Here is a 72,089-nt window from a genome sequence, read left to right on the forward strand (position 1 = left end):
ACCTGAGCAGAAATTGAGAGTGGGATGCTTGACTGAGCCCCCGGGTGTCCAACCCTTTTCTCCTTCAATGAATTTGTTGTTGTCTGAGGTTTATTGAAAATATTACAAGCACAGCAGGAAGAGTCAAATGGCCTCATGTGGGGTTTTGAAATTCATCCCAACTGTAGACTGAGGGACCAACAGGTTGGCTCCACTGCCAAAGCCCAGAAGCTTCAGCAGTTCTTTGGGGTCATGATCTACCACAGTGACCTTTTTCTTTTTTCCTTTTTTTCTTAAAGAAACTGTGGAAGGAGCTTCAGTGTCCATTGAAAGATGAATGGATAAAGATAATGTGGTCTATGTATACAATGGAATATTACTCAGCCATTAGAAACGACAAATACCCACCATTTGCTTCGGAAATCAGCCAATCAATAACAAACAGTAACCACACTTCCACACAGGAGGAATTGGGTAAAGAGTCTGCCTACTGAATATGAGACTCTGGTGACCAGGGTGGATTGTGTTTGTGAGCCCCATGGGTCTAGAATAATTGGGGAAACAGTATGAGAGATAACCAAACACTAAAGCAAGGTTATAAATGAAAATGGTCTCCCACACAGGGACACACCTTCAGGACTAGAAGAGGTAGCTGTTTCACCTAACACAAAGACATACATACAAAGTCAGGCAAGACGAGGAAACACATAAACATGTTGCTAATGAAACACCAGGATTAAACCCCAGAAAAACTCAACAAAGTGTGTATAGACAAAATGTACCTCAAAATATAAGGCCATGTATGACCAGTCCACAGCTAGCATCATGCTCAACAGGGGAAAGCTTCCTGCTTAAGATCAGTAACAAGGCGAAGATGCTCACTCTCACCACTTTGCTTTAACACAGTATTGGAAGTCTCGGCCACAGCAATTAGGCAGGAAAAAGAAATAAAGTTGGAAATAAATTGGAAGGCAAAACAAATAAATTGTAAAGGAAGAAGTAAAACCATCACTATTTGTAGATAACACAATTTTATACACAGAAAACCCTAAAGACTCCATGGAAAAGACTGTTAGAACTAATAAATGAATTCAGTATAGTTGCAGGTTCAAAACTGATACACAAAATTCTGTCGCACTTCTGTACACCAACAACAAACTATCAGGAAGAGAGACAAAGAAAACAAATCCCATTTAAAATTGCATGAAAAAATACCCAAGAATAAATTTAACCAAGGAGGTGAACGATCTATACTCTGAAAACTATAAGACACTGAGGAGAGACAATGACACTAATAAATTGAAAGATATTCCATGCTCATGGATTGAAGAATAGTGCAAACATGTCCATACTGACCAGACCAGTCTACAGAGTCAAGGCTATCTCTATTGAAATTCTAGTGGCATCTTCTACAAAACTACAACAATCGTAAAATTTGTATAGAACCACAAAAGATCCCAACCAGCCAAAGCAAATCTTGAGAAAGTACTAGTTTGAGACATTACACTCCTTGAATTCAAGCTGTAGTATCTAAAAACTAAAGTAATCAAAATGTATGGTATTGGCATAAAAACAGACACACAGATCCGTGGGACAGAAAAGAGAGCCCAGTAATAAACCCAGACATATATGGCCAATTACTTTATAACAAAAGAGGCAAGAATATACAATGGAGGAAGACAATCTCCTCAATAAATGGTGCTGGTATAACTAGACACCTACATACAAAAGACTGAAACTGGACCATCATCTCATACCATACACAGAAATTAACTCAAAATGGATTAAAGACTTGAATGAAAGACCTGAAATCATTAAACTCCTAGAAGAAAACATAGGTGGTAAGCTCTCTGACATCGCTCTTGGAGTTTTTTTTTTTTTTTCTTTTTGGATCTTATGATTCCAAAGGCAGTGGCATCAAAAAGCAAAAATAAATTAATGAGACTACATAAAATTAAAAAGCTTCTGCACAGCAAAGAAACCAACAATAAAAAAGGCAATCTGCTAAATGGAAGAACTGCCAATTCTATTCAATAAGGTGTTAACAGCCAAAATATATACATAAATTCATATAGCTCAGTATCAACAAGAAACAAACAATTCAATTTTAAAAAATGGACAAAGGATCTGAATAGATGTTTTCCCAAAGATGACATGTACAGATCACCAACAGGCACATGGGAAAATGCTCAACATCACAAATCATCAGAGTAATGCAAATCAAAATCACAATGAGATATCGCTTCACACCTGTGAGAAAGGCCAATATTAAAAAGACAAGAAATAGCAAGTATTGAGGAGGCTGTGGGCAAAGGGGACCCTAGTGCACTGTTGGTGAGTTGTAAATTGGTGCGGCCACCACAGAAAAGAATCTGGAGAACAGTCAAAAACTTAAAAATACAACACTCACATGATCCCACAATTCCACTTTTGGGTATTTATCTGAAGATTCAAAAAGATACATGTACCTCTATGTTCATTGCAGCATTATTTACAATAGCCAAGATATGGAAATAACCAAAGTGTCCTTTGAGGGATGAATGGGAAAAGATTTACACACACACACAAGAATACTATTCAGCCATAAAATAAATAAAATAAAACCTAGCCATTTGCAACTGGCATGAACCTGGAGGGTATTACGCTAAGTGAAAAAAATCAGAGAAAGACAAATATGGTATGATTTCACTTATACCTGAAATCTAAAAAACCAAGTCAGAAATACAGAGAATACACAGGTGGTTGCCAAAAGGGAAGGGGGTGAGGCTGCATGGGTAAAAATGGATAAAGGGGATCAAGAGGTACAAACTTCCACTTATAAAATGAAGTCATGCACAGCATGGTGACTATAGTCAATAATAACGTATTGCAAATTTGAAAGTTGTTTTCAGAAAATACATCTGAAAATTTCTTGCCACAAGAAAACAAATGGCATGACTGCATGCAGAGAGATGTTAACTAGACTTACTATGGTGCTCATTGTGCAAGGTATACAAATGCCAAATTTTATGTTGCACGCCTGAAACTAGTATGTCATATGTCGATTATAATTTAATAAAATGAAAAAAAAGAAAGGAAATAAAAACATGTACTGATACATGGAAAGACATAGTTTGATAGCCACAAACCCTCAATACAGGAGATTCTAGAGCTTTTTTACTTTAAACAGGTGAAAAATCAGCCTGGGTGACAAGGCTGAGCTGGAAGATGGACAGTAGAACAAACAAAATGGTGGTTATACTAAATGAATACTGACGTTGATGTAAAGCAAAATAAGGATGTCTTCAAGGTTGTGAGGGGTTTTTGTTTGTTTTCTAGAGAGAATTAAAATACAGGACACAAAAGCACTTACGTTGACAGGAAAGTATATGTGGCAAAAGTGTTCTAAGATCTCTGGATCTTTTCCAGATGACAATAGACAGATTAAGATAGGATTTTACAATAAAGGATTCACATCATAATTTCTAAGGTAGCCACTAAAAGAACAGAAAGAGAATGTATTAACTTCACAACTGTATGCAGGGAAAACCCTCACCAATCCAAAAGAAACAAAGAAAAATCAGGACAAGAAAACACAAAATATGTTAGATTTTAAATTTTAAAAATCATACATTATAATGAACTGTACTGAAGATATTCTAGTTGAAAGTAAAGACTTCGACTTGTTACCTATGAAAGCTCCAACTGTAATTCATAAAAGCTATAATAAAGCAGGAATACAGAAGAGTTGACAATAAAAAGATAGGAAAAGATATCATGCAAATAGCAACAAAAATGTATCTACTTTAAAATAAAGTCTATTAAAAAGTATAAAGTGTAGTAATTCACCCGCAAAATAACAAATTTATATTTAATAACAAATTTAAATATATGCAACAAAAACTGAACAGAGGGTGCCTGGGTGGCTCAGTTGGTTAAGCACCTGCCTTCAACTCAGGTCAGGATTCCAGGGTCCTCGAATCAAGGCCTGCATCAGGGTCCTCGCCTGCTTCTCCCTCTCCCTCTGCCTGTCACTCCTCCTGCTTGTTAAGTGTCAGATAAAATAGTTACCAATATCCTTATCAAAAAAGAAAATGTCCAGGCCCAAGTAACCCAACAAGTCAGTTCCGCTAAAGGAAAAACTAACTTCAGTCTTTCATAAACTTATCCACAGAAGAGTAGAGAGTTCCACCTCACAACATAAGGCTACCCAGGGTATTGTGAAAATCTGATGAGAGAGAACGAGAAAGCAAAATTATAGGCTGAAGTCTCATAAAAGGAGACATTAAAGTTATAAATAAACCATGAGTAAACTAACTCCAGCAGATTATATGAGAAGGATAATAAATCATGAACAAATTAGGTTATCTCAAATAATGGTCCAATGATAGTTGAACAGTCAAAAATCAGTAAAAAAAAAAAATGTAAAAACCCAATGAACTTTGCTATGTTGAGATTGACAGGAAACAAATCATATGATCATTACGATAAATAAATAAAAACCACTTAAAAAGTCCAATGGCTAGTCACTTAAAAAGTCATTTTACAAAGAAGAAAACTTCCTAAATTGAGTAAACGGCAAATACTGAAAAAAATCTAGAGCAAATATGACAAAGAAGAAATGTTGAGAATTTCTTTTGAGATCCAGATTCACACGTTACAAACAAAAATCCAGAGTAGTGAAATCAAAGTGAAAATGGAAAAGGGAATAGCTTTTTGGTCATAAGTAAGGAAATGTTTCATGAATACAATTCAGAAATCACTAACCTAAAGGAAAATGGTGCTCGACGAGTAACTTCTGCATAGAGAATAGGGGAGGACAGAACAAAGCATGAGATGACAAGCTATAGAAGAAGAGAAGGTGGTTTTAACACAGAACTACTCCAATTCATATGGTATAACCAATCCCATGTCTGAAGTTCAAAAATAAGGACTTCAGCTATAGCACCTGGGAGCTTTCATAAATCATAAACTAGGTTTTATGTCTAGTGTAAAACAGGAATCTTTGTTTAAACATCCACCGGTAAGGAGGTTGAAGAGATTGTGAACAGGAAGAAATAGGTTGCTTTCAGGATGCTTAGTTTCTTGAACCAGATGGTGATCACATGCCTACTGACATTTTAACCAATTTTAAAACTTTTAAAAGTTTTACGTAAAAAATAAATAAATAAATAAATGTTTTATGTGTATTTCTGTATGTATATTTCATGTTGTAAGATGTTTGAAAAAAATCAATTAACTTATACAACTAAAAATCACATAGGTACTATGCACAAAAGGAATGATTCCATAAGATCAGATGAGGAAATTGCAATAAGGCTAAGTGGTCACTGTGAAGTGACAGAGTTCAACCCAGGTTGAGCTGCCTACTGAGGTCATGCTCTTCCCAAACACATAGGCTTCTCTTTTAATAGAGTGGTGAATAATCACTCATAAATAGTGTACTTCCAGGGGCTTAGGAAATGGATGCTTCTGGGGATGAGTAGGAGACCGTGACCCAGAAGAGTTAGAGTAGCTTGGGTGAGTGTAAATAGGAGGAGATAGCATCAGGTTGTAATAGGCCGTGGGCGCTCTAGGCCCTAAGGTTCAGAAGATGAGAGCAAGGGGTCAGGTCATGGCATCCTACAGGGGGTATGTACTTGTGCTGGTAGCCACTCTGCCAGCCACGTACCAAGGTGAGGCCTCCCATTCCGCAGAGTAGCTCCTGCTCAGCCTGTGTAGTTCCTATTATTACTATTGTTTCATAACTTCTATAAACAGCAGGGGGCTTGGACCTCTTGCCCTCGAGATCGAGTCACATGCTCTTCAGAGTGAGCCAGACAGGCGACCGGAGAATAACTATTTTTATGCCCATTTTTGTGGATGAGGAAATTGCGATAAGGCTAAGTGGTCACTGTGAAGTGACAGAGTTCAACACAGGTGGAGCTGCCTCTTGAGGTCATGCTCTTCCTAAACACATAGGCTTCTCTTTTAATAGAGTGGTGAATAATCACTCATAAATAGTGTACTTCCAGGGGCTTAGGAAATGGATGCTTCTGGGGATGAGTAGGAGACCGTGACCCAGAGGACTAGAGTAGCTTGGCTGAGTGTAAAAGGGAGGTGAAACTTGTGGCATGCTTCCTTTAAATTCCCAGAATTTATATTGTGCTTCTTGGTGTAGTGCTGACAGGCTGCACAATGGAAAGAACAGGCATGTGCGACTGTTCTGCCCTGACACGGTGCTGAGACGAGTCTTCAGGACAACAAGGGCAACACCGCTCACCGTTATGCGGCCTTTGAGGGGAATGTGTCAATACAGAAGCTGCTTTTATACAAAGGAAATACAGAGGCCAAAAACAAGGTACATATCAACCTGTTTTTTTTTTACAAGTAGTTGAGATTATAAATTATATATATATGTATATAGATTCAAAAGATTATATATATATATATATATATATATATATATATATATATATATGTATTTATGAACACATCGACACCGAATTTGATACATCAGGTTCTGTCATCATGGAAACAACTCCAAAACCACGGCAGGGGCAGGGAAAGAGAAAAGTAATGCATATAGAAAGGCAACATTCTGTCCACTAGCCGCCCTTCCACCCCAGAAGGAAAATCTTGCCATTCGTGCCTGGCAGTACACGGTTTGTTTAGGGCCCACAAAGGTTTGAAGATCTAGCGGGGAGTGTGGTGATGATGGCTGAATGCTGTGCAGGGGCTTAGGAAGTGGATGTTTCCGGGGATGAGTAGGAGACCGTGACCCAGAGGAGTAGGGTAGCTTGGGTGAGTGTAAAAGGGAGGTGAAACTTGTGGCATGTTTCCTTTGAATTCCCAGAATTTACTTTGTGCTTCTTGGTGTAGTCCTGACAGGGTGTACAATGGAAAGAACAGGCATGTGCGACGATTCTGCCCTGACACGGTGCTGATCCAAATGTTATGGACAAGAGCCACACCGCTCTACATTATGCGTCCTTTGAGGAGAATGTCTCAATAGAGAAGCTGTTTTTTACACAAAGCAAATAGAGATGCAAAAAACAAGGTACGTATCAACTTTTCGTTTACAAAGGAGTTGACATTATAAATATATATATAGCGGCAAAAGGTTTTATTCTATATATATACATATATATGAAAATATCGACACTGAGTTTTATACATCAGGTATTGTCATCATGGAACAACTCCAAAACCAAGGCAGGGGTAGGGAAGGAAAATGTAATGCATATAGACAGGGAACATTCTGTGCGCTTGCCGCCCTTCCACCCCAGAAAGAAAATCTTCCCATTCGTGCTTGGGAGTACACGGTTTGTTCAGGGCCCACAAAGGATTGAAGGCCTAGGGGGGAGTGTGGTGATGATGATGGTCGAATGCTGTGCAGGGTCTTAGGAAATGGATGCTTCTGGGGATGAGTAGGAGACTGTGACCCAGTGGAGTAGAGTAGCTTGGGTGAGTGTAAAAGGGAGGTGAAACTTGTGGCATGTTTCCTTTAAATTCCCAGAATTTGCATTCTGTTTCTTGGTGTAGTGCTGACAGGCTATACAATGGAAAGAACAGACCTGTGCAACTCTTCTGCCCCGACACGGTGCTGAGAAAAGTCTTAAGGACAACAAGGGCAACACCTCTCACCGTTATGCGGCCTTTGAGGAGAATGTGTCAATAGAGAGCTGTTTTTATACAAAGGAGATACAGAGGCAAAAAACAAGGTACATATCAACTTTTTTCTACAAAGTAGTTGACATTATAAATATATATATACATATAGCTTCAAAAGGTTTTATTCTATATATATGTACGTATATATGAACAGATCGACACCGACTTTTATACATCAGGTCCTGTCATCATGGAAACATCTCCAAAACCAAGGCAGGGGGAGGGAAAGAGAAAAGTAATACATATAGAAAGACTACATTCTGTCTGCCAGACGTCCTTCCACACCAGAAAGAAAATGTTCCCTTTCGTGCCTGGGAGTAGATGGTGCGCTCAGGGCCCACAAAGGATTGAAGGCCTAGAGGGGAGTGTGGATGATGATGGCCGAATGCTGTGCAGCGGCTTAGGAAATGGATGCTTCTGGGGATGAGTAGGAGACCGTGACCCAGAGGAGTTAGAGTAGCTTGGGTGAGTGTAAATGGGACGAGACAGCATCAGGTTGTAATAGGCCGTGGGCGCTCTAGGCCCTAAGGTTTAGAAGATGAGAGCAAGGGTATCAGGTCATGACATCCTACAGGGGGTATCTACTTGTGCTGGTAGCCACTCTGTCAGCCACGTACCAAGGTGAGGTCTCTCATTCCCAAGAGTAGCTCCTGCTCAGCCTATGTAGTTCTTCAGTGCGGTGGTAGGTGTTCGTGGTGAGTTGGTGATGACCACACTTGTCAGTGTCCCGTGCTTTGTTTGACATTCATTACCTTCAGCGCTGCCCTTGCAGAAACACTGTTGTGTGCCACAGATAGGGTCGATTTTTCTTATTTTGAAGGTCAAGCATTTTCTAAATGAAAATATTTTAAAATAATTGTCTAAGCTTTTGCTTTAAATAACTTTATATTTTTGAAGATTTTATTTATTTGAGAGAAAGATAGCATGAGAGAGAGCAAACATGAGTACGGGCAGGAAGGCTGAGGGGTAGGAGAAGAAGAGGCCTTCCCACTGAGCCAGGTGGCCTGATGCACGGGGCTTGATGTCATGACCATGACCAGAGGAGATGCTTGACCCACTTAGTCACCCAGGCTCACCATAATACTTCATCCTTCCTTCCTTCTGTTTTTTTTTTTTTTTTTTTTTTAGATTATTATTTTTTTTTTTTCAGCTCACACTCAGGGGTTTTTTATTTATTTTATGTTTTTGGGTTTCCTTTTTAAAAATTTTTTTGGTTGGAGTTCAGTTTGCAACATATAGCACAGCACCCAGTGCTCATCCCGTCAAGTGCCCCTTATTGGTGCCTGTCACTCAGTCGCCCCACCTCCCTTCCCACCACCCCTTGTTTGGTTCCCAGAGTTAGGAGTCTGTCATGTTTTGTCACCCTCACTGATATTTCCCACTCGTTTTCTGTTTTCCCCTTTATTCCCTTTCACTTTTTTATATTCCCCAAATGAATGAGACCATATAATGTTTGTCGTCCTCCTATTGACTTACTTCACTCAGCATAATACCCTCCAGTTCCATCCATGTTGAAGCAGATGGTGGGTTTTTTTTTTGTTTGTTAGTTTGTTTGTTTGTTTGTTTCTAATTGCTGAGTAATTTGTGGTATATGTACACAATGGAATATTACTCAGCCATGAGATTTTATTTATTTTAGAAGAAGTGAGTGAGCATGTGCAAGCAGGGGGTGGTGTGGGGGCAGAGGGAAAGAAAGAGGGTGAGGATCTGAAGTAAACTTTGCGCTGAGCCTGTCTCAGGGCTGGGTCTTATGACTGTGATCATCACTTTATATGAGACCAAGAGTCAGATGCTCAACGGACTGATGAGCCACTCAGTTGCCCCTAAATAATGATACCTCTAAAGAAGCATTAGAGAATGCCGCTTTCTTTTATGTGTTTATGGCAAATAATTATGAGAACACAGAATGTGTTCTGAAACTTTATTTTCAAAATATTTTCTCACCCAGTTTATTATTTAGTGTCAAACAACAGAGGAAAGCAAAATTTGCCTATAAATAGGCTTTGTCTTAAAACACAAAACAAATGTATTTTACAATATAAAATCTCGCTGCTGTTGAGAAGTTCCTATTTGATCAAAAAGTGATTTATTTACACAAAACAAAAAAATTTACAGAAAACAAAAACATATCAGAATTTATGATAAAGTGGCATTTTAAGCTAGGTGAGAAAAGATGGATTATTTAGAAGGAAATAACTATTTTTTTAAACAGTTCTTAAATGTTGGGACGCCTGTGTGGCTTAGTTGCATTAGCCTCTGTTTATTTTTATTTTTTTTGTGTTTGTTGATTTCAGCTCATATTCTTCCATCTGTCTCTGTCTCCCTCTTGCTCTCAGAAAAAAAAAAAATTCTTAAATGTTGCACCACACTGCAAACTAAATCTTGGATTGATTAAAGATTAAATTGGGGAATAACCGCAAAAGATAAAAATAAAGAAAATGTAAGGCTGGGCCAAATGGGCGAATTATGAGGCATGCAGAAACGCGTTTTCATTTCATCTAGGGAATATGAATTGTTCTCCCCTTGTGAGCTTGCGCTTGATGATACACATTGCCACGTCTGACAATGAGAACAGTTTTCTGTTGGCTGCATCCGCTCCATTCCATGGAGACTGACAGGGGTCCCGAGGGATGTGGAAGAGGAATAAACTGAGGGAGAGCATTTGTTAGGGAAGTATTCTGGGGGAACGTGCTTTCATGCACTCTGGCCCTAGTCGTAATAAATACTACTTTTTTTTTCCTTAAGATTTCATTTATTTATTTATTTTTTTTTTTAAATTTTATTTATTTATTCATGAGAGGCACAGAGAGAGAGAGAGGCAGAGACACAGGCAGAGGGAGAAGCAGGCTCCACGCGGGGAGCCCGATGTGGGTCTCGATCCCGGGTCTCCAGGATCACGCCCCGGGCTGAAGGCGGCGCTAAACCGCTGAGCCACCCGGGCTGCCCCTCATTTATTTATTCATGAGAAACTCAGGGAGAGGGAGAGGCAGGCTCCCTGTGGGGAGTCCTGCGTGAGACTTGATCCCAAAATCCAGGATCAGGACTTGAGCTGAAAGCGGACACTCAACCACTGAGCCACTCAGGGACCCGGAAGACTGCTTTTCCACACCCCAGAGTCTTTCGCAAAAGTCCCACAACACTCAGCCATCCCGCAATGTTTGAGGGGAAGCCAGCCCAGCTCAAGGGGATCGGAGGTTTGAGAGGCTTGGGCCTCCTGGCACATGCGCTTTGGGCACTCTTGGCCATGGGCTCCTTGTGAGCAGGCGAGTGACGCCAGTTTCTGAGGTGCGCAGGCGCATTTGTGTTTAGCTGCATTGCTGGGGTACATTTGTTCTGCAGAGAGAGATTTTGAACCCCGGATCTCGGTCGCTGGGACATCGCCAGGAGGCTGGCTTGGCTTATCTGCAGCACTAAGTGTTGAGCTCTAGAGGTGGCGAAAACCTGTGTCTGTGAAGCCTGAAATCTTTGCGATGACGAAAATGTTTAGCTTTGGGGGTAAGAGGGGCGAGCTGCCCTTGGGCTTCAACATCAGCCCGCAGAGGGCCGGCTGGCGGCGCCTGAATAGTACCAAACTCGCCAACCCAGGGCCCCGGGAACCACATCCCAGAGATCTCAGATCCACAAAGCTGCCAGCAGAGGCAACGCAGTGTAAAGTGCAGGTGCCCCATATAATATCTTTACGTTGAAGTGACTCAATATATATTTAATGTATGAATGAGTGAACGTGAAAATTCATGGACCTATATATGCAAAAAGTACTCATTTTGTTTTATTTTTTAAAGAACGAATTTGTGAGACAGCAGGAGCAGGAGATGGGGGGGAGACAGGGAGGGAGAGAGGGGGTAAAAAAATCCTTTAAGCGGACTCTGTGCTGAGTGGGGAGCCCAATGCTAGGTTCAGTCCTGACAACCGTGAGATCATCACCTGAGCCAAAACCAAGACTTGGATGCTTAACCAACCAACTGAGCCACACTGATGCCTCATATATTTCATTTATGTTTTTGTTTTTCCTCTGATGTAGATTCTAATAGCTTATTGAAAATCCGGGATACAATCCGTTCATATGAAAGATTAAAAGAACTTGAAGAAAATGACTGTGAACAACTTACAAGAAAAATTTTTTAAATGGGATATAAGGTCAATGGATAACAAAAGAAGTTATCAGAAATAAAAGAAATCACAGAGCATCAAAAAAAGGAATGGGAACGAAAACTCAGCAGTTTGAGGTATAACATCTTGGTTTTAAGGAAATATTTCAACTATTTACTTTTGTTTGTTTGTTTTTAATAGACTCCACACTCAGCGTGGGGCTTGAACTCACAGCTGTGATCAAGAGTCACATGCTCTACCAACTGAGCCAGCCAGGAACCCCTTGAAATATTTACATTTATACTACAGATGTGAAGGAGAAGTTTTGTAATTGCTAATTTGCCTTCTGGGATTTTCTAGGGAGGAATGCTTCTTTGGAAATGTGAAGTATGAGATTCTTTGAAATGACACAGCGAGTTCTTAACAGTGAATACTTCTACTAATAATTCAATGTATATTCCAAGTCAGAATTTTAATGACCACATAGAAATCCATCATATAGAAACCTCTATATTATTTAACAATTTGAATGATGGTTGTTTTCCTTTTTTAAAAAATAAATTTATTTTTTATTGGTGTTCAATTTACCAACATACAGAATAACACCCAGTGCTCATCCCGTCAAGTGCCTCCCTCAGTGCCCGTCACCCATTCACCCCCACACCCCGCCCTCCTCCCCATCCACCACCCCTAGTTCGTTTCCCAGAGTTAGGAGTCTTCCATGTTCGGTCTCCCTTTCTGATATTTCCCACTTATTTTTTCTCCTTTCCCCTTTACTTCCCTTTCATTATTATTTATATTCCCCAAATGAATGAGAACATATAATATTTGTCCTTCTCCGATTGACTTATTTCACTCAGCATAATACCCTCCAGTTCCATCCACGTTGAAGCAAATGGTGGGTATTTGTCATTTCTAATGGCTGAGTAATAATCCATTGTATACATAAACCACATCTTCTTTATCCATTCATCTTTCGATGGACACCGAGGCTCCTTTCACAGTTTGGCTATTGTGGACATTGCTGCTATAAACATTGGGGTGCAAGTGTCCCGGCATTTCATTGCATCTGTATCTTTAGGGTAAATCCCCAGCAGTGCAATTGCTGGGTTGTAGGGCAGGTCTACTTTAACTCTGAGGAACCTCCACACAGTTTTCCAGAGTGGCTGCACCAGTTCACATTTCCACCAACAGTGTAAGAGGGTTCCCTTTTCTCCACATCCTCTCCAACATTTGTGGTTTCCTGCATTGTTAATTTTCCTCATTCTCACTGGTGTGAGGTGGTATCTCATTATGGTTTTGATTTGTATTTCCCTGATGGCAAGTGATGCAGAGCATTTTCTCATGTGCATGTTGGCCATGTCTGTGTCCTCCTCTGTGAGATTTCTGTTCATGTACTTTTGCCCATTTCATGATTGGATTATTTGTTTCTTTGGTGTGGAGTTTAATAAGTTCTTAATAGATCTTGGGAACTAGCCCTTTATCTGATACGTCATTTGCAAATATCTTCTCCCATTCTGTAGGTTGTCTTTGAGTTTTGTTGACTGTATCCTTTGCTGTGCAAAAGCTTCTTATCTTGATCAAGTCCCAATAGTTCACTTTTGCTTTTGTTTCTTTTGCGTTCATGGATGTATCTTGCAAGAAGTTACTGTGGCCGAGTTCAAAAAGGGTGTTGCCTGTGTTCTCCTCTAGGATTTTGATGGAATCTTGTCTCACATTTAGATCTTTCATCCATTTAGAGTTTATCTTTCTGTATGGTGCAAGAGAGTGGCCTAGTTTCATTCTTCTGCATGTGGATGTCCAATTTACCCAGCACCATTTATTGAAGAGACTGTCTTTCTTCCAATGGATAGTCTTTCCTCCTTTATTGAATATTAGTTGACCATAAATTCAGGGTCCACTTCTGGGTTCTCTATTCTGTTCCATTGATCTATGTGTCTGTTTTTGTGCCAGTCCCACACTGCCTTGATGACCACAGCTTTGTAGTACAACCTGAAATCTGGCATTGTGATGCCCCCAGCTATGGTTTTCTTTTTTAAAATTCCCCTGGCTATTCGGGGTCTTTTCTGATTCCACACAAATCATAAAATAATTTTTTCTAACTCTCTGAATAAAGTCCATGGTATTTTGATCGGGATTGCATTAAAAGTGTAAATTGCCCTGGGTACCATTGACATTTTCACAATATTAATTCTGCCAATCCATGAGCATGGAATATTTTTCCATCTCTTTGTGTCTTCCTCAATTTCTTTCAGAAGGGTTCTATAGTTTTTAGGGTATAGATCCTTTACCTCTTTGGTTAGGTTTATTCCTAGGTATCTTAGGCTTTTGGGTGCAATTGTAAATGGGATTGACTCCGTAATTTCTCTTTCTTCAGTCTCATTTGTAGTGTATAGAAATGCCATTGATTTCTGGGCATTGATTTTGTATCCTGCTACGCTACTAAATTGCTGTATGAGTTCTAGCAATCTTGGGGTGGAGGCTTTTGGGTTTTCTATGTAGAGTATCATGTCATCGGCGAAGAGGGAGAGTTTGACTTCTTCCTTGCCAATTTGAATGCCTTTAATGTCTTTTTGTTGTCTGATTGCTGAGGCTAGGACTTCCAGTACTATTTTGAATAGCAGTGGTGAGAGTGGACATCCCTGTCTTGTTCCTGATCTTAGGGGAAAGGCTCCCAGTGCTTCCCCATTGACAATGATATTTGCTGTGGGCTTTTCGTAGATGGCATTTAAGATGTTGAGGAATGTCCCTCTATCCCTACACTCTGAAGAGTTGTGATCAGGAATGGATGCTGTATTTTGTCAAATGCTTTCTCTGCATCTAATGAGAGCATCACATGGTTCTTGGCTTTTCTCTTGCTGATATGATGAGTCACACTGATTGTTTTACGAGTGTTGAACCAGCCTTGTGTCCAGGGATAAATGCTACTTGGTCATGGTGAATAATTTTCTTAATGTATTGTTGGATCCTATTGGCTAGTATCTTGTTGAGAATTTTGCATCCATGTCCATCAGGGATATTGATCTGTAATTCTTTGGTGGGGTCTTTGTCTGGTTTTGGAATTAAGGTGACTGCTGGCCTCATAGAACGAATTTGGAAGTACTCCATCTCTTTCTTTCCAAACAGCTTTAATAGAATAGGTATGGTTTCTTCTTTAAACGTTTGATAGAATTCTGCAGGGAACCCATCTGGCCCTGGACTTTTGTGTTTTGGGAGGTTTATGATGACTGCTTCAATTTCCTCCCTGGTTATTGGCCTCTTCAGGTTTTCTATTTCTTCCTGTTCCAGGTTTGGTAGTTTGTGGCTTTCCAGGAATGCGTCCATTTCTTCTAGATTGCCTAGTTTATTGGCGTATAGCTGTTCATAATATGTTTTTAAAATCGTTTGTATTTCCTTGGTGTTGGTAGTGATCTCTCCTTTCTCATTCATGATTTTATTAATTTGAGTCTTCTCTTCTCTTTTGAAGAAGGCTGGCTAATGGTTTATCTATCTTATTAATTCTTTCAAAGAACCAACTCCTGGTTCTGTTGATCTGTTCCACAGTTTTTCTGGTCTTGATTTTGTTGAGTTCTGCTCGAATCTTTATGAACTCTCTTCTGCTGGGTGTAGGATCTATTTGCTGTTTTCTCTCTCGCTCCTTTATGTGTAAGGTTAGCTTTTGTATTTGAGTTCTTTCCAGTTTTGAATGGATGCTTGTATTGCGATGTATTTTCCCCTTAGGACTGCTTTTGCTGCATCCCAAATATTCTGAACGGTTGTATCTTCATTCTCATTAGTTTCCATGAATCTTTTTAATTCTTCCTTAGTTTCCTGGTTGACCCTTTCATCTTTTAGCAAGATGGTCCTTAACCTCCACGTGTTTGAGGTCCTTCCAAACTTTGTTGTGATTTAGTTCTAATTTCAAGGCATTATGCTCTGAGAATATGCAGGGGACGATCCCAATCTTTTGACATAGGTCCAGACCCGATTTGTGACCCAGTATGTGGTCTATTCTGGAGAAAGTTCCATGTAGACTTGAGAAGAATGTTATTCAGTTGAGTTTGGATGTAAAGTTCTGTAGATATCTGTGAAATCCATCTGGTCCAGTGTGTCATTTAAAGCTCTTGTTTCTTTGGAGATGTGCTTAGAAGACCTATCGAGTATAGAAAGAGCTAGATTGAAGTCACCAAGTATAAGTGTATTATTATCTAAGTATTTCTTCACTTTGGTTATTAATTGATTTAAATATTTGGCAGCTCCCACATTCGGGGCATATATATTGAGGATTGTTAAGTCCTCTTGTTGGATAGATCCTTTAAGTATGAGATAGTGTCCCTCTTCATCTCTCACTACAGTCTTCGGGGTAAATTTTAGTTTATCTGATATAAGAATGGCTACCCCTTTCTTTTGAAGACCATTTGAATGGTAAATGGTTCTCCAACCTTTTATTTTCAGGCTGTAGGTGTCCTTCTGTCTAAAATGAGTCTCTTGTAGACAGCAAATAGATGGGTCCTGCTTTTTTATCCAGTCTGACACCCTGTGCCTTTTGATGGGGTCATTTAGCCCGTTCACGTTCAGAGTTACTATTGAAAGGTATGAGTTTAGTGGCATCATGATATCTATTCAGTCCTTGTTTTTGTGGATTGTTCCACTGAACTTCTTAAAGGGCAATTTTAAGAGTTCCCCTTAAAATTTCTTGCAGAGCTGGTTTGGAGGTCACATATTCTTTCAGTTCCTGCCTGTCTTGGAAGCTCTTTATCTCTCCTTCCATTCTGAATGAGAGCCTTGCTGGATAAAGTATTCTTGGCTGCATGTTCTTCTCATTTAGGACCCTGAATATATCCTTCCAGCCCTTTTTGGCCTGCCAGGTCTCGTGGAGAGGTCTGCTGTTACCCTAATACTCCTCCTCATAAAAGTCAGGTATTTCTTGTCTCTTGCTGCTTTAAGGATCTTCTCTTTATCTTTGGAATTTGCAAGCTTCACTATTAAATGTTGTGGTGTTGAACGGTTTTTATTGATCTTAGGGGGGAGATCTCTCCATTTCCTGCATCTGAATGCCTGTTTTCCCTTCCCAGATTAGGAAAGTTTTCAGGTATGATTTGTTCAAATACATATTCTGGCCCTCTGTCCCTTCGGCGCCCTCGGGAACCCCAATTAAACGTAGGTTTTTCTTCCTCAGGCTGTCGTTTATTTCCCTTAATCTATCTTCATGGTCTTTTAATTGTTTGTCTCTTTTTTCCTGTTTCCCTCTTTGCCATCAACTTGTCTTCTATGTCACTCACTTGTTCTTCCACTTCGTTAACCCTCGTCATTAGGACTTCTAGTTTGGATTGCATCTCATTCAATTGATTTTTAATTTCTGCCTGATTAGCTCTAAATTCTGCAGTCATGAAGTCTCTTGAGTCCTTTATGCTTTTTTCTAGAGCCACCAGTAGCTGTATAATAGTGCTTCTGAATTGGCTTTCTGACATTGAATTGTAATCCAGATTTTGTAACTCTGTGGGAGAGAGGACTGTTTCTGATTCTTTCTTTTGAGGTGAGGTTTTCCTTCTAGTCATTTTGCTCAGTGCAGAGTGGCCAGAAACAAGTTCTATTTGGAAAAGGAGAAAAAGAGAGGAGAGAAGGAAGGAAAGAAAAGAGACAAAAAAGGAAGAAAAAAGAAAAAAAAAGAATAAAAAGAAATAAAAAGAAAGGAAAAAAAGGGGTGGGAGAAGCAAACAAAAGGAAAAAAAAAAACTACGGGGGAGTATCTTCTGATTCTGTATACTTTAAGTTCCTTGACTTCCCTTTGGAACTTGTCCGTCTACTTGGTCTTCTGGGGGAGGGGCCTGTTGTGATTTTCAGGTGTTAGCACTTGGGGGAGCTGCTGTGCCCCTGCCTGGTGCAGGGCTCAGTGGGGGTTGTTTACCCCGTGAGGCCCCAGGAGGAACAACCGTAGTGGCCGGGCCAGCTCTGGAGCCCTGGAGTCAGCTCCCATAGTAACTCCGGAGCTCTCCGTCAGCAGGGCCTGGAGGCTCCGGGGCGGGACCGCTGATCTGCTCAGCTCGGGGCAGGAGCGTCCTTGCTGTCCTGGGCCCTCCAGCCTCTGTCTGTCCCGGCGGGAGGCCGGATCCTGGGCTGTGTCCCGGCGCCCAGTGCTCCCGGCCTACGCTGTTGGATTCGGGCTCCCCGTGGCCCAGCCCCCTCCGCGGCGCCGTCGCCTGAGCCCCACCGAGGTGTTTCCGGAGCCGCGCAGTCCCCTCCGCACAGAGCCTCTTCCTCTGCCCGAGCCCCTCCAAGCTACTCCCCGTCCCGCCGTGCGCGCTGCAGCCCTTAGGGAGCTCGGCGCACTCTCCCGGGGCGCAGGTGTCTGTTAGTGTCCCCGGGAGCCTGAGGGCATCCCCGCCCTCCTGGGTCCTGCTCCAACTCCCTGGAGCCCCTTTCCGCCCGGGAAGGTCGGTGCAGCTCCTGCTCCTCCGGGACGGGGCTCTCCTGTCTGGGGACACTCGCCCCGGCTTCAGCCCGGCTCCTCGCGGGGCCCCTCCCCCTTGGAGGCCTTTTGTTTATTTTTTTCCCCGTCTTCCTACCTTGATTAGAAGCGCGAACTCTTCTCGCTGTAGCATTCCAGGTAGTTCTCTCTTTAAAATCTTAGGCCGAATTCGTAGATTTTCAGGATAATTTGAAGGCTTATCTATGTATTGTGGTGGGGACAGGTGATTTGGGGACCCTACTCTTCCACCATCCTGCCCCTCCTCCGTTTTCCATTTTTCTATATTTCAATTAATGCTATAAGGAATGCCTTTTATTTTGTTTCTACATTTTTGATTACCTGGAATAAATTCTTTAAAATAGTATTGTTGGGTAAAAGTATAAAAATTTTTAGCGAAGTCTCTGATCCATATTTTTAAATTGTTCACAGGAAAGTTTATATTAATTTACATGCCCACGAACAGTGTGTAAAATGGTCGATTTTTCTCTAGACAGAATTTTTTTTTTTAATTTTTATTTATTTATGATAGTCACACAGAGAGAGAGAGAGAGGCAGAGACACAGGCAGAGGGAGAAGCAGGCTCCATGCACCGGGAGCCCGACGTGGGATTCGATCCCGGGTCTCCAGGATCGCGCCCTGGGCCAAAGGCAGGCGCCAAACCACTGTGCCACCCAGGGATCCCCAGAAAATTTTTTTTAACTTCGGTTTATTCTTAGCATATGTAGCGATTAAAAAGCAAAAAGGAAAATGATTAATGGTTAAGCTTTTCCAACATTTCTCTCCTATTTAAAGAAAATTAATTCAAAAATCTATGCTGAAAGCACATATTACTTTTTATTCTTTACTTAATATGGATCCTGTGTTCTAAGAGAAGTTTTCAAATGATGTAAAATGTATAATAATCAGCAAGGTTGAGAATATTGGAGAAGAAACAAAAAGTATGGGGCAATAGATATTAGACTCCCTAGTCTAGTGCTGGATCACAGTCATCTGCTGATGCCGTCTTACACTGCAGATCATTTTTAGAGGTACCTGTGACATTTTGTCAAGTAAAAATCTTTCTAGTGAATTTATAAACTTGTTGATAAATAGCAACTTCTTTTTAATTAGTAACTCAGTGATCTGTCCTAATTGAAGAATACTTACGACTATGTGGGGAAATGGTAATTTTCAACTCTAACTTCCCCAAATAATTTCAGAATTCCTTTCCTTCCATCATTTACCAGAGTTATTACTGACTAAACCTTACTAAGTGACATAATGCTTTCTCATTGCCTCTTTTCAACTATATTTGGGAGAGATTGAAGTGAGAAATTAACAACCGAAGCCCTAGAAAGGAAAAAAAAATTGACAATAGAAAAATTTCATTTGGATAATGAAACATATGTGGAACCAGATTATAAAATAAGCTTTTTATTGCTAACAAAACAAATTTTAAAATGAACACATGCATTTGCAGATTGACCTTAAAACAAGAACAAGAAAAAAGAAAAAGTGCTGATACGTTATATGAAAAGGGTAGGGAGCAATTAACAAGTAAAGAGCAATATAGTAAAGAAGTTGAAATGAAACAACTTGAACTTAATCTTAGAACACTAGACCTGAAGTTGAAGAGTGTAAAAGTTTATTTGAAGCAGATAAATTTTGGACAAAAATTGTGTATTTCCATATTATTTATAATGTCCCTTTGGCTTAATCCATTATTAGATTTAAAATAGATTAAACATTTAATTTTATCCTAATAGGAATATCCGAGGAACTATGATATTTATAGCTACAGTTACTACCTTTTTGGAATTCTTGGCTTCTCATATATGTTCTATGTATATTTTCTGAACAAAGGGATAGAAGGTAAATTGAGATAAATGTGAATATTGGTTTTCTTTTTTTTTTTTTTTTTTAAGAATTTATATATATTTTTAGACAGAGCATGGGCAGGGTAAAGAAGTAGAGTGAGAGGGAGGGAAAGGAATCTCCAGCAGACTCTGGTCTGAGCACAGAGCCTCACTTGGGGCTGAATCTCACAACCCTGAGATCATGAGATCATGAGATCATGACCTGAGCCAAAAAAAGAGTTGGACCTGAGCCCCCAGGTGCCACAGTTTGGGATTTTTTAATGTTAAAATAGAGGCTAGATGATGAAACAGGTTAAAAGTTGTATAAAGAAATTTTTTTTTCTTCTCAGTACTGTCTACTTGTATTTTTACTCTATGACAAATTTAGCTGTCATTTAAATGAAAATTTGAGTTATTCATGCAGGATGAATGAAAATCCTTATTTTAGGGATCCCTGGGTGGCGCAACAGTTTGGCGCCTGCCTTTGGCCCAGGGCGCAATCCTGGAGACCCGGGATCAAATCCCATGTCGGGCTCCTGGTGCATGGAGCCTGCTTCTCCCTCTGCCTGAGTCTCTGCCTCTCTCTCTCTCTCTCTCTCTGTGACTATCATAAATAAATAAAAATTAAAAAAAAAAAAAGAAAATCCTTATTTTAAAAAAAGTCTACTTTTGAACAGTTTTTAACTTCTCTTAAGGCTTCTGACCTTTTTTTTTTTTTTTTAAATGATATGATCCAAAATCCTAATGAAAATGTGTCTCTAGGTTATAGAAGAGCAAAATGAAGTTCAGAGGCAACTTTCTCAAGAACCAAATGCCAGAACATTACAAGATGGAATTCTGAACAATCAACATTGCAAATGGAAGGAGATAGAAATGTCTCCTACTGTCTACGGCCATACCACCCTGAACGCGCCCGATCTCGTCTGATCTCGGAAGCTAAGCAGGGTCGGGCCTGGTTAGTACTTGGATGGGAGAAATGTCTCCTACTAAAATGAATTCTGAGGTATTTTCCCTTAGTTATTTTGAATTACATGTGTGCATAAATTTTTATGTATGTATAATACATTTTTGGAATTATTTTCTTCATGTATGTATATATATTTTAAAAACCAACACTGTACGTCATGGAAAGTACAGAGGGTTTTAAAAGAATATATATATATTCTTATATATATAGGGGGGAGTGGCATTTTTGGCCCATTAGTTAATTTAAGTGCATTTGTCTGCAAGGGTCAAATAGTGACATCCATAATGTCCTTATCTAAAGAAGTTTTTATTATTTTGGAAAATAGTATGGAATTTATGAGCTTTCCATAAGCTCAAAACTCGTGCTACTAACAACATATGTTTTAGTTTTTGGCAATTACTTGACCACCTCTGTATTAATAGAGAGGTTAGTTTCACACTTCCACTGATAAACAGGAGGAAAAGTGTAGCCCATTCAGAGACCTTACTTCAGAGACCTTACTTCAGATGTTCCTCTCCTACTTTTGAGAAGAGTAACAATTTGCTCCAAATAGTATCCGATTTCATTACAAGGAGCTTTTGAAACAATCATATGCTGTAATATATACTTACTGATAATTTATTGATAAGTCTTTTGTTCTTAATAAAATAGCTCAGTGTATTTTCCCCTATTTTACATTTATTGCCATTTTAAATTTTTTTTTTTTTATTTATTTATGATAGTCACAGAGAGAGAGGCAGAGACACAGGCAGAGGGAGAAGCAGGCCCCATGCACCGGGAGCCCGATGTGGGACTCGATCCCGGGTCTCCAGGACTGCGCCCTGGGCCAAAGGCAGGCGCCAAACCGCTGCGCCACCCAGGGATCCCCATTTATTGCCATTTTAAACATCTGAAGAGGAAATAAAATTTGTTGCAGCCAGATAATCTCATGATTTTTCTAGGAGCTACGTAAATTTTACCTGAGTTAGCATTGGTATTTTGAAATGTAAGGCTGCTGCTGCTTTTTGTTTTTCTTTGTAAGAAATTTTATGGATTCATTTGACAGGGAGAGCACAAGCAGGGGGAACGGAGGCAGAGGGAGAGGGAGAAGCAGGCTTTCTGTGGAGCAGGGAGCCTGACATGTGACTTGATCTCCGGACTCAGGGACCATGACCCAGCCAAAGGCAGAGGCTTAACTGACTGAGCCACCCAGCCACTCCTGAAATATAAGGCTTCTTTTGTATTTATGACTCACACTAGAGAAGTAGTGCAGTTAGATGCCAGAACAGTAGTAGTGGAGTACCAAAGACCTGGGGAATGTCCTGCAGATCACTTATGTATTTTTAACCTCTCCATTCTGGAATGCTGGCAACTAAAAGAGATCATCAATATGTACAGAAGGGTTTGTAGTACCATGTCTAGATTTATTAGTTATCAGTAGATATAATAATTATAACTGACTATAGAAATGTTAGATAAGTAGAATATTATGGAATATTCTCAGGAAAAAAGGTTAGGAAATTGAATCTGTCCAAATATATGCAGAGCTAAGGATTTTCCTGTGGACTACGTTAGATATCAAACTGTAAACTCAATTTTAGTGTAGTCAGATGTATTAGTCTTTTATTTCAGGCTTTCTGGGTTTGTTGTAAATCAGAGAAGGACCTTTCCAATTCTGAGATTCTTAGGATTTTGTCATGATTTTTCTTTCGTGCATTGTCTTCAATTAAATTTTTGAACTTTGGGGAATTTATGCTTGTATAAAAGTTTGAGGCTTGGATCCACCTTTATGTTTTTCCACTTAACTACAACCTATTCCTTGTGTAAACATAGATTATTCTTTAATTTCAGAGAAAATCATGATAATGTCATTTTATTGAGTTCCAGCTAAAAGACTCTTGTTTTACTTAGGTTTCTCCTACTCATGAAAAAGAAAAAGGTCTGTTACATAAAAACCACGTTGGGGGCACCTGGGTGGCTTAGCGGTTTAGCGCTGCCTTTGGCCCAGGGCCTGATCCTGGGGTCCCGGGATCGAGTCCCGCGTCGGGCTCCCTGCGTGGAGCCTGCTTCTCCCTCTGCCTGTGTCTCTGCCTCTCTGTCTCTCTGTGTGTGTCTCTCATGAATAAATAAGTAAAATCTAAAAAAAAAAAAAAAAAAAAACCACATGTTGCAAGATGAAATTGCCATGCTAAGACTGGAAACAGACACAATAAGGAATCAGAAGCACGAAAAGGAAAAGAAATATTGTGAAGACACTGAAATTGAAAAAGAAAAGAATGAGTCTTCAAAACGCCATAAAACTGAATGAGGTAACATTAACAAATACACTATTCCAATCTACTGGGCAGCTGAATGTTGTGACAACTGAGAATACCATGCTCAACTCTAAATTGCAGGATGAAAAGCTAAACAGAGAAAGACTGGAAGCAAAACTTCAATCATACCGAGCTAGACTGGCTATTGCTAGACAGGATCATGATCAAAGTCAGGCATGAGAAAGAAACCTTAGCACTTGATTTCCAGAGAGCAGAAGATGAGTGGTGTCATTTACAGGACAAAATGAACTTTGATGTTCTAACCTAAAAGATACCAATGAGGTGCTTTCTCAGCAACTTTCTGAAGCTGAAAGTAAATTCAATACCCTGGAAATTGAGCTCCAGTATATAAGAGATGCCCTCAGAGAAAAGACTTGGGCTTTAAAACATGTACAAAGAAACATAAAACAAACACAGTGTCAGAAAAAGGAAATTGAACAGAAATATCAAAATGAGCAAGGTAAAGTGAATAAATACATTGGAAAGCAGAAATCCATAAAAGAGAGATTATCTCAACTACAAAGTGAAAATATGTGGCTCTAAGAGCAACTAGATGATGCCTACAGCAGTGTGCAGTGTAAAGAAAGACTAGAATTGATCTCCAAGACCAGGTTCAGGTTATTGCAAGAAATCTTCAAGCTGAAAGTGAAAAACAAAGTCTTATACTGCAAGGAAGAAATTGTGGGACCCAGGAAATTTAACAAAAATCCCCTACCCCTGGACAAGCAGAGCAGGACTAACTCCATTTTGTGCTACACCTGCCACCTCCTGTATCACCCCCACATGACCTGCTTATTGCTTAAGGCGCTGCCCCACCATAGTCAAGCCGCTGGGCACACCCTAATCGGAAATCGGCTCATAACAATGTAACCCTGCTTTGTGCCCGCCAAAACTGCGCACCAATTCTGACCAAAGTAATAGGCCAGCTCAAATGGATACTATAGGGTAAGGTGTAATTCAATTGGCCACCTGCATGTGGACTGACAGGACTGTGCAACTTTCTGTGTATCCCATTGGCCACTGGCCCCTATAAAGCTGCTACGCCTCTTAGTCTCAGGGTCCAAGTCCCTGCTCCGCTGTGTCGGGGACACTTGGACCCAAGCTCGAGCTTGTAAATAAACCCTCATGTGTTTGCATCGGTGTCGGCTCCTTGGTGGTTTCTAGGATTCGCAATCTTGGGCACAACCGATGCAGGGCTTGATGCCAGGACCCCAGGATCGTGACCTGAACTGAAGGCAGATGCTCAACTGCTGAGCCCTCATTGCCTAGATTCCTCAGGCTGTGGCTTTGACTCCCGTGAATTATTCATCACATAACTAGGAGCCTGTGTCTCCCATGCCCCTTCACCCATTCTGCCCATGCCCCCCACCCACCTCCCCTCTGACAACCATCAGTTTGCTTTCTGTACTTATAGGCCTGAGAACCAGTACTTTTTAAAAATGTAAATTCATGGACCCTTTGAGAAACTAACAACACAGAATGTGAGTGGGCTTGAAGAGCTATGCCTTGCATTTTTAAGGCCCCTCAAAAGAAGTAGCTTAGTGTGTGACTAAAAATAACATTCGGTGTGTTGCATTGACTGTCCTGAATCTGGCTTCCCCAGTGCCATGTGTAAGCAGCTGAGAAGGTCCTCAGTGTGGGCAGTGACTAGCACCATGATTTTAACAAAGCTGAATGACAAATTTGGAAATCTCATTCTTTGCTCTTTCAAGCATATCTATAACTTATCTTTGGCAGGTTTTGTCTCATCTTTATCCATCAATTATGATTTTTTTCCACTGTTTCCACTGAGGATTAGTTTTCTGTAAGAAGTGATTTTGATTTTCAAATACAGAGAAATCTTATTTTTTTTCCTCAAGACATTACCATGGAAGCCAGTCCTTCAGAAAAAAAATATATATATTTTCTTCGTTTTAGGTTTTATATAGTCCCACATTGTGTTCTAGTATATAAAATAAATGATTCAACTTTCTATAGTGGTTTGGGAAATTAACTACAGTTGTATAATGAGTAAGTTCTATGCTATTTGCCCCAGTTTAATGGAGTGCAAAATATTATTGCTTACATCTATCTCGAGGAATGATTAGAATGGAGTACTTCTAGTTTCTGGGGCAGTGGAAGGGTCATCATGGAAACAGCTGAGGCTACTCAGATTTGAAAAGGACTTTCCACACATAGCTGGCTCACTTGGTGCAAATCTAAAGTGCCTGTGTGACTCACACCTGGCTTGGTGATATTTTTGACCTGTATGTCCCAACCAGGGTTGAGTCCTGCTCCAAGAGTCACTGCATTCAGGGAAGTTCCAAAAGCATGGTGCACACATGAGATGCTCATGGTTCCCTGTAGCTCCTTGCAGACAAGCTGCAGTTTACAGGTCAGGGGTCATTCTTCTACCCCAGGTACTGTTGCTTGGCACTGTCGTCTCCAGAGTACAGAGCGAGAGAGCATGCTCCTCATGCAGCAGGAGAGCGGCCACTCCGACGCACATAGTGCTCAGGAGCAAAAATGCTTTCAAATACTTTCCGGGTGAAACATACCATTTCTCCCTCTTCCCCTTTCTACTTATTTCACTAAGGAGAAAAAAAAAAAGTTTAATTACACAAGTAATACATTGTCAAAGATGCATAGATAAAAAAAGGAAAAGAATTCTTTACCCGTTTTTCCCCTGCCCCCAATCTCATTTCTTTCACCGTTTGACGAGTATCCTTCAAGAATGTTCTGTGCATTAAACACCTATATAGGGATGTGCGTAAACATATTGTTTAATGCATCGAGCACTTCTAGATGGATATGAATAAATATATAGGGATGGACATACAGAAATCTATGTCTTTTTGTTTCCTTTTTAATCAGATTCTGTCCTACTCTGTGGATTGTTCTATAACTTTCTTTCTAGACCATGTAATGTGTCAGAGCTGTATTTCCATGGTGTGTGTGTGTGTGTCTGTCTAGATAACCTTTCTATACATACATCTGTATCTCTGTCATTCTTCTAAACTAAGGCATCCTCTTCCATCATATCACAGCTCAATGAACTATAGAATCATAATTCTGTTGATGAAAGCCCCAGCTTTGCCCCTTTTGTAATATTTTGGAAGAAAAGATGTAAATATTAAATGGATGTTATCAAATTGTCCTCCAGGGATCCCTGGGTGGCGCAGCGGTTTGGCGCCTGCCTTTGGCCCAGGGCGCGATCCTGGAGACCCGGGATTGAATCCCACGTCGGGCTCCCAGTGCATGGAGCCTGCTTCTCCTTCTGCCTATGTCTCTGCCTCTCTCTCTCTCTCTGTGTGACTATCATAAAAAAAAAAAAAAAAAAAATAAAAAAAAAAATTAAAAAAAAAAAAATTGTCCTCCAGAGGGTTTAAAGCACTTGATGACCGTGGACAGTGCACTAAAGATCTTTCTCTTGTAATTTTTCTGAGCTTCGGTATTATCAGCCTTTATCATTTTTATCCATCTGAGGGGTAAAACATGGCGTCTTAAGTGTTAAATGTGCATTACTACTCCTATTGAGCCTATTTCCACTTGTTTGATGGCCATTTGTTCCATGATTTGTTAATTCATCTCCTTTCCCATTTTTCTATTGATTAGCAGTTTCTTATGTTTTTTACACAATTTCTTTGTGTTTTGTATATGATGGGGCATTTTAGGTTGAAACACCATTTTTTTTCTGGCCACCCATTTGTCCTCTTTTTTCTTAAATGGTATTTCTTTTATTGAAGTTGGTAACTTTTATGTGGACAAATCAATCTTTTCTGTAGGGTTAATGCTTTTTTTCTTATGCTTTCCTACCTACTGCAAGATCATGAAGCTATTCTCTAAGATTTTCTTCTGATAGTGTAAACTGTTTTCACATACTTGAATTTTAGCCCAACTGTCATTTATATGTGGAGTGAAACTGTAATTCAATTTTATTTCCCATGTGAACAGCCAGTAGTCCCCAGATCACTAAAGGATAGACTACTCAGTCTACTGAGTAGTAGACTCAGTAGGATAGTCTGCTACTACCCAGTAGTTTATCCTTTAGACATAAATTTGTAATATCCTCTTTCTTGTACACCAGTATTACATATGTTTTGGTTTTTCTTTCTTGGCTTTTTAAAAAAAAATAATTTTAATGGACCTTATTTTTTGGAGCAATTTTAGATCTATAGAAAGATTATGAAGATAATACAGAGTTCCAGTATGCCTTATACCTTGTTTCCCTGATCGCTAACATCTTCCCTTAGATTGGTACATTCATTTCAGTTAGTGACTTGATATTGATTGATACACTGTTATTAACTATAATCTATACTTCATTCAGATTTTCTTAGTTTTCTGCTAATCTGCTAATATCCTTTTTTTTTTTTTTTTTTTTACTCCAGGATCTCCTCTTACATTTAGTTGTCATTGTCTCATTAGGCTCCTTTCAGCTGTGAAGGTTTCTCAGACTTTCCTTGTCTTTGGTGACCTTGACAGTTTTTAGTCATACTAGTCAGGTGTGTTGTAGAATTCCCCTCTATTGGCATTTGTCTACCTAAAGCACCATTTTTATCATATCAAGGGTACATACAATCAACTTGATTTGTGACTGTTGTTATTAGTCCCCAGGGTGAAATAGTCTCTGTCAGGTTTCTCCACTATAAAGTTGTTCTCTTTTCCCATTCTTTGCATACTGTATTGTTTGGAAGGAGGTCTCCATGTGCAGGCCACACTAGAGTAGTGTGTTATGCTCACCCTCCTTTAGAAGTTAAAGTATCTCTGTAATAAATTTGGAATATTTTCTCTTTCCTATTTATTCAGTCATTTCTTCATATCAGCATGGACTGGTGAACATTTATTGGTATTTGGCGCTCTAATCCAGTACTAAATTAATTTTGTTGTTCACACTGTTCCAGTTTTGGCTGTAAGGAGCTATTTCAGTTGGGTCCCATCAATGTGGGCTTGCTCGTTTCATTTTAACAGTTACTTATTTTGGAACTGCCGGGTGCCCCAGGCTCATTTTACAATGCTCCATTCCTGGGAATCAACCGTTTCTCCAGGGAGCCCTCTTGCCTTTGTTTGTTTGCATCTTTTAAGATTTTATTTATTTATCCATGAGAGACACACAGAGAGGCAAAGACACAGGGAGAGGGAAAAGCAGGCTCCATGCAGGGAGCCCGACGTGGGACTCAATCCCGGATCCCCAGGATCACGCCCTGGACTGAAGGCAGCGCTAAACCGCTGAGCCACCTGGGCTGCCCGCCCTCATGCTTTTTACTGCGCAGTGAGATTTGATCCCAGGATCTGGGTGATGGTCTGTACATTGCTACCAGAGTGTTCTTTCTTGTATGTCCTCTCATCTGACAAAGAAATACATATATATATACACTAACTCATGTAGAAAATACACATTGTCAACACTTTTTTGCGCAATCAGCTGTAACTATAGTGACCTTAAGATGAATTCTTACTGATGTCACTAACTCTAAGTCATTAACAAACGGATTGTTTTAGCCTCCTTCCCTTGTCACTTCCCACTCCCAACAGTGAGAAGCCTGCTTGTCACCATGCCATTTCCTCATTCAATTCCAGCGTACACATGAAGCAATATCAGAATCGCTAATCTACACCTCATGGAAAACAGCTTGTATCAACCAGAGTTGATGTTGTTTTTATTCATCGGATAGTATTATTCTGTTTTTCATCCACAAATATGGGCATAAAAATAGTTATTCTCGGGTTACCTGTCTGGCTCACTCTGAAGAGCATGTGACTCGATCTCGAGGGCCAGGGGTCCAAGCCCCCTGTTGTTTATAGAGGTTATGAAACAATAGTAATAAAAGGAACTACACAGGCTGAGCAGGAGCTAATCCGCGGAATGGGAGACCTCACCTTGGTACGTGGCTGGCAGAGTGGCTACGAGCACAAGTACATACCCCCTGTAGGATGTCACGACCTGATCCCCTTGCTCTCATCTTCTGAACCTTAGGGCCTAGAGCGTCCACGGCCTATTACAACCTGATGCTATCTCCTCCCATTTACACTTACCCAAGCTACTCTAACTCCTCTGGGTCACAGTCTCCTACTACTCCCCAGAAGCATCCATTTCTAAACCCTGCACAGCATTCCGCCATCATCATCCACACTCCCCTCTAGGCCTTCAATTCTTTGTGGGCCCTGAACGCACCAAGTAATGCCCGGCACGAATGGGATTTTCGTTCTGGGGTGGAAGGGCAGCTAGCGGACAGATTGTTGGATTTCTATATGCATTACTTTTCTCTTTCCCTCCCCCTGCCTTGGTTTTGGAGTTGTTTCATGATGACAGGACCTGATGTATAAAAGTTGGTGTCGATGTGTTCATAAATATGCATATATATATATATATATATATATATAGAATAAAACCTTAGGTATCTATCTATGAAATTTATAATCTCAACTACTTGTAAAAAAAAAAAAAAAGTTGATATTACCTTGTTTTTGGCCTCTGTATTTCCTTAGTATAAAAACAGATTCTCTATTGACACATTCTACTCAAAGGCCGCATAACGGTGAGCGATGTTGCTCTTGTTGTCCTGAAGACTCGTCTCAGCACCGTGTCAGTGCGGAACAGTTGCACATGCCTGTCTTTCCATTGTGCAGCCTGTCAGCACTGCACCAAGAAGCACAAAATAAACCCTGGTATTTTAAAGTAAACATGCCACAAGTTTCACCTCCCTTTGACACTCACCCAAGCTACTCTACTCCTCTAGGTTTCGGTCTCCTACTCATCCCCAGAAGCATCCATTTCCTAAGCCCCTGCACAGCATTCGGCCATCATCATCACCACACTCCCCTCTAGGCCTTCAATCCTGAGCGCACCATCAACTCCCAAGCATGAATGGGACAATTTTCTTTCTATGGTTTAAGGGTGGCAAGCGCACAGAATGTTGCCTTTCTATATGCATTCCTTTTCTCCTTCCCTACACCTGCCTTGGTTTTGGAGTCGTTTCCATGATGACAGGACCTGATGTATAAAATTCGGTGTCGATGTGTTCATATATGTGTGTGTGTGTGTGTGTATATATATATATAGATAGATAGATAGATAGATAGAGAGAGAGAGAGAATAAAACCTTTTGCTGCTATATATATATTTATAATGTCAACTCCTTTGTAAACAAAAAGTTGATACGTACCTTGTTTTTTGGGTCTGAATTTGCTTTGTGTAAAAAACAGCTTCTCTATTGAGACATTCTCCTCAAAGGACGCAGAATGTAGAGTGGTGTGGTTCTTGTCCATAAAATTTGGATAAGCACCGTGTCAGGGCAGAATCGTCGCACATGCCTATTCTTTCCATTGTACACCCTGTCAGGAATACAGCAAGAAGCACAAAGTAAATTCTGGGAATTCAAAGGAAACATGACACAAATTTCACCTCCATTTACACTCACCGAAGCTACTCTACTCCTCTGGGTCACGGTCTCCTACTCATCCCCAGAAGCATCCACTTCCTAAGCCCCTGCCGGCACAACATTCGGCCGTCATCATCACCACACTCCCTGCTAGGCCTTCAATCCTTTGTGGGCCCTGAACGCACCATGTACTGCCAGGCACGAATGGGAAGATTTTCTTTCTGGTGTGAAAGGGAGGCTAGCGGACAGAATGTAGCCTTTCTATATGCATTACTTTTTCCCTTTCCCAACCCCTGCCTTGGTTTTGGAGTTGTTTCCATGATAACAGGACCTGATGTATAAAAGTCGGTGTCGATGTCTTCATAAATACGTACATATATATAGAATAAAACCTTTTGAATATATATATAGATAGATATAGATATATATAATTTATAATCTCAACTACTTGCAAAAAAAAAAGGTTGATGTGTACCTTGTTTTTGGCCTTTGTATTTCCTTTGTATAAAAGCAGCTTCTCTATCGACACATTCTCCTCAAAGGCCACATAACGTTGAGGTGTTGCCCTTGTTGTCCTTAACACTTTTCTCAGCACCGTGTCGGGGCAGAAGAGTAGCACAGGGTTGTTCTTTACATTGTATACCCTGTCAGTACTACACCAAGAAACAGAATGCAAATTCTGGGAATTTAAAGGAAACATGACACAAGTTTCACCTCCTTTAACACTCACCCAAGCTACTCTACTCCTCTGGGTCACGATCTCCTACTCATCCCCGGAAGCATCCACTTCCTAAGCCCCTACCTGCACGGCATTCGGCCATCATCATCATCACACTCCCCGCTAGGCCTTCAATCCTTTGTGGGCCCTGAACGCACCGTGTAGTGCCAGGCATGAATGGGAAGATTTTCTCTCTGGTGTGGAAGGGCGTCTGGCAGACAGAATGTAGCCTTTCTATATGCATTACTTTTCCCTTTCCCTGCCTTGGTTTTGGAGATGTTTCCATGAGACAGGACCTGATGTATAAAAGTCGGTGTCGATCTGTTCATATATACGTATATATATATAGAATAAAACCTTTTGAAGCTATATATATATATATATATATATATATATATATACACCTAAAATGTCAACTATGTTGTAGAAAAAAAAGTTGATATGTACCTTGTTTTTTGCCTCCGTATCTCCTTTGTATAAAAACAGCTTCTGGAGGAGGCACAAGGTAGCGGAAGAGTAGGGTCTCCAAATCACCTGTCCCCACCAAATTACCTAGATAACCTTCAAATTATCCTGAAAATCTATGAATTCGGCCTGAGATTTAAAGAGAGAACAGCTGGAATGCTACAGTGAAAGAGTTCACCCTTCTATCAAGGTAGGAAGCCAGGGGGGGGTGGGGGGGAGGGGGAGAATAAAGAAACAAAAGGCACCCAGAGGGGAGGGACCCCGCGAGGAGCCGAGCTAAGGCTGGGGCGAGTGTCCCAGGAAAGGAGAGCTCTGGCCCGGAGAAGCACGAGCTACACCAATCTTCCAGGGCGGAAAGGTCTTGCAGGGATTTGGAGAAGGACCCCAGGAGTGAGGGGATGCCCTCAGGCTCCCTGGGATAGTAACAGAGCAACTGCGCCCCGGGGAGAGTGCACCGAGCTCCCTAAAGGGCTGCAGCACGGCATGGCTGGACCAGGGAGCAGCTCAGGGGGGCTCGGTCGGTAGCTCCGCGGAGAGGGGGCTGCGTGGCCAGGGAGCAGCTCAGAGGCGGCTCCCGCAGAGGAAGAGGCTCTGTGCAGAGGGGGCTGCTCCACTCTGGGAGCAGCTCGGAGGGCCTCGGGCGATGGCTCCGCGGAAGGGGGCTGTGCCACCTGGAGCGTGAATCCAACAGCACAGGCCCGGGAGCACTGGGCGCCAGGACACAACCCAGGTTCTGGCCTCCCCCCGGACAGGCAGAGGCGGGGAGGGCCCAGAACAGCAAGGACGCTCCTGCCTGGAGCTGAGCAGATCAGCTGCCCATCCCCAGAGCCTCCAGGCACTGCAGACTGAGAGCTCCCTAGTTACTGCAGGAGCTGAATCCAGGGCTCCAGAGCTGGCCGCCGCCAATAATGATGTTCCTCCTGGGGCCTCACAGAGTAAACAACCCCCACTGAGCCCTACACCAGGCAGAGGGCAGAGAGCTCCAAGTGCCAACACCCGAAAATCAGCACAACAGGCCACTCCCCCAGAAGACCAACTAGATGGACAAGTTCCAGGGAAAGTCAAGGGACTTAAAGTATACAGAATCAGAAGATACTCCCCCCGTGTTTTTTTCTTCTTTATTTACTTTTTGATTTGTTTGCTTCCCCCACCCTTTTTTTCCTTTTTCTTTCTTTTCCCTTTTCTTCCTTTTTTCTTTTTCCTTTTTCTCTTTTCTTTCCTTCTTTCTCTCCTCTCTTTTTCTCCTTTTCCAAATACAACTTGTTTTTGGCCACTCTGCACTGAGCAAAATGACTAGAAGGAAAACCTCACCTCAAAAGAAAGAATCAGAAACAGTCCTCTCTCCCACAGAGTTACAAAATCTGGATTACAATTCAATGTCAGAAAGCCAATTTAGAAGCACTATTATACAGCTACTGGTGGCTCTAGAAAAAAGCATAAAGGACTCAAGAGACTTCATGACTGCAGAATTTAGATCCAATCAGGCAGAAATTAAAAATCAATTGAATGAGATGCAATCCAAACTAGAAGTCCTAATGACGAGGGTTAATGAGGTGGAAGAACGAGTGACATAGAAGACAAGTTGATGGAAAAGAGGGAAACTGAGGAAAAAAGAGACAACAATTAAAAGACCATTAGGATAGACTAAGGGAAATAAACGACAACCTGAAGAACAAAAACCTACGTTTAATTGGAATTCCCGAGGGCGCTGAAGGGACAGAGGGCCAGAATATGTATTTGAACAAATCACAGCTAAAAACTTTCCTAATATGGGAAGGGAAACAGGCATTCAGATCCAGGAAATAGAGAGATCCCCCCCTAAAATCAATAAAAACCGTTCAACACCACAACATTTAATAGTGAAGCTTGCAAATTCCAAAGATAAAGAGAAGATCCTTAAAGCAGCAAGAGACAAGAAATGCCTGACTTTTATGGGGTGGAGTATTAGGGTAACAGCAGACCTCTCCACAGAGACCTGGCAGGCCAGAAAGGGCTGGCAGGATATATTCAGGGTCCTAAATGAGAAGAACATGCAGCCAAGAATACTTTATCCAGCAAGGATATCATTCAGAATGGAAGGAGAGATAAAGAGCTTCCAAGACAGGCAGGAACTGAAAGAATATGTGACCTCCAAACCAGCTCTGCAAGAAATTTTAAGGGGGACTCTTAAAATTGCCCTTTAAGAAGTTCAGTGGAACAATCCACAAAAACAAGGACTGAATAGATATCATGATGCCACTAAACTCATACCTTTCAATAGTAACTCTGAACGTGAACGGGCTAAATGACCCCATCAAAAGGCACAGGGTGTCAGACTGGATAAAAAAGCAGGACCCATCTATTTGCTGTCTACAAGAGACTCATTTTAGACAGAAGGACACCTACAGCCTGAAAATAAAAGGGTGGAGAACCATTTACCATTCAAATGGTCTTCAAAAGAAAGGGGTAGCCATTCTTATATCAGATAAACTAAAATTTACCCCAAAGACTGTAGTGAGAGATGAAGAGGGACACTATCTCATACTTAAAAGATCTATCCAACAAGAGGACTTAACAATCCTCAATAAATATGCCCCGAATGTGGGAGCTGCCAAATATTTAAATCAATTAATAACCAAAGTGAAGAAATACTTAGATAATAATACACTTATACTTGGTGACTTCAATCTAGCTCTTTCTATACTCGATAGGTCTTCTAAGCACAACATCTCCAAAGAAACGAGAGCTTTAAATGACACACTGGACCAGATGGATTTCACAGATATCTACAGAACTTTACACCCAAACTCAATTGAATACACATTCTTCTCAAGTACACATGGAACTTCTCTCAGAATAGACCATATACTGGGTCACAAATCGGGTCTGAACCGATACCAAAAGATTGGGATCGTCCCCTGCATATTCTCAGACCATAATGCCTTGAAATTAGAACTAAATCACAACAAGAAGTTTGGAAGGACCTCAAACACGTGGAGGTTAAGGACCATCCTGCTAAAAGATGAAAGGGTCAACCAGGAAACTAAGGAAGAATTAAAAAGATTCATGGAAACTAATGAGAATGAAGATACAACCGTTCAAAATCTTTGGGATGCAGCAAAAGCAGTCCTAAGGGGGAAATGCATCGCAATACAAACATCCATTCAAAAACTGGAAAGAACCAAATACAAAATCTAACCTTACACATACAGGAGCTAGAGAAAAAATAGCAAATACATCCTACACCCAGCAGAAAAAGAGAGTTAATAAAGATTTGAGCACAATTCAACGAAATCGAGACCAGAAGAACTGTGGAACAGATCAACAGAACCAGGAGTTGGTTCTTTGAAAGAATTAATAAGATAGATAAACCATTAGCCAGCCCTATTAAAAAAAGATGGAGAAGACTCAAATTAATAAAATTATGAATGAGAAAGGAGAGACCACTACCAACACCAAGGAAATACAAACGATTTTAAAAACATATTATGGGGGATCCTTGGGTGGCTCAGAGGTTTGGCGCCTGCCTTTGGCCCAGGGCACGATCCTGGACTCCTGGGATCGAGTCCCACGTCAGGCTTCTGGCATGGAGCCTGCTTCTCCCTCCTCCTGTGTCTCTGCCTCTCTCTCTCTCTATGTCTATCATAAATAAATAAATCCTTAAAAAAATAAAATAAATAAAAACATATTATGAACAGCTATACGCAAATAAATTAGGCAATCTAGAAGAAATGGACGCATTCCTAGAAAGCCACAAACTACCAAAACTGGAACAGGAAGAAATAGAAAACCTGAAGAGGCCAATAACCAGGGAGGAAATTGAAGCAGTCATCAAAAACCTCCCAAGACACAAAAGTCCAGGGCCAGATGGCTTCGCTGGGGAATTCTATCAAACGTTTAAAGAAGAAACCATACCTATTCTTCTAAAGCTGTTTGGAAAGATAGAAACAGATGGAGTACTTCCAAATTCGTTCTATGAGGCCAGCATCACCTTAATTCCAAAACCAGACAAAGACCCCACCAAAAAGGAGAATTAATTATAGACCAATATCCCTGATGAATATAGATGCAAAAATTTTCAACAAGATACTAGCCAATAGGATCCAACAATACATTAAGAAAATTATTCACCATGACCAAGTAGGATTTATCCTCGGACACAAGGCTGGTTCAACACTCGTAAAACAATCAATGTGATTCATCATATCAGCAAGAGAAAAACCAAGAACCATATGATCCTCTCATTAGATGCAGAGAAAGCATTTGACAAAATACAGCATCCATTCCTGATCAAAACTCTTCAGAGTGTAGGGATAGGGGGAACATGCCTCAGCATTTTAAAAGCCACCTATGAAAAGCCCACAGCAAATATCATTATCAATGGGAAACACTAGGAGCCTTTCCCCTAAGATCAAGAACAAGACAGGGATGTCCACTCTCACTACTGCTATTCAACATAGTACTAGAAGCCCTAGTCCCAGCAATCAGACAACAAAAGACAGAAAAGGCATTCACACTGGCAAAGAAGTCAAACTCTCCCTCTTCGCCGATGACATGATACTCTACATAGAAAACCCAAAAGACTCCACCCCAAGATTGCTAGAACTCATACAGCAATTCGGCAGTGTGGCAGGATACAAAATCAATGCCCAGAAGTCAGTGGCATTTCTATACACTACCAATGAGACTGAAGAAAGAGAAATTAAGGAGTCAATCCCATTTACAATTGCACCCAAAAGCCTAAGATACCTAGGAATAAACTTAACCAAAGAAGTAAAGGATCTATACCCTAAAAACTACAGAACACTTCTGAAAGAAATTGAGGAAGACACAAAGAGATGGAAAAATACTCCATGGTGTTGGATTGGAAGAATTAATATATTGAAAATCTAAATGCTACCTAGGGCAATTTACACATTTAATGCAATCCCTATCAAAATACCATGGACTTTCTTCAGAGAGCTGGAACAAATTATCTTAAGATTTATATGGAAAGGTAATTTTTTTAAATTAATGTGGCTATGAACTGCTGCCATCCTTAACGTCAGAAAATATATTCCTTCTAATTTTTATGTGACCATTCATCTACTCAAGTTAAATTCCAGCTCATGAATATTGTCCATTAGGAGCCTAAACCTTCCTGCTATTATTTCATATTCTTCGTCTAAACAAGGGCAGGCACACGTTGGCTTCATTAGTGCACACAGCCAGATCACCACCATTAAGGGAAATATTCTAGGTATTTTTGGTAGAATCTTTAACAACTTCCATGCCTATCAGGGAAGTGGAACAAGGCTGATTTGTTCTGCTTTGCAGAAGGCAACAATTTGATCTCTGGTTTATGAGATGGTGCTCAAAATATTTTTCCATATGTTTTCCCACCAAGAGAATCTGACATCAGCATGGTTTTACCTTTACCAGTGAATGCAGGATTTTCTCACCAAACATATCCCAGAGGAAGGTCAGGTCTTCCTGGCTGTCCACACGTGGCCCCAGCTGGCCTGGCACAAGAGCCAACAGCTCATACAGACCTAGAAAGTGAAAATAAAACACAAAGCGTAATCGTAGAGTGATCTCATTAATTTCACTTAAGGTGTGTGTGAAGGATGGCTGGAACATGTCGTTTTTACTGGATCAGTATTCTGGGCCATCAAGCAGAATGCTTCTCTGAGAAAGCAAAGGAACCTTTTTGATTTTTAAAGCCGAAACAAATATGCAGCATCAACAGGCTAGCCTAACCTCTTGTTTGTCAACATTCTCCAGGCATCCAAGTGGACACAACCCGAGACAGAAAACGTGTACAAGCTTTCAAAGGAAGAAGAAAACTAAATTGTCACTACATTTCCCTCAGTGTTAGCCGAAGAGCAAAATGAGTCATGAATAGGAAAAACTTCCTTAGAAGAGCAGAAAATTGATAGAGTGGCCCATTAAAAAGGTTTTGTGGTTTCCAAAGAGTTCCTAATGATATATAGCTTCAAAACCATTTCCGTTATCTACATCCAAATTCAAGTTCCAAAAAGCTAAGGCCTATTAAGCCATACGTGGTGTTGCTTTCTTGTAGCTGCTCATTTCTCAAAAACAACCACAAGCTACACAGAACTGAGTTTACCTTTAACTCCAATCTGGGCGTATGCCGTACCCTCTGAAAGCGTTAAGAAAAAGGATGCAGGTTCCTAGGGGCCCTCCTCACTAGAAGCTTCCTGGGGCTAGACAGTAGCGCCCTATTCCACCAGTAGCCTGTTGCAGAAACCCTCCACCTCCTTTGGGGGCCATCAGACTCCTGTTCAAGAACTGTTACGACAGTGCCTGCCTGGGGCCTCTTCAGGGAGGTAACCTAGAAGAAGTCAGTATCAACTCTCAGCACACATTTCACTTTCCAGTGGGATTATACGAGGTAAAAAGGAGAAACTTCCTTTTATTTCTGTCTGCTGTCTACAAGAGCACCGAAACCTCCTGGGATCTACGACACAGGAGCGTGTTGTTACTCCTGCTCTGAAGTGCTGCTGTTCATCACAGGGACAGCTTTACAAGATATGTAACTAGCAAAGAATAGTAAATTATGGCCTGCTGATTAGTATATCTATTATCTTCCTAAAGTATTATCATATTCTGATAATCAGTGATCATTCACCAAATGTATTCGCTTTCCCTTGGAAAGCTGGATCTGTAACTTGAGACGTTAAACTCAAACATTCCTGGGACTGCATGTGGCCAAAAAGATCTATTCTACTTTAGGGGGAAGAAAATGTCTCCCTATTACATTCTTAAGTATTCTTGATGATTTACACTTATTCCCTTAAAAACCTGGCATCGTGCCTAAGCTAGCTCTTATTTATGATTTCATTAAACTATCTGTAAGGTGTCTCAACATAATTCGATGTATAATAATACAGGTCTCACTTTACACATACACAGATACACACACCTTCAAAAACACGACAATTGCCAAGATCAGTGGTTAAGGTCAGAGGTTCAAATTGAACATTATGTAAAAAGGAGGTAGAATTTCAGTATTTTATTATTGATTTCAGGAGCAATAAAGGGAATTCCTTGTTCCTGGGAAATATGGTTAGTTTAATCAATAATACTAGTTCAACTATAACATAATTTATGAGGTATAGTTCTTGGGGGGGGGGGGGCGTTAACTGAGGTAATATATTAGAACAGCCCCGGCACATGGTAAATAGTCTATTTCATATGTAACTCGGTGAGCTTCAGCTATTGTTGTTATTATTACTGTTATTCATCAGGACTGTTATTTCTTTTAAGATTATTTTACAGAGAGGCAGGGGACAGGGGCAGAGGGAGACAGAATCTTTTTTTTTTTTTTTTTTTTTTTATGATAGTCACACAGAGAGACAGAGAGAGAGAGAGAGAGAGAGGCAGAGACATAGGCAGAGGGAGAAGGAGGCTCCATGCACCAGGAGCCCGACGTGGGATTCGATCCTGGGAGGGAGACAGAATCTTAAGCAGACTCCACGCTCAGCATGGAGCTTGACACAAAGCTCCAAATCATGACCCTGATCATGGTTGGAGCTGAGACCAAGAGTCAGACACTCAACCCACTGCATCACCCAGGAGTGCCCATCACTACTGCTATTGAAAAATCAAAACTCTGAGTCAAACAGACCTAGATTCAAACAAGGTCTATACTTCATTTACCTCCCATAACTTACCTCAGCCTTCTTTCCATCATATGTTCAAAAGAAACGGTAATCTACACATGTAGTAAACTGGACAGGAAAAAATACACAAACGTATGCACATACACAAGTGTGTGCATATAATACAGGTAAAATCTGAAAAAGCCTAAGGGGCTGCATCAGTGACGATGTACCCACGTGGTTACCATAACTATGCGAGATGTCACCACTGGAGGAAGCAGGGTCAAGGGTACACGAGATCTGTATTACGTCTTTCAACACATGAATCCACAGTTATCTCAAAGTACAGTTAAAGCAAGAGGAAAAGTGGTGGTTAATGTGATTGTTATAAGAATGCAAGGGAACAAGGCACATAGTCCTGTGGTTGGCACAAAAGAGGCATTTGATGAATTTTTTAAAGATTTTATTTATTCATGAGACAGAGAAGAGAGAGGCAGACATAGGCAGAAAGAGAAGCAGGCTCCATGCAGGCAGCCCAAAGTGGGACTCGATCCCAGGACTCCAGGATCACACCCTGGGCTGAAGGCTGACGCTTCAGCACTGAGCCACCCAGGCGTCCCTGATAAAAACGTTTTAAAAATTGGGCAGCCCGGGTGGCCCAGCAGTTTAGCACTGCCTTTGGGCCAGGGCTTGATCCTGGAGACCAGGATCAAGTCCCACTGTGGGCTCCCTGCATGGAGCCTGCTTCTCCCTCTGCCTGTGTCTGACTGTCTCTGTGTCTCTCTTATGAATAATTAAAATCTTAAAAAAAAAAAAAACGCTTTAAAAAATAATAAAGTGACTTTTAAGACTTCCTCAAGTGGCAATTGCCCCTTACTAGAATTCTGTCTATACCTTTACTCAACTTCACTTCAAAAAGTTTGGTTCTCTAATGAAGAACCAAGAGAAGCAGAGGAATAAGCATCCGCATAAAACACATAAAGTGAAAGATCCCTATAATTTCTAATCTGTGGATAAAACCTGAAAGGAGTCTGGGGGACTAACCAAATAGCAAATCACTTCGAGATTGATGACATACGCCTTATTATCTAAATTAAAATAGAAAACACAGGGACACCTGGGTGATTGAGAAGCTGAGCGACTAACTTTGGCTCAGGGCGTGATTCTGGCCCAGGATCCAGCCCCACACTGGGCTTCCTATGGGGAGCCTGCTTCTCCCTCTGTGTCTCTGCCTCTCTCTGTCTCTCACAAATCAGTAAGTAAAATCTTTTACAAATAAAATAGAAAACACAGGTAAGAAAATCAACTTCTGAAGATGATCGATTTTTTTTTAATTATACGGGCCCGATATTTAAACTATGGCTTTTTAAAATCATAAACAAGGAAAAAATTTTTTAAAGCAACAGATAAGTCCTAGGAGATCATGAAAACCAGCCCAGCGCAGGCCGCGCCGCACCCACGCCCCGGGAGCGCAGGGTCCGGGAACCCCCGCCGGCGAGGGACGAGGCCGCCGCGCAGCCCGCGACCGTGCGCCCCGCTGCTCGGGGTCCTTGCCCGCGCCCCGCCCGCGGCTCGCACCTTCCTCAGCGCAGACATCCTCGGGCGCAGAGCGACATGGCCTTAGTCACGGTACCCAGCCCGGCGCACGCTCGCTCGGAGCCCCTCGCCGGCGCCTGCGCACTGGGCGCTCGGGAGACCTGGCGCGCTGGGGGGCGGCGGAGGCATCTGGGGAGGGGCCAGGACCGCCGCGGCCCAGCACGCGCCGCCCCGCCGCCCGCCGCCGCCGCCGCCGCCGCCGCGCAGGCCCCGCCCCGGATGCCACCTGTGCGGCGCGCCAGAGGCGGCGGGTAACCCGGGGCGCGTGCCACTCGCCGGCAGCCCCGCGGTCCCAGCGCCGCCCGCGCGGCCGGTGCCAGGGCGCCGCTAAGTTAGCGCGCGGCTCCACACGTGCCTCGGCGCCCCGCATCCGTTGGACGGACCGGCAGCAGGTGCGGCGGGCCGTGTGGCCGGAGGCTCCCGAGCCGTCCAGGGACCGTCCGTCCTGCCGCTGGCGCTGCCCCAAACCCGAGCCGCTTCCGTGTTCCCTCGCCGCTGCCCCGCGGGAGCCGGACGCCGCCCCCTCCTCAGGCCCCGCAGCTCCCCCAGCCCGCCCGTCCGCCCCGCACAGCCCGCGCCGCACCCACGCCCCGGGAGCGCAGGGTCGGGGAACCCCCGCCGGCGAGGGACGAGGCCGCCGCGCAGCACGACCCGGCCACGGCCCCGCGGCTCGCACCTTCCTCAGCGCTGACATCCTCGGGCGCTCGGAGTTCAGCAGGCGCAGGGCGACACGGCGGGCGGCCCGACCTCCCGTCAGTCCGCGGGGCAACCGCCGCCGCGCGCTCCGACCGCGCTCCATCTCGGCGCACGCTCGGAGCCCCCCGCCGGCGCCTGCGCACTGGGCGCTCGGGAAGGCCTGGCGCGCTGGAGGGCGGCGGGCGCGCGGAGGCATCTGGGGAGGGGCCAGGCCCCCGCCGCGGAGCCCAGGCCACGCCCCCGCCGCCCGACTGGCGCGCAGGCCCCGCCCCGGATGCCACCTGTGGCGCGGGCCGTCGCCGGCCTCCCGAGAGTCCCGGCACCTATGTTCCAGGCTGTACCGCTAAACTGCAGAGCCACCAGGGCTGCCCTAGTTTTTCTATTTTATTTCATCTTCATTTATTTACATTTAAGTTTAAGTAAAACTTAAGATGGCAAGATGGCGGAAGAGTAGGGTCACCAAGTCACCTGTCCCCACCAAATTACCTAGAAACCTTCAAATCATCCTGAAAATCTACGAATTCGGCCTGAAATTTAATGAGAGAACAGCTGGAACGCTACAGTGAGAAGAGTTCGCGCTTCTATCAAGGTAGGAAGACGGGGAAAAAGAAGTAAAGAAACAAAGGCCTCCAAGGGGGAGGGGCCCCGCGAGGAGCCGGGCTGAGGCCGGGGCGAGTGTCCCCAGGACAGGAGAGCCCCGTCCCGGAGGAGCAGGAGCTGCACCGACCTTCCTGGGGGAAAGGGGCTCGCAGGGAGGTGGAGCAGGACCCAGGAGGGCGGGGGTGCCCTCGGCTCCCGGGGACACTAACAGACACCTGCGCCCCGGGAGAGTGCGCCGAGCTCCCTAAGGGCTGCAGCGCACGGCGGGACCCGGAGCAGCTCGGAGGGGCTGGGGCGGAGGCTGGGGGAGGGGGGCGGGTGCTGGGCGGCCCGGGAGCATGAACCCAAAAGCACAGGCCCGGGAGCCCAGGGTGCCGGGGACACAGACCAGGATCCAGCCTCCCCCGGGGGACAGGCAGAGGCCGGGAGGGCCAAGGACAGCAAGGACACTCCTGCCCGGAGCTGAGCAGATCAGCGGCCCCGCCCCGGAGCCTCCAGGCCCTGCAGACCGGGAGCTCTGTAGCTACTGCGGGAGCTGACTCCAGGGCTCCAGAGCTGGCCTCCGCCACTGCGGTTCTTCCTCCTGGGGCATCACGGGGTACACAACCCCCACTGAGCCTCACAGTGGCCTCACCGGATAAGCAGCTTAAACATCTTTCACTGAGCCCTGCACCAGGCAGAGGGCTGAGCAACTCCCCCAAGTGCTAAAACCTGAAAATCAGCACAGCAGGCTCCTCTCCCAGAGGACCAACTAGACCAACAGGGGAAAAACAAATTATTGACCAAGCAGCACTGGAAAGTTCCAGGGGAAGTCCAGGGATTTACAGTATATAGAATCAGAGGATACTCCCCCTTGTTTTTTGTTTTCTGATTTCTGTTTGCTTCCCCCCACCTTTTTTTTTCTTTTTTTCTTTGCTTCTCTTTTTTTTCCTCTCTTTTTTCTTTTTCTTTTTTTCTTTCTCTTCTCTCTTTTTCTCCTTTTCCCAATGCAACTTGTTTTTGGACACTCTGCACTGAACAAAATGATTAGAAGGAAAACCTCACCTCAAAAGAAAGAATCAGAAACAGTCCTCTCTCCCACAGAGTTGCAAAATTTGGATTACAATTCAGTGTCAGAAAGCCAATTCAGAAGCACTATTATAAAGCTACTGGTGGCTCCAGAAAAAAAGCATAAAGGACTCAAGAGACTTCATGACTGCAGAATTTAGAGCTAATCAGGCAGAAATTAAAGATCAATTAAATGAGATGCAATCCAAACTAGAGGTCCTAACAATGAGGGTTAAGAGGTGGAAGAACGAGGGAGTGACATAGAGACAAGTTGATACAAAGAGGGAAACTGAGGAAAAGAGAGACAAAAAATTAAAAGATCATGAGGATAGATTAAAGGAAATAAGTGACAGCCTGAGGAAGAAAAATATGCATTTAATTGAGGTTCCCAAGGGCGCCGAAAGGGACAGAGGTCCGAAATACATATTTGAACAAATAATAGCTGAAAAATTCCTAATCTGGGAAGGGAAACAGGCATTCAGATCCAAGAAATAGAGAGATCCCCCCCTAAAATCAATAAAAACCGTTCAACACCTCGACATTTAATAATTAAGCTTGCAAATTCCAAAGATAAAGAGAAGATCCTTAAAGCAGCAAGAGACAAGAGATCCCTGACTTTTATGGGGAGGAGTATTAGGGTAACAGCAGACCTCTCCACAGAGACCTGGCAGGCCAGAAAGGGCTGGCAGGATATATTCAAGGTCCTAAATGAGAAGAACATGCAGCGAAGAATACCTTATCCAGCAAGGCTCTCATTCAGAATGGAAGGAGAGATAAAGAGCTTCCAAGACAGGCAGGAACTGAAAGAATATGTGACCTCCAAACCAGCTCTGCAAGAAATTTTAAGGGGGACTCTTAAAATTCCCTTTTAAGAAGAAGTCCAATGGAACAATCCACAAAAACGGGGCTGAATAGGTATCATGATGACACTAAACTCATATCTTTCAAAGGTAACTCTGAACGTGAACGGGCTTGATGACCCCATCCAAAGGCGCAGGGTTTCAGACTGGATAAAAAAGCAGGACCCATCTATTTGCTGTCTACAGGAGACTCATTTTAGACATAAGGACACCTACGACCTGAAAATAAAAGGTTGGAGAACAATTTACCATTCAAATGGTTCTCAAAAGAAAGCAGGGGTAGCCATCCTTATATCAGATAAACTAAAATTTACCCCGAAGACTGTAGTGAGAGATGAAGAGGGACACCATATCATACTTAAAGGATCTATCCAACAAGAGGACTTAACAATCCTCAATATATATGCCCCGAATGTGGGAGCTGCCAAATATATCAATCAATTAATAACCAAAGTTAAGACATACTTAGATAATAATACACTTATATTTGGTGACTTCAATCTAGCACTTTCTACACTCAATAGGTTTTCTAAGCACAACATCTCCAAAGAAACAAGAGCTTTAAATGATACACTCGACCAGATGGATTTCACAGATATCTACAGAACTTTACATCCAAACTCAACTGAATACACATTCTTCTCAAGTGCACATGGAACTTTCTCCAGAATAGACCACATACTGGGTCACAAATCGGGTCTGAACTGATACCAAAAGATTGGGATCTTCCCCTGCCTATTCTCAGACCATAATGCCTTGAAATTAGAACTAAATCACAACAAGAAGTTTGGAAGGATTTCAAACACATGGAGGTTAAGGACCATCCTGCTAAAAGATGAAAGGGTCAACCAGGAAATTAAGGAAGAATTAAAAAGACTCATGGAAACTAATGGGAATGAAGATAAAACCATTCAAAATCTTTGGGATGCAGCAAAAGCAGTCCTGAGGGGGAAATACATCGCAATACAAGCATCCATTCAAAAACTGGAAAGAACTCAAATACAAAAGCTAACCTTACACATAAAGGAGCTAGAGAAAAAACAGCAAATAGATCCTACACCCAGCAGAAGAAGAGAATTAAAAATTCTAGCAGAACTCAATGAAATAGAGACCAGAAGAACTGTGGAACAGATCAACAAAACCAGGAGTTGGTTCTTTGAAAGAATTAATAAGATAGTTAAACCATTAGCCAGCCTTATTCAAAAGAAGAGAGAGAAGACTCAAATTAATAAAATCATAAATGAGAAAGGAGAGATCACTACCAACACCAAGGAAATACAAACGATTTTAAAAACATATTATGAACAGCTATACGCCAATAAATTAGGCAATCTAAAAGAAATGGACGCATTCTTGGAAAGCCACAAACTACCAAAACTGGAACAGGAAGAAATAGAAAACCTGAACAGGCCAATAACCAGGGAGGAAATTGAAGCAGTCATCAAAAACCTCCCAAGACACAAAAGTCCAGGGCCAGATGGCTTCCCAGGGGAATTCTATCAAACATTTAAAGAAGAAACCATACCTATTCTACTAAAGCTGTTTGGAAAGATAGAAAGAGATGGAGTACTTCCAAATTCGTTCTATGAGGCCAGCATCACCTTAATTCCAAAACCAGACAAAGACCCCACCAAAAAGGAGAATTACAGACCAATATCCCTGATGAACATGGATGCAAAAATTCTCAACAAGTTACTAGCCAATCGGATCCAACAGTACATTAAGAAAATTATTCACCATGACCAAGTAGGATTTATTCCTGGGACACAAGGCTGGTTCAACACTCGTAAAACATTCAATGTGATTCATCATATCAGCAAGAGAAAAACCAAGAACCATATGATCCTCTCATTAGATGCAGAGAAAGCATTTGACAAAATACAGCATCCATTCCTGATCAAAACTCTTCAGAGTGTAGGGATAGAGGGAACATTCCTCAACATCTTAAAAGCCATCTATGAAAAGCCCACAGCAAATATCATTCTCAATGGGGAAGCACTGGGAGCCTTTCCCCTAAGATCAGGAACAAGACAGGGATGTCCACTGTCACCACTGCTATTCAACATAGTATTGGAAGTCCTAGCCTCAGCAATCAGACAACAAAAAGACATTAAAGGCATTCACATTGGCAAAGAAGAAGTCAAACTCTCCCTCTTCGCCGATGACATGATACTCTACATAGAAAACCCAAAAGCCTCCACCCCAAGACTGCTAGAACTCATACAGCAATTCAGTAGCGTGGCAGGATACAAAATCAATGCCCAGAAATCAGTGGCATTTCTATACACTAACAATGAGACTGAAGAAAGAGAAATTAAGGAGTCAATCCCATTTACAATTGCACCGAAAAGCATAAGACCCTAGGAATAAACCTAACCAAAGAGGTAAAGGATCCATACCCTAAAAACTATAGAACACTTCTGAAAAAAATTGAGGAAGACACAAACAGATGGAAAAATATTCCATGCTCATGGATTGGCAGAATTAATATTGTGAAAATGTCAATGTTACCCAGGGCAATATACACGTTTAATGCAATCCCTATCAAAATACCATGGACTTTCTTCAGAGAGTTGGAACAAATTATTTTAAGATTTGTGTGGAATCAGAGAAGACCCCGAATAGCCAGGGGAATTTTAAAAAAGAAAACCATAGCTGGGGCCATCCCAATGCCAGAGTTCAGGTTGTACTACAAAGCTATGGTCATCAAGACAGTGTGGTTCTGGCACAAAAACAGACACATAGATCAATGTAACAGAATAGAGAACCCAGAAGTGGACCCTCAACTTTAGGGTCAACTAATATTCGATAAAGGAGGAAAGACTATCCATTGGAAGAAAGACAGTCTCTTCAATAAATGGTGCTGGGAAAATTGGACAGCCACATGCAGAAGAATGAAACTAGACCACTCTCTTGCACCATACACAAAGATAAACTCAAAATGGATGAAAGATCTAAATGTGAGACAAGACTCCATCAAAATCCTAGAGGAGAACACAGGCAACACCCTTTTTGAAATCGGCCACAATAACTTCTTGCAAGATCCATCTATGAAGGCAAAAGAAACAAAAGCAAAAATGAACTATTGGGACTTCATCAAGATAAGAAGCTTTTGCACATCAAAGGATACAGTCAACAAAACTAAAAGACAACCTACAGAATGGGAGAAGATATTTGCAAATGACATATCAGATAAAGGGCTAGTTTACAAGATCTATAAAGAACTTATTAAACTCAACACCAAAGAAACCAACAATCCAATCATGAAATGGGCAAAAGACATGAACAGAAATCTCACAGAGGAAGACATAGACATGGCCAACATGCACATGAGAACATGCTTGGCATCACTTGCCATCAGGGAAGTACAAATCAAAACCACAATGAGATGCCACCTCCCACCAGTGAGAATGGGGCAAATTAACAAGGCAGGAAACCACAAATGTTGGAGAGGATGCAGAGAATGGGGAACCCTCTTACACTGTTGGTGGGAATGTGAACTGGTGCAGCCACTCTGGAAAACTGTGTGGAGGTTCCTCAAAGAGTTAAAAATAGACCTGCCCTACGACCAGCAATTGCACTGTTGGGGATTTACCCCAAAGATACAGATGCAATGAAACGCCGGGACACCTACACCCCGATGTTTATAGCAGCAATGTCCACAATAGCCAAACAGTGGAAGGAGCCTCGGTGTCCATCGAAGGATGAGTGGATAAAGAAGTTGTGGTTTATGTATACAATGGAATATTACTCAGCTATTAGAAATGACAAATACTCTCCATTTGCTTCAACGTGGATGGAACTGGAGGGTATTATGCTGAGTGAAGTAAGTCAGTCGGAGAAGGACAAACATTATATGTTCTCATTCATGTGGGGAATATAAATAATAGTGAAAGGGAATATAAGGGAAGGGAGAAGAAATGTGTGGGAAATATCAGAAAGGGAGACAGAACGTAAAGACTGCTAACTCTGGGAAACAAAGTAGGGGTGGTAGAAGGGGAGGAGGGCGGGGGGTGGGAGTGAATGGGTGACGGGCACTGGAGGTTATTCTGTATGTTGGTAAATTGAACACCAATAAAAAATAAATTAAAAAAAATAAATAAAATGAAAGTGAAAAAGAAACATATTATGAACAGCTATACACCAATACATTAGGCAATCTAGAAGAAATGGGTGCATTTTTGGAAAGCCACAAACTACCTAAACTGGAAAAGGAATAAATAGAAAATCTGAACAGGCCAATAACCAGGGAAAAATTGAAGCAGTCATCAAAAACCTCCCAAGACACAAAAGTCCAGGGCCAGATGGCTTCCCTGGGGAATTCTATCAAACGTTTAAAGAAGAAACCATACTTATTCTATTAAAGCTGTTTGGAAAGATAGAAAGAGATGGAGTACTTCCAAAATCATTCTATAAGGCCAGCATCACCTTAATTTCAAAACCAGACAAAGGCCCCACCAAAAAAGGAGAATTATAGACCAATATCCCTGATGAGGGATCCCTGGGTGGCGCAGCGGTTTGGCGCCTGCCTTTGGCCCAGGGCGCGATCCTGGAGACCCAGGATCGAATCCCATGGGCTCCCGGTGCATGGAGCCTGCTTCTCCCTCTGCTTTGTCTTCTGCCTCTCTCTCTCTCTCTCTCTCTCTCTCTGTGTGTGACTACCATAAATAAATAAAAAAATTAAAAAAAAATATCCCTGATGAACATGGATGCAAAAATTCTCAACAAGATACTAGCCAATAATACAATAATACATTAAGAAGATTATTCACCATATCCACATTGGATTTATCCCCATGATGCAAGGCTGGTTCAACACTCGTAAAAGAATCAGTGTGATTCATCATATCAACAAGAGAAAAAACAAGAACCATATGATCCTTTCAATAGATGCAGAGAAAGCATTTGACAAAATACAGCATCCATTCCTGATCAAAACTCTTCAGAGTGTAGGGATAGAGGGAACATTCCTCAACATCTTAAAAGCCATCTGTGAAAAGCCCACAGCAAATATCGTTCTCAACGGGGAAGCACTGGGAGCCTTTCCCCTAAGATCAGGAACAAGACAGGCATGTCCACTCTCACCACTGCTATTCAACATAGTACTGGAAGTCCTAGCCTCAGCAATCAGACAACAAAAAGACATTAAAGGCATTCACATTGGCAAAGAAGTCAAACGCTCTCTCTTCGCCGATGACATGATACTCTACATAGAAAACCCAAAAGCCTCCACCCCAAGATTGCTAGAACTCATACAGCAATTCAGTAGCGTGGCAGGATACAAAATCAATGCCCAGAAATCAGTGGCATTTCTATACACTAACAATGAGACTGAAGAAAGAGAAATTAAGGAGTCAATCCCATTTACAATTGCACCCAAAAGCATAAGATACCTAGGAATAAACCTAACCAAAGAGTAAAGGATCCATACCCTAAAAACTATAGAACACTTCTGAAAGAAATTGAGGAAGACACAAAGAGATGGAAAAATATTCTATGCTCATGGATTGGCAGAATTAATATTGTGAAAATGTCAATGCTACCCAGGGCAATGTACACCTTTAATGCAATCCCTATCAAAATACCATGGACTTTCTTCAGAGAGTTGGAACAAATTATTTTAAGATTTGTGTGGAATCAGAAAAGACCCTGAATAGCCACGGGAATTTTAAAAAAGAAAACCATAGCTGGGGCCATCCCAATGCCAGATTTCAGGTTGTACTACAAAGCTGTGGTCATCAGGACAGTGTGGGACTGGCACAAAAACAGGCACATTGATCAATGGAACAGAATAGAGAACCCAGAAGTGGACCCTCAACTTTAGGGTCAACTAATATTCGATAAAGGAGGAAAGACTATCCATTGGAAGAAAGACAGTCTCTTCAATAAATGGTGCTGGGAAAATTGGACAGCCACATGCAGAAGAATGAAACTAGACCACTCTCTTGCACCATACACAAAGCTAAACTCAAAATGGATGAAAGATCTAAATGTGAGACAAGACTCCATCAAAATCCTAGAGGAGAACACAGGCAACACCCTTTTTGAACTCGTCCACAGTAACTTCTTGCAAGATACATCCACGAAGGCAAGAGAAACAAAAGCAAAAATGAACTATTGGGACTTCATCAAGATAAGAAGCTTTTGCACAGCAAAGGATACAGTCAACAAAACTAAAAGACAACCTACAGAATGGGAGAAGATATTTGCAAATGACGTATCAGATAAAGGGTTAGTTTCCAAGATCTATAGAGAACTACAAAGCTCAAAGTCTTTCCCAAAATCTTGGAAATAAAGAGCAGCGAGACAAGATCCATATTCTATCTTCTCCAACTTCGAAATCTAATCTTTTCAATACACCATATTCTATTTATCTCACCTATCTGTGAAAGGGTATCTTGATGTGGCATTTCGCAGATGATTGAATGTACAAGGTCACTATTAAGTGGCTGTGTTTCCTCCTTGCCCTTTTGTCTCTTGATAGCTTCAATAATGGCAAGGCCATAAGTGACCTATGCTCCACTTGGGGTGGAGCCACAATCTGGAAGGAGCCGGGTCCATTTTTGACTCTCCAGAGCAGAGCTGTCCTGCTCACTTGGTCTGTACATCTTATATCACTGTGTGGAGAAATAAATTTCTTTGTTCATTAGGCTACATTATCATTGGGTCTCTTCTTATAACAATTTACCTTTTGCCTTAAAATATCTCTCATTTAGAAAATGCTCAACCAATACTGTTTGAATTCAGAGTATGCGACCATTTTACGCATGATGAAACTGAGTCTTGGAAAGTTTTGGCAGCTTTCCTAAGATTATTCTGCTTGAATTTTGAGACCATTCACATAATTACAAAACCCATGTACTCACTCTGACAATAATTGTCTCACTATAGAATGATACACCTGTAATAGGTTTAAAATCCATTTAGGAATGTGACACACATAACCTGCATTTGCCCGGGCAGGTTGTATTATATTCCAGAGTAATGCCACTTAGTTCCTCTCTCCTTTTGTACTAACCTAAATGTTTTCTGTTTCCATGCTCCAATTTATAAATCCTTAATTAAATCTCCTTTTTGGGCTCTACAAACCTACATAATCTGCACACACCTCCATCTCTCTGTCTTCCTCTCCTTTCTTATTCCACTCCAGCTACTCTGGCCTCCTTGTTGTTCCTCAAACACAATAAGTATGCTCCTGCCCCAGGGACTTTGCACTTGCCATCTATTTCCTGTACCTGGAATATTCTTCCTTCAGCTGTGTACTTGATTCACTCTCCTCCTTCACAGTGAAACTTTTCCAATCAACTTTACTTAAAATTAGAATCTTTGTGGCCAGTCTGACTCTTCCTAATGGTATCCCTTGTTTTATTTTTTTTCTATCACACTGATCATCTTTTAACAAGGTTTATTATTTTTATTTACTTCGATTCCTGCTACAAGTGTGTAAGCTTCACAGGGCAGTGATTTACTCTTTCATTTCTGGTATGTCCCAAGCATCTAAAATGGCACCTGGAACACAGTAGGTACTCAATGTATGCAACAAATGAGTAAATGTATTGCTATTCTCCTTTCCAATATTCAGATCTGATAGTATGGTGTTCATAAACTATGTCTTTTAATTACCACATTCTGGTCATGCATCTCATCCTAGGAATGTCTACAATTTCTAGATGTCTATGATTTCTAGAGATAAAAACAGGAGGGAGGGATCAAAGGTGAGGAAACTGAGCTAATAATATTGGTGAAAAAGGGGCTCCTGGGTGACTCAGTGGGTTAGCATTCTGAGGTTCTGCTTTTGGCTCAGATCATGATCCCAGAGTCCCAGGGTTGAGCCACATGTCAAGCTCCTTGCTCAGTGGGGAGTCTGCTTCTTCCTCTGACCCTCACCCCTCTCATGTTCCCTCTCTCTCTCTCAAATAAATACATAAAATCTTAAAATATATATATTATTGAAGAAACCGTATAATATGAAAATATAGTTTTTATCTGTGCTCATATTTTACACAAAAATGAACCTAGTGTGTAAATTATATACATATTTTTAAATGGTGAAAAGCTACAGAAAGTAGAATTTTATCTTGTCATTAGAAGGTAATAAATAATGTCTATATTGCAAAAAGGGATCCAATTTATAAGAAAAAAGTTAAGGGGCTCCTGGGTGGCTCAGTGGGAAGCCTTCCACTCAGGTCATGATCCCAGGGTCCTAAAACCAAGCCCCACATCAAGGCTCTCTGCTCAGTGGAGAGCCTGCTTCTCTCTTTCCCTCTGCCTGCCACTCTGCCTGCTTGTGCTCTCTCTCTCTCTCTCTCTCTCAAATAAATAAAATTTTTTAAAAAGGAAAGTTAAGATTTTAGGAGATAAATGGGCAAAGGTATAAATAAATAATTTACATAGTGAATACCCCATTTGTAAACAAACATGGGAAAAAATCTTCAATGAGTTAATGAAAAATCCAAATAGAAACTATAATATGGTATCATTGTCTTGACAATTAAAAAGCACAATGGTGAAATGGTTATGACAGTGTTAAATGAAAAAGGCAGAATTCAAAATTGTATCTGTCATGCTTATGGTTATGTATATGGATGTGGACAGGAAGGGAACACAAAAGTTGAATGTAATTTGGTCTGCTGGTTTTATAAGCATACTAAAATTTAAAGTCTTTTTTACTTTTATCCCTACCCTATGTTTTGGTATGTTGACATCTGAGGTCAAGCCTTGCCTGGCCAGTTGTTTTTGGTTGTTGTTGCAATTTTAAACTGAAAAATATTAATTTTCTGTCTCTGTCACACCATATTTTCTTCCAGAGTATTAAGCTTTGCAGTTTTGAAATGCAGAACAGTACAGAGGTTACAAGCAAGACTCTAGAGCCAGACTCCCCCAGTTTGAATCCCAGCTTAGCATTTTACTTGACCTTGGACAGGTTACTCAAATGGCTGTTTCTTCACCATTAAAATGGGTATAATAAGAATCCCTTACTTGTGTGGTTACTACAAGGATTAAATGAGTTAATGCATATGAAATACTTAGGACAGTACCTAACATTGGATAATAGTAGCTATGATTATTAATCATTTTAATTATTTAAGTAATTGATTATTTTCTGTCTCTCAATATTTTCAATATTCTTGGTCAGATCCAAACTCTTGTCAAACATCCTTTACAACCTTAATAAGAATCATAAGGCTGTTTGCCAGGGATCTGTTTTTTTCAAACTGTAATTAATGGTTCGGGTAATCAAAATCTGATCTCTAATGCCATCTATGTAGCTATCTAACAGCAGAACAGAGCCAGGCAAGTCACAGTTTCTCCAGGTGGCAAAACGGACTGGAAGGGGTTGGGATCTGAAGTTACCCCACCAACCACATGGGACAGACAGGGGAAGAACAGATCCCTCCCTAGATGCTCAGAAATTAAGTCTAAACATTTACTGAGTATGTGTCATGTTCCAGGTACTGTGCTAAGTCCAAAACCAGAGCAGTCAGCAAGACAGAGGCATTGCTTTCCTAAGCGAGAATCATACCCCTAGACGAACGAGCCGAGGCATTGCTTTCCAAGAGACTAAAGACAAAGACAAACATTAAATAATCACCAGTATGGAAAGCGCTAGTTGGAGGCCCAGGGTTCAATGGCAGTTTAGTCTGGCAAGCAGATATTCCAACCCCATGGTCACAGTCAACAGAGCACAGGTTTATTCTGCGTGGGCTGTCATGATGAGTGGCAGCACCTGGCAGTAAGGACTACAGAGCCAGTATGACTCAGTAGACAGGAGGCCCACCAGGGCCTCTTTGTTCCAAAAGTCCCTGCCACCAGGGTGTTTCAGGAAGAGAATTCAGATACTCAGAAGCTTAAAACAGATTGCCACATCCTGAAGAATATACCATATTCTAGAACTACAAGTGATTCTGTATGGCTGGAGCCCAGACTGGGAGTGTGCTGGGAAACAGGGCTGGCACCGCAAACAGGGACCAGAGCTTGAGAGCATTTTCATACCATGTGGTGAACAAAAATTCTGCAGCCTGCTAGCTGGGGAGTACTGTCGGGCCCAGTTCTCGTGTCCTTTTCCACCCGCTAATCGCACCAAACTGAGCCTATGCCAGTGAGGAGAGAGGTTTCGAGCTACCACATTCATCCAAATGGTCCAAGCCCACATTCAGAAGGACCTGCATATTTGCACGTGGGGGCACCAACAAGCGATAAGGTTCTCTTTCTTCTCTCTCTCTCCATCTCCCTTCCTCCCTCCCTTCCTTTTTCTCTCTTTTTTTCTCTCTCTCCTGCTTTTTAAAAGTCCAACAACTTCTTATCTAATGAATAAATAGTTCAATACTTATTTTGCCTTCTCCCTCATTTCCCAAAGGAAATGATAATATAACCCTTCATTTTTCTTGCTAGGAATGGGGTTTGCTGAAGTGAGGTACTCCTGTCAGTAGGTGGCAGCATGGAAGGAAGCTCTGCTGGGAATTCTCAGTCCACAGGGAAAAAACACATTCCTACTGAAAAATAAAATATGCCATTTCATCTCATCCATGAGCTGTGTTTCTGTGATCATTTTTTCTTTAAATCATGTTGATACTTTGTTATTGTTTTAAAACTATATAATTTTGCAACTATATCTGTGTTATGAACACCACATTCTTGTACTACATAGAATACCTTTTTGAAATAATTTTAAATTTATAGAAAATCTGGCATTCTACTGTAAGGAAAAGCTTTCTCTTCTGTTTATTGGTTTGTTTATCTCTGTATCGACGTTTGTATCCTATTTTTTAAAATTTTATTTATTTATTCATGAGAGGCTTAGAGAGAGGCAGAGACACAGGCAGAGGGAGAAGCAGGCTCCACATAGGGAGCTGGTGGTGGAACTCGATCCCGGGTCGCCAGGATCACACCCCGGGCTGCAGGGGGCGCTAAACCACTGTGCCACCGGGGCTGCCTATTTTATTTAATGTGTTGTACTCTGTTACTATCCTTATGTACTTTGAGGTTCAAAATGATCCATATTTGGCCAATGGGTATCCCTTCAAACTAGCTTTGACATCCTTTGACAAGTGTTTATAATTCTGTATTTCCTTACTCTCTTGAACAACAGGTTATCCAAATCATCTTGTATTTTCTCTGTCTCAGCTCCGGAACCTACCATTTCCAACAAGAACTGTTTCCTTTTAGTGGATGTTGATATTTGGAAACCAAGATCTAAGCACTCAGTATTCTTATTTCTACTGAGATGTCATTGTTTCTAAACCTCTGAGAAGTAGGAAAAATATGCATGTGTACACATAGACAAACATACATAAACATACCTCTCTCTATATATCTATCTATGTATATACTTATTTTTAACTCATTAGTTTACACACCAATACTTTCAATTCCAATCCAGCATGTCGGGGTTCTCTCCAGCCTCCCTCCTTCCATATTAGTAAGTTCTTTCTCCAACGGTAAGAAACCTGACTCCCATGATCCTCAATGTGTTTATTTATTTGTTCAATCTACCTGCATGTAATTGATCTATCTACCATGTTGGTTGCCTGCTCAACCCCAGGGACTGCCATCTCCACAGCAACTGCCTCTTTCAGGGGAGGAGAATAGAAAAAGTGGCCTAATGAAAGGGAAAGAAAAAAGGAAGGAAGAGAAGGAGGGAGGAACCAATTCCATCTTTTTTTTTTTTTTTTTTTTTGGAACCAATTCCATCTTAAGGCACCAACAGATTGTTCAAAAAACCAAGTGCTTACTCAAAGGCAAGCTTTTATTAGTGTTTCCAAATGCCAAACAGGAAAAGAAATAGAGTCTGATCAGTATTTAACTGTCTGTGCTTCTTGCAGAAACCTAAAACTTCTGTCAATAATAATTTCAGAGTCCTACAGATACTGTAATTATGGTTGAGGGTATTCTTACTTTTGCCACAGTAGTGTCCAGTGTTGGGCTCCCCCGTTATATTTCTTCTAATTAATATTCACACACCTGGCCATGATCAACCACCATGTCATAATATCGGGAGACTACATGTAGTGCCAAAACCAGCCGTTCCCCATGGAAGGGTTTATATTGAAGGCTCAAGCTCTTGGAGACTAAATGTAAGACACAGATACTTTTATGAGAAGTTACCAGGCCTTCCCATCCTCTCAAGAAAAGGTCTTTATATTCTTTTTAGAATAGTGATAAAAAATAATGATAATTTCTGGATTTTTCAGGGTAGCAATGTTGGATAACAGGCTCTGCAATTTACAAAATTCCAGGGCACACATAACTTCATTTAAGGAAAGGTAGGAAATTACCTTATAGACATGTGTGGAGGATGACTATTTGATCATGCTTAAAAGACCTCAACAAAATTCCAATATATGAATAATATTCTTCACTTCCTCTTACAGAACTTGTGGCAAACTCCGATGATAAACCTGAATCCCTCCTCAGATAATAACTCATCCTTCAGAGAAGTCTCTAGTCCAGGTAGTACTAAGCCTTCCTCAACACTTAAACCAACTTTAGAAATGTTTCTTTAAAGTCCAGAAGCCGAACTTCTGGACCAGATTTGTTCAGTAAGGGATCAGAATGCTACCCAACTGTCCACTAATGGTAGAAATGAGAAATAAAGTATAGTATATTCAAAAGTAAAATATTATATGGCAATGAGTGAACTGCAAGCATGCAGCAGCACTGCATCTCACAAACATCTCACTGCCTCTCACTATGTCATACAACATGTATGATTCTGTTTATATACAAGGTTCAAACATAGACAAAACTAGTGTATGGTACTACAAGTCAAAATAGTGGTCACTCATGGAGGAATAACTAGAAGGGACATAAAGGGGGGGGTTCCACAATTTCAATACTATTCTGTTTCTTGATCTGGGTCTTATTCATTTTGTAAAATTTCATCAATTTGTATGTTTTTAGTATGTATGTTAGACTCAATAAAATATGTATACCTTGAAAGACTCCTTGAATGAAACACCATTGATCCTTAAGGATACCCATAAGTTTGAGGGACAAAGACCATTCTTGGGTCACTTTCTAACATATCCAGGCAAGATCATAATATTTAAATCCCCTGGCTATGGCAGTGGTCTTCTCCCCCGTTCCAAGCCCAGCTTACTTTGTCTGGCCTTACTTAGCCCTATAGATTTGAATCAGATAGCTCCAAGACCACGTGGATACCATTAGTGACTAGAGGACCTTTGGAGGTGATTGGATTTCCATGCTTATACCTATATTTTTGAGAAAGTTGACTCTCTCCAAGTCAAACTTGCTAATATTTCATTGAGAGCCTACTGAACACCAAGGCACATTCCACACCTGGAGCCTATTCATCCTGAGGAGATGGTAAAATTGAATCATGGTAGGTAAACATCCCTAGAAAGCTGGAAAATTCAACAATCTTCTTTAAAATGTTGATTTTAAGATTTCAAACATCCAGAAATCTTGAACTTATATCCAATTTTTTAGTTTGAAGTAGCAGAAAGTTTTGAAAACTCCCCATACCCCCGAAGGATTCCTTGCCCTTCAGAATGATGTGAGCCTAGAACCACATTTATACCTACGGGACCTAAATTGATAGGAAAATTGGATTTTTGTTGCTTTGCAGAAGAGAAAAAAAGATAAATAAAATTTGTTTCTTTTTCATAGGTATCCAAAGATGTTAATCACTGAAGTTTTTGAACTTCCCATTTGTCTTTCTAGGAAGCAATCTAATCTGAAGATAACATGTATGTTGACTGTTCCCTATCCACACTTAATGAAGATGTGCCCCTACTGAATATTCACAGCAGCATATCCCTGTGATAGTTTCAAGTTGATGTCTTGCTCTGCTTATTCTTACTGTTACTATCATCATACCTATTCACACCCCAAATCTTGCTCAACTGATTTAAAGACGCTTTCTAACTTTTTTATTGCTGCTATGTCATCTTTGCAGCTTATTTCCTTTGTTAATTATTTGTAAACATTCCTTTTACTCAGCCCAATTCATAGAGCTGCCACAATATCTAACTAGCAATTTTCACTTTTTACTCCATATATTTTTTTCCAAAATAAATCACAAGTTATCCAAGGTTTAACCAAGTTATATTCTTGCATTCTTGGCAGCTGAATCACTGAAAGAATGTGTCAGATAATCTTTCCCAATGATAATTTTATCAGGGCTTTCATAATATAATCCCTATATTTGGACAATAAACAATTTATTTAAAATTTTCTTGAATAACAAATGATATTTAGAATGGTTCCATGATCTGTGTACTTTTCCTAAGAGACTCCTTCTAGGTCTTTCATCCTAGTGACCAATAGTATCCACAAATGTAGCTATGACCTGAGCAGCTCGTGTATTTTATAAGCTCATAAAAAAAATAAAGGAACTCTTCAGGATGTGCATATATTTTCAAAGTCAATAGATTAATCTAGAAGTATCATCTGAAGGAGAATTTTGCTTAGGAATCAGGACTTGTAATTTTTAACACTGACAAATTATGTTATCCTTTTTCCTTCCACTCTTTTAATTTCTCCACTGCTGTGATTCTTACCTTCATTTGAAAAGCGCCTAAGCTCTTTATTCTAAGATCTTACCCTGTTTTTGCTTTTCTTTATTCATCTTAACTACTCAAAATTTGAAAGTAGGGTTCAGCTAATTTTCTAGGTGTAACCAAAGGGCAAGTTTGTCAAACATGACACCCTCTGGTTTAAGGTCTGTATCATGCTGTGGATACTTTATCTGTACCTTCAAACCTCTATTAGCTCCTTCACTTCATAACCCAATGCCCTTTAGTCTCTAGTGACTGCCTGCAACTGGCACAGGAAATTTCTCCTCTTTCCTTACAAATACCATGGTAAATGGTTTTGAAGCTTTTTCAAATGAGGAAAATGATGGCACAAAAATTATATTGATTGCATACCATGCTATAGTTTATGTAATAGCTTACATAATTGTAAGAAATAAATGACAGGCCTCCTAATTTCCAAACCCTGAGTCTGGAAAGAATTTAATACTATTGTTTCACAGTCATTTTATTTAGTTTTAAGATTATCTTCTATTAATAATAAGTGAAACTGTTCTCCCATTAATTATAGCAATATAGAGTCTCCCTTTAAAAAATATTTAAGTAAAAATGCTATTACATTAAAGAAAATTTAAATAAATAATAGCAAAAGTGATATGAGGATATGGCAAAAATGGTGATAATCAAATGACTGAGGTTTGGAAAACATCACTATTTGGGAAACACTATAAACACTGGTGTATAATGATGGCAAGGTAACTGAAACTCAAATGTCGTTTACTCTATTCTCTGATACTTACTGATACTTCTTGTGGCTCCTTATGAGATGGATTAGATCATAATGGCAAGAGCCAATCCCATGCCTTATTCTAACCAATAGCTGACTTCACCACTGGCTGCCAATTAGAGAAGCAATCCAGTCACAGGCTTGGAATAGCCAGAAAATATGGTGACAAGAGCCAATCTGATTGACAATCTTTAAGTCCTTTAAAAAAATATATAAAACTGGGATCCCTGGGTGGCGCAGCCGTTTGGCGCCTGCCTTTGGCCCAGGGCGCGATCCTGGAGACCCGGGATCGAATCCCATATCGGGCTCCCGGTGCATGGAGCCTGCTTCTCCCTCTGCCTGTGTCTCTGCCTCTCTCTCTCTGTGTGACTATCATAAGTAAATAAAAAAAAAATATATATATATATATATATATATATATATATATATATATATATATATAAAACTAGCCCAAGTAAACAAACATGACAGTTGGCCAGGATCAAGGAGAATAGATTTGCATACCACCTAACCCTTGGGGCACTAGTCTCTGAATTTTTTTTTTTTTTTTTTTCTCTTTCAAGAAAGCAGGTGGGGATTCTGGGCAAGTATATGACAGTGACAGAAAGAGCAACTATGCTCACTATGCTCTAGGAAACCCTCAAAGTCTACTAAGCACATGGTAAGTTGGGGATCTTTGTTTGGTATTTATGGTATTTCTGTTATATCGAGTATTCTTTTTAACAAAAAAAAGTATATATATATATATATACATATATATATATATATGATAAATATCTAAGTGGCAGGTAGTTGGAAGGATAACTGTGTTCTTGGCAAAGCCATAAGTGGGGGGGGCAGGGAGAAGAAAGAGTATGGAGATTGATACAACTAAACCCTTACCAACAGGGCAGAATTTAGAAGAGGAAGCTCATATTTTTGTTTAAGAACAATATATAGGACCAAAAATTAGAACAGTATTTATTAACCTTTGGAAAGTCTTGAAACTTTTATAAGTCCAAAGTCTTCATCTAAAAATAAAGACAGGGATCCCTGGGTGGCGCAGTGGTTTGGCGCCTGCCTTTGGCCCAGGGCGCGATCCTGGAGACCCGGGATCGAGTCCCACGTCGGGCTCCCGGTGCATGGAGCCTGCTTCTCCCTCTGCCTATGTCTCTGCCTCTCTCTCTCTCTCTGTGACTATCATAAATAAATAAAAATTAAAAATAAAAATAAAGACAGCAACAACATACCTCACATTAATTATTGTGTGAATTACATGAGATAATGAATATAAAGCACCAAGTCACACTAATGCTCAATAAATATGACTTCCCCATGAAGCCAAAAGAACTCAGGTCAAGACCTGAATCTTACCATGAGTCAGTTTATTTATGTATGGCTCAAAATTTTCCAAAATGTATATGAGGCAGATTATAAAAATTACAAATAATAAAATAATACACATAAAATTTCAGAATCAGGGAAAATATAAATTAGAATAGAAAATCAAGGTGAGAAGAGAAAGTGTAACATAGATGTTCAGACCAGTAAGTCTTTCACAAGTACCAATGTGTACTAAATTACAAATTAGCTCTGGGCTTCCTAGCAACCCAAAAGAAAATGGGAAAATACTTAATTACAAAATATCCCTTTGTTCTCCATGAGGAAGAAAAATACAAGCTCTTGCCACAATCATGTTTTCAAAGCTTTAATCTCCTCATCCTTAAAATGATAAAAAATATTACATAGCTTTCAGGTTAGATGTTGAATACCAAGTGGAATAATGCAAATGAAAAAGTACTTTATAAACTTAATGTGCTATATAAATGTCACTTATTTTTCTTTATGCTTTATCTGATAGAGCAGGCTTCTCACACTTTGGGATCTTAAGTTACTGAGCTAAATTATTTTATTGTAGGAATATCTAGCATCCCCAGATACTAGTCTAATAATTTACATGCATTCCATTACTCCTCACAATAATAGTATATACTATTTTATTTCCCTATTCAGATGAAGAAATTAAAGAAGTTAAGTGACTTTCTCAAGATTACTATGCTAGTAGGTGGCAGTGCTAAGATTGATACCCAGGAAATTTGTCCTCTGGGTCCATGCTTTTAATCATCCTTATGCACAGATACAAGTAGGTATAAACTCCTTATACTTACAGGGCTTATGTAACTATAAAAATACCAATGTATAAATTGAATATAAACCAAACAATAAAACCAGTAAGTTTTAAATTACAAGTCTTAATTTTATGTGGCAGAAAATATTGCATTCCTCATCACCACTTGTGGCATGAATTTGATACTAGGACAGTTAGGTGAAAATCAGGTACTGCACGACACATTGCTTCATCACTGTGTTTCATCCAAATTACTGTAAACCATTTGTTCATACACCTTGTAGTGACATTACGCCTTCACTTGGTATAAACACATCATTTACATATTAAGTCTGCTTTGGGTCTTTCCTCATTAGTTATCTGATTAAACTAGAATGGCTTGGTGCTAATTCAATTATAAAAACAGACTAAAATTGCAGAGTAGCACTTGACTGTAGGGAGGTCCTTTAGATGAGCCATAATATGCTTATTACTTTTAAATTATTGTTTAAATGAAAATGTTTTAAATTGTCACAGAGAGCTCAGACACCAGAGTCTCTCATTTAAAAAATCCCACCAGATGGTAGTCTTTAAAAACCAAGGGAGCAGATGATCTCTGTAATGGGATGTGCAACCCTACCCCAGTCCACTGCCGGAGAGCTAGCCCTGGAGCACTGCCTCCTGCCAGTAAGAGAAGAAAGTCTCGAAGCAATGCCTCTCCTCCTCCAAGTTTCCCCCTCTTTCTATCATGTACCCAGGGCTCCTTGGGGACATCTTCAGGTGGAGAGTCCAGCCAGTCTGAGTCCTATTTTGATGTATAGGCCATGGGGAAAAAGAGAGACATTAGGGAGAGATTTGGCTACAATAAACCTGTTCTGATGGTTCCAAGTGCCATGTGCTGACTCTGAGGGGCCTCAGACTGACAAAGGGATGTTTTGGGGGTTCCTTTGGGAACACAAAGTCCAGCAACATGCTCAGCTTGAGTTCTAAGCTGAAAGGGTTGCAGTTCTCAATGAACAGTTCAGCCCCAGAGTAAAAGCAGATCCGGAAGCAGTGCTTCAGAATCAGTTCAAAATAGAAAGGAATTGAGCCTTATTTCCTATTTTAAGTACTCCTCAAATTATGGTTTGCAAATTGACATTCAATGTATTGGTTTCCAAATATGTACAATGGACACAGCATGCTGATCTGAAGATGCACATAGTTTAAGATATTGTTACTGAAAACTACATATTAAGACTTCTAGGAGGATAGTGAATATATTGCAACAATCTCTTCAGAGAAGCAAAGACAAGAGTCTGGTATGCCAGCTTCTGGCTTAAAATTACCATAAAATAAATAGCCAATAGTACAGATCTTTACTAGCAGTTCTGAGAATGAAGTCTGACCCCTAAAATAGAGTGACTAACTCAATCTCATGATGACTGAAACCCAATCTTGGCCCCATCAACATTTTACACTAACTCCTGGATAAGCAACCTCTTTAAAGAACCCTCAGTAAGGATAAATAACACCCACCTGGCATTTTCTTTTGCTAGTGAAAACTGATGAGACGTAAATGATGGTGAGTCAAAAATTAAGGAATGTTATATCAAGAACTTATCATATAAAAAAAAAGAACTTATATATATAATAAAGATAGCAAGCAGTTGGCTGCCATCAGGGCTGTAGGCTTATTTATAAAATGATCTAAAATAACCATATTTCCTGATTTTCCCTCTATAATCCAGCCTGTTGCATCAGGGAAATTATTAATAGTACCATTTTCATTCTTGAAAATGTCCTGGGTTTACTATAAATGACCTAGACACCCTATGTATGGCACCATCTCACATTATCTTATGTTCCACCTCCTCTTCTGATCCTCTTGTCCCTCATCCCCAATGAATCTCTTATCATCTTTTTTGCCCATTGGCTGTCTTTCCTTGTTTTCCAAGTGTTTCATGCTCCAAAGTTACCCCTCTGTTCAGTATTCACTCTTTACTCCCATGCAACCCAATTCATTCAACTCCAGTGATCCTGGTAAGTTTTTTAGAAAGCAAGCAATCTGATTATTACACACAAAGTAGTCTGCATTTGTGCTATCTGTGATTTTACAAATAATTTAGGCCATATAAGGGGGGATAGTTTTCTAATGCCTCTTGCAAAATCTCTGCCATTTGTCAAAGTAAGGTTCAATTGTGTTAATTATGTAATCACTTCTGTCTGAGTTATTTTTGTGACTGCTATTATATATACACTTGTTCAGTTATATAATAGGGATCCCTGACTTGGCACCCTTTATTCTGAAAGTTTGCCAACACAAAAAGAAGTACAAGGAAAGACATTGGGAAAAGATCCAAAGAGGCAGAATCACAAGTGGTTAGTATATTCTTTATTACATATTTCCATATTTTCCAAATGTCTGGAATTGAGTTTATATTACCCTTACCATCTTGGGGGGGGGAGGGATGAATACAACAGAAGAAATTAATATATAAGAAAAAATTGAAGGTCATTTAGACTATTTTTATCAATAAGAAAATCTGAAAGCTAGATTTGACATAAGATAAGAGTCTGCTGGTTATAAAAATATATTTACATCATATATATATAAAATAATGCTTCTTTCAATGGTCAAGTCAAAGCGAGTCATTACACTAGCAATCCAGCTTTGTAGGAACTGCCTCTTTTACTTTTTTTTTTTTTTTTTAAGATCTTATTTATTTATGCATGAGACACAGAGAGAGGCAGAGACACAGGCAGAGGGAGACGCAGGCAGGGAGCCTGATGTGGAACTTGATCCCAGAACTCCAGGATCATGCCCTGGGCCAAAGGCAGGCACTAAACCACTGAGCCACCCAGGGATCCCAAGAACTGCCTCTTTTACTAGTTACCCTTACTAGCAAGAGAAAGGCCCCTGCTTCCCAATGCATGGTACAATAAGGTGTTAATCCAGACACACAGGAATAAGCCTTGTAAAAGCAGATTTTTAAGGGAAGCTGTTTCTCTGCACCACCTACTCTGAGCACCAGAATTTCTATTGCAATTGTCAATTGAGGGCTATTCAGTCCCAAAATCTAACTTACAACAATGCCTAAAGTGTACTTTTTTTAAAATAATTTTTTTTAAGATTTTATTTATTCATGAGCAACACAGAAAGGAGAGAGAGAAAGAGGCAGAGACACAGGCAGAGGGAGAAGCAGGCTCCATGCAGGGAGCCTGACTTGGGACTCCAGGATCAGGCCCTGGGCTGAAGGCAGTGCTAAACCCCTGAGGCACCCGGGCTGCCCCTGAAGTGTACTTTTAATGCCATACAATGAAATTCAGTAAAATTCATTACCAGTAACTGACCTAAACATTAAAATACAATAAGCCACCTGTATAGATTCCATCATGAAAATCAACCCCCATTTTCCCCCACCCCCCACTAAGGAGTTCTAAGAATCCTTAGCTAGATATAGGTAGGGAAATTATTTATGATTTGATCTCATTAAACTCTTCTTCCTTTGTCATCCCAGGCCTGCATTATTTGCTGACTTTTTTCCCAATAATAATTCATGTTCCATAACAGTAAATGATCTTTCTCATATGGAAGCTTTAATGATTTCTTACAGAAAATTTTCATTTCTCTTTCTATAATTATTCAAGGTGCATACTTTAAGCAAGAGTCTTTACCAACTGTCGTTCTATTGCTCCGGAGATTCCAGTTGCTCTTTTACCTCAAATTTATACAAGGCTTAAATTTTCAGCAGGATAGTCTCTGTCAGTACATGAGTATAGGGTTTCTTTCATCACTAATCTGCAGTTGGGAGTCACAGGGGTCATGGAGGGGCCTGGGCCCTCTATAGTCCTGGGATTTTTTTTTAATAACAAAAAGAATAACTTTCATATTGAATACTAGATGAAAAATTCCTTTTTGTTGTATTTTTACCATGATACTTCCTATAGCATACTACAAGAAAACTCCAAGTGAGGGTTTAGGTTTACTAACCTAAAAATGGACATTTCATGTCCATAGGTCCACAATAGGTCAGTCACCAGAGAGTCTTGAATTCTGATAAGCCATATAAGGAATGAGAAGCTTGAGTACCAGCTGAGATCGCCCAAGATTTAGGGTTCATACAATGAAAATGGCTGCTGCTGAAGGAGGCATGCATCTAGCTGTCAAGAATAAAAGAAAAAGAATATGAAGAGAGTGAAAAGTGATGTAATATGCAGTTCTAGAATACTTGCCAGCAACTTGATTATGGGGTAACATAATTATAGAAGAACTATTTTTTTTAAAGATTTTATTTATTCATGAAAGACACACAGAGAAAGGCAGAGATACAGGCAAAGGAAAAGCAGGCTCCCTGCAGGGAGCCCAATGCAGGACTTGATCCCAGGACCCTGAGATCACAACCTGAGCCAAAGGCAGACGTTCAACCACTGAGCACCCAGCTGCCCTAGGAGAACTAATTTTCAATAAGAGAAATGAGTAGTTGTCTTAGGCACTTAGAGGTTACTGGGTATCTTTAAAAGAATTATATCTGTCCAACTCTTTTACCATGTCTATATGCAAATTATTGGTTCCTATCACTCTCTAATAATTAAAATATTTTCTTTAATTAAGAGATAACATACAGGGTGCCTGAGTGGCTCAGTCGGTTAAGCATCTGACTGATGTCGGCTCAGGTCTTGATCTCAGGGTCATGGGTTCAGGCCCTGCCTAGGGCTCCAGGATGAGTGTGGAACCTACTTTAAAAAAGAGAGAGAGAATGATAACATACAGACTGTAAAACATATTTAGTGTACTAATCAATGTATAGCTCAATAACTTTTACACACATATGCATACATATATGACACACACATATACATATGAATGTGCCTGTCTTATATATATGTAGCCACAACCCAGATTAAGATGGAAGATTTCTTACATTCCATAAAGTCCCCTTGTTCCCCTTCTCAATCTAGTATATACAGCAGTTAAAAAGTAGCTGATTTTAACAAAGAAAATACTTTGAAGATTACTCACATTGATTGTACTAGAAATTGCATCAGCTATGAAGAAGAGACACCACAAAACAGTGCTTTGGACACATTAGTGGTTTTATTTTGCCCTTATGTGGGAAGAAGTCCAGATGGAATGAAAGTTCCCAAGGACCTAGTTTCCTTCCTCCTGGAATGCTGCCCTTAGCCAGGAGCAACCTTCTGGGTTGTCAAAGAGCTGGCGACTCCACCCAGGTGTGGTGACCACACCCCAAGCAGGAAGAAGGGTAAAGGTAAGGAGCAAAAGGTCCCACCCGCTGAGTCAGGGTCCTGTCAATGCTTTCTCAGAAGCTCCACCAAACCACGTCTGCCTAAATCTCAAGGGCTAAAACTGTGTGCCAAATAGTTTTGGGTGGCAAACCCAAAATAAAATTGGATTTTATGAATAAGAAAAAAAGAGAGGATGGATATTGGCTACTCAGTGGTCTCGGCCACACCAACAGCCACAAATTGCTGCCATGAATGACCTTTTTTGAAAATGCCACTTTGCTTGTAATGGATAAATGAAATCTGAAATTGTCCCACAATGGGTAATGTGTTCTGAAGCAAGCATTCCTATAATCTCTGCTACAGATATAATATTAAAACATTTGGAAAATAAAAAGTCTAGTAAGGTACTGCTTCAAAATATGTTTCCCAAAATAACATAACTTTTCTCTATTCTGAAGAAGGAAAATACAGGAAAAATATTTAAGGGTAAAATTGAAAGAATTTGTGTAAGATCACACAAACAACTAAAGAAAAGTAATGACATTAATGCATCTGATGTACGTTAATTCATTAGGGACCAAAACTGGCAGTTTGGCCATTTCCAAATTGTAACTCTGTTCATGATCATTGGGATTATGAGCTTTGATTTAAACTAAGATTTTTTTTTAAACACACTGAACGGGCCTAGAGTGTACAGTTGCACAATCTCTTATCTACAATTTTGAGTTCCCAAAATTTGAAAACTGAAAACTTTTTTGCAAGTCGTACTATTGGGTGACAAAACTGACCTGAATTGACATGGGGCTATTTAGTCTTTCTTTACCTGATTTAGCATGATCAGTCATATATTTTGTTATTATATTTGGTTAAGGGGTGCTGCATCATATGACTACTTTAAAATTACAGAAGTCCCCCTTTATCGGCAGAGGGTATCTTCCAAGATCCCTAGTGGATGTCTAAAACCTCACACAGTACCAGCCATCCATATACTATGTTTTTTCCTACACATACATACATTTGACAAAATTTAATTCGCAAACTAGGCACAGTAAGAGATTAACAATAACTAGTAATGAAATAGGACAATTATAACAATATACTATAATAAAAGTTATGTGAATGTGGTCTCTCTTTCAAAACATCTCATTGTACTATACTCACTCTTCTTTTTTTTTTTTTTAATTTATTTTTTATTGGTGTTCAATTTACTAACATACAGAATAACACCCAGTGCCCGTCACCCATTCACTCCCACCCCCCGCCCTCCTCCCCTTCTACCACCCCTAGTTCGTTTCCCAGAGTTAGCAGTCTTTACGTTCTGTCTCCCTTTCTGATATTTCCCACACATATACTCACTCTTCTTGTTGTGATGATGTGAGCTGATAAAATGCTACGTTATGGATGAAGTAAGGTGAATGATACAGGCATCATGACGTAGCATCAGGAAACTAGTGACCTGATGATTTGTCAGAAGGAGGATCATCTGGTTCCTGACAGAGGGTAGGCCCTATGTAACTTGAAACTTTAGAAAGCAAAACTGTGGGTAAGGGGGACTCTATGTTTTAAAACTCTGAATTCTGAAACAGCTTTCTTCACCGCACCATTCTGGGAGGTAAAGGTCTGAAAAACTGCATTACCTAAGTGGTTCACAGCTTGATTTGTTTAGAGATTCCTATTATTCCTAAAGCTCATTCAAGGAATCACACGTCATTGCTTTCATAATTTTTCTAAGTCTTAGAATCTAAGAAATTGAACACATTATTTCTGTCCACGTATACGTAGCATTTTGCTTTGCTGACAAAGAGTAAATTCAAAAAGGATAACTGTTTTTGATTCCAGTTGTATTAGTTAAATTCTAGCTTTAATAATGCATTGGCTCATTTATTTATTTTTTTTAAAGTGTTACTTGAGCTTTGTTCAACTGATATGAAATACAAGGTTTTTGGAATAAAAATTACCAAAGTCAGCCCTTGAAAAGAAGCAGAGAATGAGGCAAATGGTTGCCTGAATTCTTTCTTTTCATTTTACTAGTAATATGTATGATCATAGATATTTGTTTCTTGTTCATATTTATTGATGAGCTAAGTTATAATCATTGGCTACAATGATGCAGATGAAATGTAGATTTTTAAAATCTAATAGCAAGACAATGTGATCCAGCTATGTAAATTCACAAGTTGCACGGAGTTTTGCTTTTTTTTCTCTACTTCACCAAAGCTTCTCTGGATCTTATCATCACTAAAACCCCCCAAATCTCAAATTCCAACATTCTACTCTTTGAATATAATTCACTTGCTTAGATACGGAACCCCTGTCTGTAGCTTACAAGCCTCTGCAGGGTATCATTTCCTTTCTGAACTCACCTGATGTCATTTTCTCCTCTTCTAATATGCTGCACCCACACTGGCCTCATTTTACTTCCTGGAATACTTCAAGATCCATTCTGCCTCAGGACATTAGCACATGTTGTAACCTCCTTCTGCTCTGCTATTTCTCACATATTTTTCAAGTTTGGCTCCTTCTTATCCATCAAATCTAGCTTCAATGGCACCTGCTTAGAAACAACTTTCCTTACAAACTTATCTATGTGTTTCCCTCCCTATTTTTTACTAAGACTTCACTGTTCACTTCTTTAATAGCACTTGTAATTTTACAATTTTATATTTGTTTGCTTGCTGTTTCTCCTGAAAATACAGGAAAAATATTAAAGGGTAAAATTAAAAGAATTTGTTTAAGACCACACAAACAACTAAAGAAATGTAATGACATTAATGCATTTGATGTACATTAACTAGACTCCCCACTAGACTATGAACTCCTTGAAGGAGATGAAAAACTCTCTTGTTCATGAATATAAGTGTAGCTCAAAGCATCATGCCTGGCGCATTCTAAATTCTCAAGAACTATTCGAATAAACAACATGAGAATAATTTATCCTATGTCTTTCAGTGATAATTTTTCCAAGACATCTCACTCTACATTTTACCTTAACCAAAAAAAAAAAAAAAAAAGATGTTCAGAACTTGTATATCATGAATATTGGCTCAAAAACTCCGAAGAAAATTCTCCCATGACTCCTAACTCTGGAAAACGTACAAGGGTGGTAGAAAGGGAGGTGGGCGGGGGGTGGGGGTGACTGGGTGATGGGCACTGAGGGGGGCACTTGATGAGTTGAGCACTGGGTGTTATTCTATATGTTGGCAAATTGAACACCAATAACCAATAAAAATAAATTAAAAAAAGAAAATTCTCCCATAAGAAAGCATATAAGGAAAAAAAAAAGAAAAATAAAAAAAGAAAGAAAGCATATAAGGCATGCCTGGGTGGCTAAGCAGTTTGGCGCCTGCCTTTGGCCCAGGGCGTGATCCTGGAGTCCCGGGATCAAGTCCTGCATCGGGCTCCCTACATGGAGCCTGCTTCTCCCTCTGCCTATGTCTTTGCCTCTCTCTGTGTATCTCTCATGAAAAAACAAATAAAATCTTTAAAAAAATCATATAATTAGAAATATGCACATTGTGAAATGTGCACAGAAGATTCTAATCTATAGATAATAAAGTATACATTGCATGCGCATCTATATATGTATATACAGATGTATATGTATAATTATGTATGTATAATTGCATGTATGTATGTGTACATATATCGATGTGCATGCATGTATCAGTGGTGGAAGGGATGGGAAAGAAAAGAACAAGGCTAGGGTGGTGGAAAGACAAAAGAACATAGTGAAAACGGCTTCTAACAAGTTTTTTTCTACTGGAAGGAAAACTGCTTAAAAATCACTCAAGAAACGTAGTCTTCTCTCTTTATTAGATGACTCCTTAAGGATGTTTTCTGATTATAATGAAATAAATATCACTGAATTTTATTCTTATCTTTATTTATTTACAAAAGAAAAGAACCCAGGTATTTAGACATTCACTTTAACGCAGCTGTTCATTAAATATATCTGAATCCAAGTCTTTCATCATTTACTTCAGTTGATCCTAGAGCAGGGACGGTAGACATAGCCCAGAGAGGGGGTCTAGCTCAGGTTCTATCTAAATGGGCCTAGGACCTATGCCTGTGGGTGCCCTGTCTGGCAAAAGTTAAAGTAGGTGTCTCGGAATGCATAGTGAGCTCTACCCCCTGGTTTGTGGTGGAGAGTCCCTGTTTATTCCAGTCATCATATAATTAAAAATACGTTCCCTTTCACTCTCAAGTGTCCTGGTTAAGATGGCAAATACAGTCACCCTAACCATGGCTCCTTATGAATGTTAACTATTAAACGCCAGGCAGGGATGGGGATGCGGTACCAACAAGTGTGTGTGTCTGGAGGGAGGGATGGTGAAGAACGTAGGCAATCCAATCCCCACCTCTGTCTTCCTCCGGCCCCTTTAAACCTGGTTCTTTTTTTTTTTTTTTTTATGATAGCCACAGAGAGAGAGAGAGAGAGAGAGAGAGAGAGAGAGAGGCAGAGACATAGGCAGAAGGAGAAGCAGGCTCCATGCACCGGGAGCCCGACGTGGGATTCGATCCCGGGTCTCCAGGATAGCCCTGGGCCAAAGGCAGGCGCCAAACCGCTGCGCCACCCAGGGATCCCTTAAACCTGGTTCTACCCTTGGCTCATTAGAAATTGAACTGGCAAAGAATTTTATCCTGAGTGTGTTCAATTAATGCACATATGCTGTGTTCGACACATTTCGATATTTGCTGCCATTTCGACTTTACGTTTGCAATCACTGTGTCGCATTCATTTAGTGTCTCATTTTTTTAAATAATAAGTTTAATTTTTATTGGAGTTCAATTTGCCAACATATAGCATAACACCCAGTGCTCATCCCGTCAAGTGCCTCCCTCAGTGCCCGTCACCCAGTCACCCCCACCCCCGCCCTCCTCCCCTTCCACCACCCCTAGTTCGTGTCCCAGAGTTAGGAGTCTTTATGTTCTGTCCCCCTCACTGATATTTCCCACACATTTCTTCTCCCTTCCCTTATATTCCCTTTCACTATTATTTATATTCCCCAAATGAATGAGAACATATAATGTTTGTCTTTCTCCGACTGACTTACTTCACTCAGCATAATACCCTCCAGTTCCATCCACCTTGAAGCAAACGGTGGGTATTGGCCGTTTCTAATGGCTGAGCAATATTCCATCGTATACATTTTTTTTTTTTTTAAGTCTCAGACTTCGTTCTCATTTAAAAGCCCAGTTGAAAGACCTTATAAATATGTAAAGCAGGAAGTTCAAATTACAGTCAGGTAAGTCTCTAGTGACTGATGTTCTTTCCAAAACAATTAAAAAAGAAAAAACTCATAAAAGCAGCACATTTCTAAGGCA

General features: G+C 40.7%; 1 protein-coding gene across 1 annotated transcript; it reads right to left on the reverse strand.

Annotated features, from left to right (window-relative positions):
- Positions 1 to 25,259: 25,259 nt before the first annotated feature.
- Positions 25,260 to 55,310, reverse strand: LOC112670404 (uncharacterized). The gene is made up of 7 exons (XM_049096651.1): positions 55,245 to 55,310; positions 41,644 to 41,986; positions 37,180 to 37,298; positions 31,081 to 31,284; positions 30,390 to 30,558; positions 29,685 to 29,863; positions 25,260 to 25,814 (listed from the first exon to the last, which is right to left on the reverse strand). Exons 1-5 carry the CDS (start codon positions 55,308 to 55,310, stop codon positions 30,538 to 30,540), a joined length of 753 nt encoding a protein of 250 aa, XP_048952608.1. The 3' UTR covers positions 25,260 to 25,814; positions 29,685 to 29,863; positions 30,390 to 30,537.
- Between the last annotated feature and the right edge of the window lie 16,779 nt (positions 55,311 to 72,089).

Source organism: Canis lupus, chromosome 2, assembly GCF_003254725.2.
Source record: "Canis lupus dingo isolate Sandy chromosome 2, ASM325472v2, whole genome shotgun sequence".
In the NCBI taxonomy this organism is placed as follows: Eukaryota; Metazoa; Chordata; class Mammalia; order Carnivora; family Canidae; genus Canis; species Canis lupus.

Bases quoted from the DNA above. Each gene is read 5' to 3' on its own strand.
- LOC112670404 (XM_049096651.1), bottom strand. From the start codon at position 55,310: ATGGTAGGTTCCGGAGCTGAGACAGAGAAAATACAAGATGATTTGGAT. The intron at 41,987-55,244 runs GTAAGGAAATAC...CCTGGAACATAG, and splicing joins ATAACCTGTTGTTCAAGAGA to GTGCCGGGACTCTCGGGAGG. The intron at 37,299-41,643 runs GTGCGAGCCGCG...TTCACTTTCTAG, and splicing joins GGATGTCAGCGCTGAGGAAG to GTCTGTATGAGCTGTTGGCT.